Source organism: Ambystoma mexicanum, chromosome 10, assembly GCF_040938575.1.
Source record: "Ambystoma mexicanum isolate Mex_15411 chromosome 10, UKY_AmexF1_1, whole genome shotgun sequence".
Taxonomy (NCBI): domain Eukaryota; kingdom Metazoa; phylum Chordata; class Amphibia; order Caudata; family Ambystomatidae; genus Ambystoma; species Ambystoma mexicanum.
In genome coordinates, this window is record NC_090932.1 from 203,819,127 (window position 1) to 203,891,215 (window position 72,089).

Consider the following 72,089-nt stretch of genomic DNA (forward strand, 5'->3'; position numbering starts at 1 on the left):
CCATCTACTGTATTCCGGCTGGGCACATGCAGGCTTATCCTGAGTATGGGTTAGATGCTTGTGTTCGTGACACACACACCCCTCCTGCTTCCCGTTTCCATGGGCTTGCAAAGGGTGTGACCAAGTGACAGTGACTTACACAGTGACACCGGGCTCCCATGAACTGTGTGGGCAGTCTGTAGTCAATACTGTGTGGACATCCCTAGTGGGTATTGTTGTTGTATTGTACACTGCATGGTGTATTGATATGTGCTTGTGCATCCATGGGCCTCATCACGACCCAGGCGGTAAGTTACCGCCTGGGCCGTGACTTTACCACCATGGCGTAAACTATGTTTACGCCATGGTGGTTGGCGGACTTACCGCCCCATTCGGACCTTGGCGGGGCGGTAAGTCCCCAATCCCCATTTACCCTTCCCCATTCCCATTTTCGCCCCATAGGGCATAATGGGAGTGGGGAAGGCGTTAATTACGCCACCGTAAATTACGGTGGCGTAATTAACTCCATGGTCCCTTAGCGCCATGGATTTTAACACCTGCTAAAAGCAGGTGTTAAATTCGCCATGGCGCTAAGGGACCTCGTACTCAGGCGGTAAGGGTCGGCGCTGTTTGTGGTGCCGTAAACCCCTTACCGCCTGGGTCGTAATGAGGCCCCATGTCTTCATCCTAATTTGCAGGTTCCTTCCTCATGTATTCACAAGGCCGTCTCCTTTGCAGATGGAGTTCATGTTGTATGCAGTCCACTGACACATTTGTGTGGCAGCAACATTCTGGAGTTGGAAGGGGTCGATGTGCTGGCTTATTGAGGTTGTATGACTTACATTACTTTGAGTTTGTACTGTCAAATTTAGGCGTTTCATGCTGTGTTGCTGTATTGTGTTGCTGGTAAGTATTTGGTCATGTGTGCTGTTTGTAATTGATTACTGGGAGCATATTGTCTGTTGGCAGTTTCCATTTGGGACAGTGCACTTTGTGACACTTGTGTCATGTGTTGTGCATTGCTTTCACATTGCAGGACATGCCATGGTGGGTTGGGTGGCGGAGATGGGGAGGGGTTGGGTGACATGGTGCTATTTTCATGTTGTATTTTGCAAGGGGTAGTCTTTCATGCGGCATAAATGTGTGTTTTCTTGTGACGCAGCATTGGTTGTCTTTCGGCAGTTAGGGATGCACACATCGTAACACTTCCAGGTGACCAATCTCAGGCTGGTATGGTTGTGACAGTTGACTGTCCCTTATGTCATCATCATTGATTGTCAGCTGGTATGTGCCAGGGATGTATGCACTCCACAGGGGTGTGATTTTAGGTGAAGTAATTAGCCACCAGCTGCGTTTGGGCTGCCTCACCACGTGCCCTTTCCCCTCCCATGCGCTGCGGCCGTGCTTGTGGTTGGGGATATGGGGGCACCACCATGTCCACCGGCAGGCCCTGGCGTGTTGCAACGTTGTGCAGGACACATGCTGCCACTAACATCCTGCACACTAGTGGGGGTGCGTATAGCAGATGCCCACCAGAGCGGTCAAGGGAGCGAAAGCGTGACTTGAGCACTCCGAATGTGCGCTCCACTATGCCCCGGGTTGCAATATGGGCTGTGTTGTATCTTACCTCAGGTGGTGTGGTGGGGTTCCGAATTGGCGTCATCATGTGGGTGCTCAGTGGGTAGGTACTGTCCCCTGGGGAGGTGATGATGGGTATCATTAGTGGGGTTGTGACATTACTCAGTATCTGACATGCATGCATGTGCAGGGGCATTTATACTCACCAAGCGCCCATGTATCACCATGCCAGCCAGCTTCTAGGTCCCGGTTTAGGGTTGACATTCTGTAAATGAAACTATCATGGGTGGACCCTGGATAGTTGGCATATACTGAGGTGATGATTCCCTTGGCATCCTTTGGCATCCCTTGCCTTTCTGCAGGTGTTCTGGGCAGGTATATGTGCCTGCGGACTGATTGGTGTGCAGTCATGATGGCCATCACCTGGTGCAGGCAGCGTGACTGCGTGGCCTGTGACACCCCCCCACTATGGCACTTGTCCGCTGAAATGAACCAGTGGCCAAGAAGTGCAGTACATTGAGCACCTTTTCCAAGGGGCTCAGTTCTTGGGAGCACAGGGTGGGGATGTGAGGTCATCCTCCCACTCACTCACCAGGTCGAGTATTATGTGAGATGGAAACCTGTACCTCCCATATACCTGGTAATCAGGTATCCCAAAAAGGCTGGTTCTGGGTTTAAAAATTCTGGCCCTGACTATCCTCCTCCTCCTCCTGCGGTTTCCCACGACCACTGCTGCGAGGAACGGTATATTCATCTTGGCGTCTGAGCTTGTTTGTTGTTTGCGCGCACTTTTATGCTGCGCGGGCCAACGTACGTCTGCTTCCTGCTGGCATACGTGTTTCCGGATTAGCGCGTCTTTTTTGGCGCACGCGTTAGCCCTGTTCGATTCCATGAATACCTGTTGTAGGCGCGCGTGTGGGCGTTCCGCGCATTTGCCTCCTGTACTTCCCCTGTGACGCCCACATTTTCACACGTTGTTCCCCATTCCGCGTGTTACGCCCCGTGTTACGCCTACTTTTGTTGTGTGCGCTTCGCTAAGTGTGCTTTTGCTGTGCATGTAGCGCACACTGTTTGAAGACGTGTGCGCCAGCATGTGCCATGCAGGATTTTAGCGCACATCCATGGATTTATACACGCACGGACTTCCATGAATCACTGTGCGTGGGTTTTCCTGCGATTTTTCCACTTGCGCTGCGATTTGCACGCTTTCGCACGCTCGCGTGGGAATTTTCAGCGCACATTAATTTCATGAATCGGCCTGTAAGTGTTTGTAACCATGAACCATACATATCAATTCAGACAACTTCAACATTAAAGCTTCAACCGTTGTATTTTGGGGCAAAAAAGGGTTGTGCCAATTGGCATTGTTCCGAGTTTATGTTGCAAGCCCATCAAACAATATGCATTTAATTTCAATAGGGTCCTTGCTGAACCTTCTCCCACCACGCCAGCTTGGGGGAGGCCTTGAAAGACTCCCTCTAGCTGGCGTGGTGGGAAGCTAATGGCACCCTGGCAGTTGCATGTGTGGCCCTGTCCTAAATCCGATCCTGCTTTAAATAGATGCAAGGTCAACCAAGCATTCTGCAAAATTCTACTTGAGCTAAACTGCGGAAGTTCTAGGCAAACAAGCTTTATGTTGAACCTTCCCACGCGACCCTCTCTTATTGAAGGCCCTCATTGTTCCATTGAACGCATGGTTTAGATACATTGCCCCTTGCAAAACTATAACAATATCATGTACAAGCGGCTTTATTGGGGCACATTACAGTATTGATTAGATCCATAGTTAATTTAAAAATTAAAGCAATGAAAGACACATCGGGTGTATGTGCCCGCATCAGTCTGTCTGCCTTCCCACTTAGCATCTATCACCAAGGCGGCAGAACTGAGCACCTGGCAGGGGCATGGACGGGAGGGTAACTCGGCACTGCGGGGCCTGAGATACTATGACAAGACTGGAGGCGAGCATTATGCTTCAACTTCTTTAATTTAAACCTCTTCAGCTGTTTCAACAAACTCAATCAAACCAAAACAAAACACTGAAAACAGTCTGAACAGACTTTTCATCCTTTGGAACTACAATCCCCATAGTCTCTGTAGTCCATCTCACTCCATGCTCAGCTATGACAACTTCCTGTCCCTGAGCTCCTCTCTTCAAGCAGATAAGTACTATTCTGATTATCTCCATACTGAATGTGGAAATTGATTAGTTTCAGCATGTGTAGGGCTAGGATAGAATGATTAGCAGATCTTTTCAGAGTGCGACAGGCGCAGGAACTATAGCATAGGAATGCATATAAAATTCCGGATCCTCGGATCGTTAATTTTGATTTATAACGCGACACCCATTACCGCCTAGCGGCTTATCTTCAACCCGCAAGTATAGACGTTCATGCGAGCATTCACCCACGACGCATCCGCCCCGTGCTGTATTCTCAGCACCCTAGGGGTGGCTGCCCACTGTCGTGGGAGTTCGTAGCGGCCCCAAGGAGCCGCGCAGATGTAGAGCCCCAGCACCCTCCCTCGCAGAGGCGGAGGCAGAGGGGACTCTGTGTGCATGTTCACGGCCCCCTCCCTCAGAGAGGTGGAGCCAGCAGTGCGCTTGCGAGCCGAGGCCCTACGGCCCCTGCCTTTGCAGGGGCGGAGCCGGAAAAGTGCTAGCTTCCACGACAGCATTAACTCAAGCGACACGGAGCACTCTTGGGAAGCCGGGCCCGGCGGTGATATATTAAAAAGCTACGCTGTATCAACACGGACTCATTGCCCGAAATTCCGAGCGTAAGAGCTCGAAGGAACGCTCACGTTTCGAATCGCAGATTTAACCAGCAATCAGCTGAGGAAAGACATAAAGCCTCTCAAGGCGCATCTAGAGATTTGACTGTTATTTACAGCGCTCCTCACAAGCAGTGAGGACTATAAGAAACGCCCACACCAGGCACATTTGAGAACTGTCTTAAGTCCGGCAGCCACTACAAAAAAAAAGAAAAGAAAGAAAAGAAGGGTCTATTGTTTAAAGATCTAAAGCACCTATAGTGACAGGGGGTGCAGTGACCCTCATGGGTACATCAGGCACACAGCACCCTCCCAAGATGTCGGATTTTGAGTGGAGTGAAGAGGAGCAGCCATCAGACCTTGCTGCCAGCTTCAAAGAGGTGCTGGGGAGTTCACTTATAGATGCAGTGGCTCAAGGGGTTAAACCCCTTCAAGAGGCTGGAGTCCCTAGAGGCAATGCTACATCAGCCCATAGACAGCGCCGGACGGAAAGAGCGCACGCCCGCAGAACCCTTTGAATCAGGGTCAATGGGGAGTTATAAGGCCCGAAAGAGGAAAACCTCTCACAACCCCCAGGGCCCTTCAGATGGGGCAAAAGAGAAGGCCCCGGAGGTCATTGATGCCTTCACAAAGCTCTGTGAAGTGTATTTGCGGCATCAGACACTGCCGGACCTCACGACCCCCACTCCAGGGGAGGAAGGAGATGGAGAAGAGAACCCAGGCTCGGAAGAGGAGCTGGAGGAAGGTGAACCCCCCCCTCCCAAGATGAGGAGGAATCAAGGGAGGAGGAGGAAATCAGACCCGGCGGAGGCAAGAGAGTCCGAAAAGAGAAGCACCTCGAGGAGGTGGAGGAGGATATGTTTGATCCTGACAGCATCCGGAACCCGAGATCTTCAGATTGCAGCCCTTGCCGAGAATGGCTCAGTATATGACCAAGAGGCTAAGAAAAGCTCTAGACAAAGAGGTCCGCCAGCGACTCCGAGCGGAGTGCCCCAGGCCAGACCTTCCAGGGAAACTGGCCGAGACGCCAGAACTGGACCCCAAAATGTTAACATTTGTGTCGAAAACAAGCAAGGACCCCCGTAAAGGCATTGATAGATCCTGGAGGAGATGTCAAGAGAAAGTGCTTGACTTTGCCAGTCCATTTGCAAAAATTATGGACCTGGCAGAAAGAGCCAGAGATACGGGAGAAGAGGTGGATCCCGACGCCCTGGCTGGCTGGGCGCAGAGAGCAGTGTGCCTCTTAGGGAATGCTAACTGCGTCATAGCCTCGGAACGCCGGAGAGGGCTATTGCTGAAGATTGATGCAAAGCTCAGTGACTTAGCCTCATACTAAGCTGGAGAGGCAGCACAAGGACTCCTCTTCGGGGAGACCTTCAGCAAAGAAATGGGCCGCTTTGTCGGCACATACATGTCACTGGAAAAGGCGCAGGCCTCTATCCGGAAGATTTTCCCCAACCGAGTTTTTGGAGGGACCAGTCGTCACAGGGGTCATTCGACTGGTCGCAACCAGGGTGGAAGACGACCCCAGAACCCCAGAGCTCAATACTGGGAGAATAGGCAGCAGGACCCCTTCTTCCCGTCCAGAGGACGCTTCCCAAGAGGGTGCAGAGGAAGAGGATCCGGCCGTGGTCAAGGGTTCACACAAGGTGAGAGCAGCGCATTACTCCTCCCGTTGGGGGGAGAACTGGCATGTTCTTGAGAAACTGGCGCGTGCTTTCCAGCGATGCCTGGGTGTTACAAACAGTTTTGGGTATGCGCATAGAGTTCACACAACCACCCGTACAAGAGAGCAGGCCTCACCAGCAGCGTTTAGAGCGAGCAGAGCAGAAGCTGCTAGACCAAGAGCTAGATCTGCTAGCGGGGAAGAACACCATAGAGAGGTTCCCAGAAAGACCCTGAATTTGTAAGCAATATGTTCTTGGTGCACAGAAAAGAGAAAGTGTGTTCAGTGATAAACTTAAAGGACTGAACGGTTGGATAGTCTACCGACATTTCAAAATGGAAGGCATCCATCAACTCCGAGACTCGCTCAAAGAGAAGGATTGGCTGACGAGACCTTCCTAGATTTTCACTGGAAAGGACAGCTCTGGCAATTTAAGACTATGCCCTTCGGGCTTGCTTCGGCGCCATGGGCCTTTACCAAGGTGATGAAGCCTAAAGCAGCAGCGATAAGAGAGAAAGGAATAAGATTGATCATCTACCTAGACGATCTCCTATTATTAGCTGAGGACCGAGAGACACTCAGGTACCAGACGAGATGGGTCCAGGACCTGCTAGCATCCCTGAGATTCTTAGTAAATATAGAGAAGTCGGATACCGAACCAGCCCAAAGACTGGACTTTCTTCTGGGCTTCATCCTGGACACCAGGAAAGCGACGCTCGAGCTTCCAGCTCGGAAGATTCACGACATCAAGAGGGAATTGAGAGAATGCATGCAAAGGCAGGTGGTGTCTCTCCGAACACTAGCAAGGATTGTGGGGCTGTTAGCAGCTTCCATTCAAGCCATATTTCAAAGACTGTTACATTATCGAGCACTGCAGAGGTTGAAAATAAGGCACCTGCAGCAAGGCTTGAGGTACCATAAATCGGTGCCGTTGGATCAGGAATCCAGGACGGAGCTGGAATGGTGGTTAAAGAATATGGACGCCTGGAATGGGCGTGCCATTTTCGGAGACAGACCGGATTTGATTATAGAATTTGACGCCAGCCGACTGGGCTGGGGCACAAGGTGCGGAGACCTGCAGACAGGGGGGAAATGGAGCAAAGAGGAAATCCGATTGCACATAAATTGCCTGGAATTGCTAGCAGGATCCTTTGCGATCAGAGCCTTCACAAAGGGGAAGATGAGATTGTGCGTCCTATTAAAGATGGACAACATATCGGCAGTACAATATATAAACCATCTAGGCGGCACCAAATCCAGAATGCTGGCCGAGCTAGTGAAGGACTTTTGGCACTTCTGCCTGCAATCAGAGACGTTGGTCACAGTGGAGTACCTTCCGGAGACGCTGAACGTAATAGCGGACTGGAACTATCGCTACCTCACGGATTCCAGCGATTGGAGGCTGGATCCAGCAGCGTTTCGGAGGATGACTGAGAGATGGGGTCTGTTTCACATAGACCTCTTCGCATCCCGGTTGAACGCCCAAACAGCAGAATATTTCAGCTGGAGACTGGACCCGGGAGATCGAGGGACAGATGCGTTCCTGCAAGAATGGAGTGGAGGTCCCACACTACGCTTTTCCCCCGTTCATGATGCTGAGCAGAGTTCTAGCGAAGTGTCAGAGGAAGAAAGCAGAATTGCTATTAGTAGCACCGTTCTGGAAGTTGCAAGTGTGGTTCCCGACTTTTATGGAACTGACAGTGGATTACCCGAGGATTCTCCCAGAGGGAGTGCACCTGCTCACGGACCCAACTGGGTCATATCACCCTTTGAGAGTGAGGGGGACACTCCTGCTCATCGCGTGCAGGATATCAGGAGACGTTGGGCGTTGCCAGGCATTTCGTCACAGGCTGCTCAGCTCATCACAGAATCCTGGGCTCCGTCCACGAGAAGGAGCTACGACATGGCTTGGGCCAGGTGGACTAGCTGGTGAAAAGGTAGAGGTCTTCATCCCATTTCTGCACCTGTAGTGATGATTTGGAACTTTCTGGCTCAGTTATTGCAAGGTGGTATAGCATTCCGCACCATAGGAGTGTACAGGTCCGCCATATCCACGGGACACCTCCCTATCGAGGGCGTACCAGTGGGTGTGCATTCAACAGTGAATAGGCTTATTCGAGGAGCCAAATTTAAGGTACCCCCAGAACCTCGATATAAGACAGTCTGGGATGTTCTAATAGTTCTTAAGCTATTGGAGAGTTGGCCAGGGAACAGATTTTTATCTCTGAAACAATTTTCAGGAAAGTTAGCAATGCTCTTGTGCCTAGTTTCTTGTAAATGCGTGGCAGACGTGAGAGCCCTAGAAGTAGATAGAAAGTCATTTGGGCCAGAGGGCATAACATTTACAATAGTGAGGACGACTAAGATGGGGACGTCCTCAGTACACTACCCATATTTCCAGAGTAGACCTAAATGGTGCATAGCAAGCTGCGTCAGAGAGTACGAGAGCAGGAAGGCGGAACTCAGAGCAGCAAATACCACGCAATTGCTGATAGTGCGTAGGAAGCCTTTCAAGGGCGTATCCACAGCTACTATCGCCAGATGGGTTAAAGAAATCATGCAGGCAGCAGGGATAGATGTGAGGAAGTATGGAGCTCATTCTGTGCGCGGAGCTATGGCATCTAAAGCCTTTAAGACAGGGGTATCTCTTAGAGATATTATGTTGACAGCAGACTGGTCGAATGATCGAACTTTTAAAGAATTTTATTTCAAGCCGACTGAGAATTTAGCGGTCACAGTGCTGGGAAGCTTTGAACAAGCATAATGCTCGCCTCCAGTCTTGTCATAGAATGAAAATTACCCCTGCTAGCTGCACAGGGACTATTAATTCTATTAAAGACTAGGAGGCGAGCATTAAATTGCCACCCAAGATATGTATTGTACATGGTATTGAATGATGACATGTGATAATAATGTGATGATATTGGCAATACCTGGACACCACCCTGATTTCTCTGCTTTGTGTTATTCCTAGGGGAAGTGCAGAAGAACAATTGAAGTAAATAGACTAGCAGAGGTAGTCGCCTGGAGTAAAGGAAGTTCAACATTCGGTTTGGAGCGGTTCAAGTCATTGCCAGTTGCAGGACTTAGTGTGGAGTTCTCAGAGTGACTTTTTCGAGCGAGTAAAAGAGAGGAGGAGCTCATGGACAGGAAGTGGTCATAGCTGAGCATGGAGTGAGATGGACTACAGAGACTATGGGTATTGTAGTTCCAAAGGATAAAAAGTCTGTTCAGGCGGTTTTCAGTGTTTTGTTTTGGTTTTATTGAGTTTGTTGAAACTGCTGAAGAGTTGTAAATTAAAGAAGTTGAAGCATAATGCTCGCCTCCTAGTCTTTAATAGAACTAATACTCCCTGCGCAGCTAGCAAGGGTAATCTTCATTGCGTATGCGGCCCGCGAGCCTGCACTTGGGTGATTCACGAGCCGGAGCCTTGTAAGTTGCATACGATGCAGCCGACATGACAGGCGATTCTTCATGGCAAGAAAGCCAGAAAATCTATCGCTGGCCCGATGGTGAAGATTAAGGGGGCCGGGGGCCCGGGGTCACTCCTCAGCCGTACACCACAATAAAAGAAGCGTCTTTGAGCAGGAGGAGGGCAACTACAAAGTTGATGATGGCGACTAGTTCACTGTACAAGGGATAAAGGGAGTTTGGCACCCCTAGGGGTGGTTCGCTATTTAAATCCCATTATAAATTAATTCATCCACTGGTTCGTTTTCACTTGGCAATTCTGCTATACAGAGATGGGTGGAGGGTGCGTGGGGGTGGCAACCCCCTGACTTTATTAATTACCCCTTGCTGTCCAGATGGATGCCTGTATTGGCCACTAACCACAAACAGCTCCCACAATATCTAAAACGTTTGCAATACACAGAGCCCGAGCTTCTGAAATCTGTACACAATAACATCTCGCCTTTCTCCGTCCGCTCTTAGAAACAGCACGTCAACCCCACAGCCTTTTCTCTTGCAAAGTCTGAAGCACCAGCGAGCATAGCAATGGCATAATTTGCTCTGTACAAAGGAGCCACTGATATGAGATAACAGAATGCCTGCTTTGCTGCCATAGCCCGTGGACGTGGCGTGCTGCAATCTGTGATGTTATATTTGCAATAACAGAGAGACCGGCAGTGATCAGGACATGTGCCTTTTCCCACTTCTTTCTCTCGCTCAGTCAGAACGCCTTGTGGGTGTTTGTATTGTACTCTTCGCCTCTGCCATTGCAGTGACCTTGTACCGTTTGCCAGGAGTGCATACACGCTAGACCATAATATTGGAGAAAGATTGAAGAGTAATACATTTCGAAGGGGATATTTGAGTGTCCTGGGCGACAGAATGCATTGCACAATCCTGGGTTCTGCTATAACCTTAGACAAGGTAAAATCAGGATGGGCAGTCGGTCAGTACGTCATTGTCATACATTAGCGGCGGACTGGCAAGTGCTGTGGCCCATGCGAGATGGCATATAATCTAAAAATTAATGTGTAATACACATAGAAAGTCTTATCATGTGGCTCCAGAATCAGATGTTGCATAGTCTAGGTGAAGGTACAATATGTATTTTCACTCAGGAGTTAAGCAAGACCTATGCATTAAGTACACAGGCCTCATTACGAGTCCAACGGTAACCCGCCGGTGGGTTGCCGGCAAACTTGTAGCACCGTTCTGCCGCCTGATATCCCGGTGCCACTGGGACATTACAGGTTGCGGAGGCTCGGGATGTCAGGCGACGGAAAGTGTAAGTCCCCATTCCCCTGGAGTCCGACACTGCAGCACCGACACTGTTGCTAATGGTGCCTGTGCTTCCGTGACAACCATGCCTGCAGGGGCCGGTGCCCGTGGCAGGTCAGACCTGTCAGGAGCAATGGCCCCTGCAGGCATTCTTGGAGTCTGGCGGTCCGGAAAGGGTGACGCTATGCTGCTACCGGCACCCTTATTTCCAGACTGGCAGCCTTATAATGAGGCCCAATGTGTAACGTTGTGTAGTGCTACGGCATGTGGCTCTACATCCAAAGCTTGCTTATTAGGGGACATAGGCAATCAGTGACCACAATATGAAATACCAATATGGGTGTCATTTTAAGGGGACAAGGGTGTTTATCCCCCACAACTTTTGTGACACACCATTTTGTCCCACTCATTTGGCAGGGGCCCCTTTCCTTTAGATATCATGCCCCCCCTCCCCCCACAGCATTTTCAGTAAAGTTACTCCACTGAATATTAATTATCCACATTCAGATTTTCCAAAAGGTAAGAATGTACATATGGATATGGTTTTACATAGCAAAACCCTTGCTGGGGAACAACAATATGTAGCACAACATGGTAAAATAGATTGTGAGGACAGTGGGTAGTGATAGTAGAGCAGATGCAGTGTGTTACCAAGAGCAGCAGATGGACAGCTCATTGAAGATTTAGGAGATAATTTACAAGGAACCTATTGGAGTAACTCCGACTTACTCCTGAAAAGAAACTATGCAATTGATCAAAGAAGTTACTCCTAACGTACTCCAGAAAACCAAAGAGTAAGTCAATTGTTACCAGTAACTTTTTTGTCAATAGAACAATCTCCCTAGGAATAACTCTGTTACTTCTGGTCATTTATTTGCTTATCAGCCTCAAAATGTCCACCCTGAATTACCGGGGGCAGGGAGGAGGGTGTGGGGGTGGTTATGGGAGGGTGGGGTTCTCACGATAAATGTCATTACCTTGTTCTACATTGGGTGTGCAGCAGGAAAAAGAGTTGCCTAAATATAGTCACTAAATCTAGTTCCTAATAACCTAATGTTAAGCACTATGTGCAGAAGAGAGATGGGGAGCAAGAGGGGGGGAGTGGTAGATAGAGAGAGAGCGAGAGCGAGAGCAAGGGAGAGAGAGAGAGAGAGAGAGAGAGAGCGAGCGCAAGGGAGGGAGAGAGAGAGAGAGAGAGAGAGAGAGATGAAGCCATCTTGTCGCCTCCTGCGGCGCTCTGATCTGCCATTACTGAGAGAGAAAACACTCGTTAAAATGGAGACGCAGGGGGGATTTTAGCTTTTCAAGCCTGAAAATGTAGACACAAATGTCCTCTCTGTGTTATTGCCGGCTCGGCTGGGAACTCGTCACCTTGCGTTAATTAACTGTATTTACTGCTGTTGGCACAGTGACCATGGCAGTAAATCAAGCAATTAACAGGCGTGCGCGTTGTACTTTAGAGCGAAGTCGCTGGGTGCCAGACAGGATTTATTTCTGTTTTAATGTTTTATTCAGTGCCCGAACCTTTAGGCAATACGATCCCTTGCAGACGTCACCTAGAGGTTAGCGGGGTACCAGGCTCCTACGTTTTTCCCCTCTATCAGACTGTGTGAAAATCCGAAAAGTCATCTGTGGGTCAGCTCGTATTGTTTTCAGAATCATTCGCTTCGCAGAAAGTCATTAGGTGTGTACTTAAGGAAGTCATCCTCACGGTGCTTTTCACCATGCAAGAGGGCTGGAGGCAGAATTTAGAACACCTCTCCACCTTAGGAGCTGGTGCTCAGTGAATGCACTCGGCTCATATATTTGAGGGTAACTTGCAGTCACAGGCTGGAATATCAGCATGTCAAGACAACGCCCTTCATATTACGGAGTTGCATTAATTAAGCACTACAACGTTGGGTAAAAATACAGAGGGTAATTCATCGAATTTTGCATAAAAGTGTCGCAAGCGGCTGGCGCAGAGTGTCCGCGTGCGATTGTCTGCGCCAGGCACGTGCGCTAAAACCGATTTCCGCGCACAGCGTATTCATGGATTTTAGGCTCCCAAACCAGCCGTGGCGCAGAGAATAGCAGCGACCCTGCAGCAGCGCCAGAAACGCCCCCAAGAACGCCCTCGCGCAAGGAAAAGCCATCAAAATCGCTAAATCATCGCAAAGGGCTGCGCTAACCCTGGACCAGTTCACCGGGCTGGCAAACAGCAAACACCAAGCGGAGAACGTGTATTTCAGGGGTGCGCGGGAAGTTCCACACGCGATTGGCCCCGTGCAAGCAGGGTACGTGTATTTCAGGGGTGCGCGGGAAGTTCCACACGCGATTTCATCAGGGTAGGTGTATTTCAGGGGTGCGCGGGAAGTTCCACACGCGATTGTCCCAGTGCGAGCAGGGTACGTGTATTCCATGGGTGCGCGGGAAGTTCCACACGCGATTTCAGCAGGGTACGTGTATTTCAGGGGTGCGCGGGAAGTTCCACACGCGAATGGGCCAGTGCGAGCAGGGTACGTGTATTCCATGGGTGCGCGGGAAGTTCCACATGCGATTTCATCAGGGTACGTGTATTTCAGGGGTGCGCGGGAAGTTCCACACGCGATTTCAGCAGGGTACGTGTATTCCAGGGGTGCGCGGGAAGTTCCACACGCGATTTCAGCAGGGTACGTGTATTTCAGGGGTGCGCGGGAAGTTCCACACGCGATTTCAGCAGGGTATGTGTATTTCAGGGGTTCTGGGGAGTACTACACGTGAATTGGCCGTGTGGGTCCTCCAAGGTGTACGCTCCACAACCTCCACGGCCCCTGCAGGCAGCCCACAACACGGGGGACTACCCTGCACCCCTGCTCATGTCCCGCAGGCAGCCCATCCACCATGGGCATGCCCCCCCAGCCAACCCACATGTCACCTTGCACTACTGATCAACAATGCATGTCTCCCACCACCCCCACCCCCCAGCAGTGCAGGGACACCCTCCACCAGGCCCCCACCCATGTCTCCCACCCACACCCACCCCCTAGCCACCATGGCCAGCCCCCACCAGGCCCCTACTCATGTCTCCCACCACCCCCACCCCCCAGCCACCATGGGCAGCCTCCACCAGGCCTCCACTCATGTCTCCCACCCACCCCCACCCCCCAGCCACCATGGGCAGCCCCCACCAGGCCCCCACTCATGTCTCCCACCACCCCCACCCCCCAGCAGTGCAGGGGCATCCTTCACCAGGCCCCCACTCATGTCTCCCACCACCCCCACCCCCCAGCAGTGCAGGGGCACCCTTCACCAGGCCCCAACTCATGTCTCCCACCACCCCACCCCCCAGCAGTGCAGGGGCAGCCTCCACCAGGCCCCCACTCATGTCTCCCACCACCCCCACCCCCCAGCAGTGCAGGGGCACCCTCCACCAGGCCCCCACTCATGTCTCCCACCACCCCCACCCCCAGCCACCAGGGGCACCCTCCACCAGGATCCCACTCATGTCCCCTATCACCCCACCCCCCAGCCACCAGGGGCACCCTCCACCAGGCCCCCACTCATGTCCAACTCATGTCTCCCACCACCCCCACCCCCCAGCAGTGCAAGGGCAGCCTCCACCAGGCCCCCACTCATGTCCCCCTGCACCCCCACCCCCCAGCCACCATGGGCACCCTCCACCAGGCCCCCACTCATGTCTCCCACCACCCCCACCCGCCAGCAGTGCAGGGGCACCCTCCACCAGGCACCCACCCATGTCTCCCACCCACCCCCACCCCCCAGCCACCATGGGCAGCCCCCACCAGGCCCCCACTCATGTCCCCCACCACCCCCACGCCCCAGCCACCATGGGCAGCCTCCACCAGGCCTCCACTCATGTCTCCCACCCACCCACACCCCCCAGCCACCATGGGCAGCCCCCACCAGGCCCCCACTCATGTCTCCCACCCCCCCCACCCCCCAGCATCCACTGGCAGCCTCCACCAGGCCCCCACTCATGTCTCCCACCACCCCCACCCCCCAGCAGTACAGGGGCAGCCTCCACCAGGCCCCCACTCATGTCCCCCTGCACCCCCACCCCCCAGCCACCATGGGCACCCTCCACCAGGCCCCCACTCATGTCTCCCACCACCCCCACCCCCCAGCAGTGCAAGGGCACCCTCCACCAGGCACCCACCCATGTCTCCCACCCACCCCCACCCCCCAGCCACCATGGGCAGCCCCCACCAGGCCCCCACTCATGTCTCCCACCACCCCCACCCCTCAGCCACCATGGGCAGCCTCCACCAGGCCTCCAACCATGTCTCCCACCCACCCACACCCCCCAGCCACCATGGGCACCCTCCACCAGACCCCCACTCATGTCTCCCACCACCCCCACCCCCCAGCCACCATGGGCAGCCCCCACCAGGCCCCCACTCATGTCTCCCACCCACCCCACCCCCCAGCATCCAGGGGCAGCCTCCACCAGGCCCCCACTCATGTCTCCCACCCACCCCCACCCCCCAGCCACCATGGGCAGCCTCCACCAGGCCCCCACTCATGTCTCCCACCACCCCCACCCCCCAGCAGTGCAGGGGCAGCCTCCACCAGGCCCCCACTCATGTCTCCCACCACCCCCACCCCCCAGCCAGCAGGGGCAGCTCCACCAGGCCCCCACTCATGTCTCCCACCACCCCCACCCCCCAGCAGTGCAGGGGCAGCCTCCACCAGGCCCCCACTCATGTCTCCCACCCCCCACCCCCCAGCAGTGCAGGGGCAGCACCGCCAGGCCCCCACTCATGTCCCCCTGCACCCCCACCCCCCAGCCACCATGGGCACCCTCCACCAGGCCTCCACTCATGTCTCCCACCCACCCCCACCCCCCAGCCACCATGGGCAGTTCCCACCAGGCCCCCACTCATGTCTCCCACCCCCCCACCCCCCAGCATCCAGGGGCAGCCTCCACCAGGCCCCCACTCATGTCTCCCACCCACCCCCACCCCCCAGCCACCATGGGCACCCTCCACCAGGCCCCCACTCATGTCTCCCACCACCCCCACCCCCCAGCCAGCAGGGGCAGCCTCCACCAGGACCCCACTCATGTCTCCCATCACCCCCACCCCCCAGCAGTGCAGGGGCAGCCTCCACCAGGCCCCCACTCATGTCTCCCCCCCACCCCCCAGCAGTGCAGGGGCAGCACCACCAGGCCCCCACTCATGTCCCCCTGCACCCCCACCCCCCAGCCACCATGGGCACGCTCCACCAGGCCTCCACTCATGTCTCCCACCCCCCCCACCCCCCAGCCACCATGGGCACCCTCCACCAGGCCCCCACTCATGTCTCCCACCCACCCCCACCCCCCAGCCAGCAGGGGCACCCTCCACCAGGCCCCCACTCATGTCTCCTACCACCCCCACCCCCCAGCAGTGCAGGGGCACCCTCCACCAGGCCCCCACCCATGTCTCCCACCCACCCCCACCCCCCAGCCACCATGGGCAGCCCCCACCAGGCCCCCACTCATGTCTCCCACCACCCCCACCCCCCAGCATCCAGGGGCAGCCTCCACCAGGCCCCCACTCATGTCACCCACCCACCCCCACCCCCCAGCCACCATGGGCACCCTCCACCAGGCCCCCACTCATGTCTACCACCCCCCCACCCCCCAGTCCACCATGGGCACCCTCCACCAGGCCCCCACTCATGTCTCCCACCCACCCCCACCCCCCAGCCACCATGGGCACCCTCCACCAGGCCCCCACTCATGTCTCCAACCACCCCCACCCTCCAGCAGTGCAGGGGCACCCTCCACCAGGCCCCCACTCATGTCTCCCACCCCCCCACCCCCCAGCAGTGCAGGGCCAGCACCACCAGGCCCCCACTCATGTCCCCCTGCACCCCCACCCCCCAGCCACCATGGGCACCCTCCACCAGGCCCCCTCTCATTTCTCCCAACCAACCTCCACCCCCCAGCCACCATGGGCACCCTCCACCTGCCCCCACTCATGTCTCCCACCCACCCCCACCCCCCAGCCACCAGGGGCACCCTCCACCAGGCCCCCACTCATGTCTCCCACCACCCCCACCCCCCAGCCACCATGGGCACCCTCCACCAGGCCCCCACTCATGTCTCCCACCCCCCCACCACCCAGCCACCATGGGCACCCTCCACCAGGCCCCCACTCATGTCTCCCACCACCCCCACCCCCCAGCAGTGCAGGGGCAGCCTCCACCAGGCCCCCACTCATGTCCCCTATCACCACCCCCCCCAGCAGTGCAGGGGCAGCCTCCACCAGGCCCCAACCCATGTCCCCTATCACCCCCCCCCCAGCAGTGCAGGGGCAGCCTCCACCAGGCCCCCACCCATGTCCCCTATCACCACCCCCCCCCAGCAGTGCAGGGGCAGCCTCCACCAGGCCCCCACCCATGTCTCCCACCACCCCCACCCCCCAGCCACCATGGGCAGCCTCCACCAGGCCCCCACTCATGTCTCCCACCACCCCCACCCCCCAGCCACCATGGGCAGCCTCCACCAGGTCCTCACAATCCCCAATCATGTGCGTCATGGTCAGCCTCCACAGCCAAAAAGCCCAACCAAGTAACCCATTCACCCACATGGAAAAGGAAATTACATGTTACACCCCCAATGTTCATAAAGCTAATGAACCCATGTCCGTCATACACAATGGTTGCAATTGAATGGGAAAACACCCAACATGACATGCATGAAAGCAATGAGATGATACCACACAGCGAAGTATGAAAACAAAATTGTATTAAAAAAATAAGAATGCAAATGAAATGAAACAAACTACAATGGGAATGAAAAAAAGATAAGCTGCATGTCCGTGTAAAAAAATAAAAACACCAAATCCTAATCCAAAAAAATGTAGTCCAAAGTCAAATGAAAAATAATATCAATCCAATGAAGAACTATGTACAAAACATCCAAGGGTCCATGAGCCCAACTGAACAAAGGAAACCTACAAAAAACCCTAACTAAAATGCAACTATCTACAAAAAGTGGAGCAGTGTCCGTCGACTCCAAATCATAAGAACAAACAAAGGAAACCTAAAACTAAAGAACTATATACAAAGGCGGCGTTCAAGTCCAGCGGCTCACTCCGTGGTGTTCCGGGCCAGGGCATCATCGAACTCCTGTTCGATGTCCCGGAGGCGGTCCTGTTCCATGGCCCAGAGGGTCCGCAGGGATGACGCCGTGTCCTCCTCCAACCCCCTGCGGATTGCCTCGAGACACTCGGCCCGCCTCAGGGCCCTCCGCATGGAGTTCTCCGCCCTGACCATTGTGAGCCGCGCCTCTTCCGCCCGCCGCCGCTCCGCACCTATGGCGTGGCCCAACCGCTGCCACATGGAAGACACTCTCTGTCCTGGGTCCTCCTGCCCTCCGGCCGATGCCTGCCCCTCCGATGTCGAAGGCCCCGAGCCTTCATGGCTCCCACCATATTGCTGCTGCTGCTCTGCCTTTGCCCGTGCACTGCCTCCTGCTGCCTGCACATCCTCCGCCGGCTGGGGTGCAGTTCTTGATGTGGCCACCCCTGCTGGATGTCCGACTCCCGACTGTGGCAGGGATGCCTCCTCCACCAGCCTGGCCGCACCGTCAGAGGCAGCTCCACAGGGCACCCAGGTGACTGATGGGTGGGAAGATGGCACAGAGGACGACTGGCGCGTAGGGGGTCCAGTTGAGGAGGGGGTCGGAGCAAGCCCCATCAGACGGAGGAATCCGGCCTGGGTGACCTGTCCCAGCAGGCTGACGTGGTCAACGAGCCATTCGAGATGACGTGCAGTCTCTCCATGAAAAGACTGCAGGTCACCTCGCATGGCCCGTTGACGCAACGCCACACCAGCCAGGACAGGCTCAACCCGGACCTGGATACCCACGTCCGCAGGCAGAGGAAGGCCAGTTGACGTCAGCTCATCCCCTGCCTGAAAACGGGTCTGGACGTAGGCATCCCTGCTGGTGCAAGATGATGCAGGGACAGGATCGGGGACAGGATTGCACACAGGCACCTCCGCGGCGGCCTGTGCTGCCTCCTGTCCCTGGTCCTGCACTGCACCACTAGCACCAGTGGGATCCCCACCTCCAGACCCCGTCTCTGGTGCCTGCACGGCCTCCTACTCCACCAAACCCCCCACCAACCTGGATGACTCCGTGCCATCTTCCCCTGTTGGGCCCTGTGGGGTCCCAGCTGCCCCTTCTGCTGCCGAGGAGTCCAACTCCAACCTCCGCCTCTTGGACCTCCCCCCGGCAGCTGCGGCCTGGGACGCGGCACCGGACTCCTCACTCCCCGACGAGATGACAACACGGGAGGGGAGCCGGGCCTTGCGTCTCCGGCTGGCGGTGGGATCCCCGCCGCTGTGCTCCACAGCACCTTCTCCGCCCTCTTTATCAGTTGACGCTGCAGACAGGGAGAAACAAAACACAGGCATCAGTGCACTGTACAATGGACACATACACACATGACAGTTGCACATGAGTGGCATTGGCAAACCTCAGACATGTCATCACAATCCCCAACACACATGTCATTACAACTCGCACACATGAGCCATACCACAGCCATATCGCAACTGCCACCACCATCCCTACACATACAACTGCATGAGCAGCCAAAGGGGAACCAGACATCACATGCAACACAGGAAGTGCACCACACATGTACACACACCACCACACCTGCATGCATGTGTACACCTCTGACAAGTGTCGCAGTGTTCAGACGGGCATCCGTGTCACATCTGCCAATCAGGCTTCCACATACCGCTGTCACATGCATCCATGTTGCATCACTGTTGCACCCTTGTCAAATACACACACATGCACATGTACACAGTGCTCATACATGCAGCCGAAAACAACATACATGCGTGACATCACGGACATGTCTACTTACATACACATTCATCCAAACATGTGTGCACACACAACTGCATTTGGCATGCAAGCCTACACACACAAGCACCATCCATGTCTCACACATTACAGCCCTCGCATGTGTCAGCCCCACGGCCCTGTACACCCCCACCCATACTCGACCCCATACAAACAGATGTGCAACCTGCACACTACCGAATAATCACCACACGCACTGCTCACAATCAGGATGCATGTACACTCACCGCTCGACTCCAGACGGGTCTGCTTCTCTAGGACCTGGACGTGGAGCGCTGGGGATATGCGTTCCAGGACCCTCATCTGTTCTTCCGACAAGTGGCCCCGGCGCCCCTTGGCATCCGCTGCCTTCAAGAGGCGCCGGGCCTTGTTCAGGGTCCTGGACCTGAAGTCCTCCCAGCACTTCCTGACATGTTGTAAGTCCCGGACTGCCACCCCCTCCGCGTTGATGGCAGTCACGATGTCAGTCCAGATCCGAGTCCGTCCTGCCTTGTTGGCGCGGGAACTTCCAAAGAGGGCATCATACTGCCCCAGGACCTGCTCCACAAGGACACCAACTTCGGTGGCACTGAAGCTGGTGCCCCTCTGCCTCTCTGGCCGGGGGTTGTCAGTGGTCACAGATGGTGTTTGCCCCGACATGACAACCCCAGAGGCAGGAGTGGGTGGGCATCTGGGTCCTGGGGCTGGGCTGTGGAGCGATGGAATCCCAGTCGTGAGTCTTCGGTTCCAGCAGGGGTGGTCACAGCAACAGCACCCCTGGCTGATGTGCAGGCAGCAAATGGCAGTGCACGTGGGCAGCAGGCAGTCAGGCAGCAGCAGATGGCATGTGGGAGCGTGCTCGGGGCTCTGGGGGGCAGTAGTTCGGCCTTCTGGGCAGGAGCGTGGTCTTCCGTGTGCTTACGCGTGGCCAGCTTGATACGGAGTGATTTGGCACGTGAAAATCCTGCACGTCAGCGTGAAAATCGAGGAAAGGCCCTTAGCGCGTAAGCGCGTCAGCACGCATACGCGATTCTATTGGACCAAAGGCCCTCAGCGCGTAAGCGCGTCAGCACGCATACGCGATTCTATTGGACCAAAGGCCCTCAGCGCGTAAGCGCGTCTGTGACGTGACCCGCACGGGTGTTTCCCACACAGCACGTGATGACAGAGCACACATGGAAAGACTGCACGTCAGAGTGTCATCGCGTGTAATTGGACAGCACGTCAGAGTGTCATCGCGTGTAATTGGACAAAAGTGCGCGTACACGCGATTGGCCTATGTACGTGTATATCAGGGGTGCGCGGGCACTTACACACGCAAGTACGTCAGCGCACCTGTATCCCGGGGTGCGCGGGAATTTCCACACGCTATTGGACTGGGTACTGGATTTCAGGGGTGCGCGGGTCACACGCTCGCCTACAACACGCGCAATGCATAAATTTGCGCGCTAACAAAATAACAAGCTCAGACCCAGGATGAACATACCGTTCCTAGCAGCAGTGGGGGTGGGCTACCAAAGGAGGAGGAGGAGGATAGTCAGGGCCAGAATATTCACACCCAGAACCAGTCTTTTCGGGATGCCTGATGACCAGGTGTATGGGAGGTACAGGTTTCCACCACACATAATACTGGACCTGGTGAGTGAGTGGGAGGATGACCTCACATCACCCACCCTGTGCTCCCAAGCACTCAGCCCCCTGGAGAAGGTCCTCAATGTACTGCACTTCTTAGCCACTGGATCATTTCAGCGGACAAGTGCCATAGTGGGTGGGGTATCACAGGCCACCCAGTCACGCTGCCTACACCAGGACTTGAACATCATCACTGCACGCCCATCAGTCCGCAGGCACATATACCTGCCCAGAACACCTGCAGAAAGGCATGCTGCCGCCCTGGATTTTTACGGTGTGGCACGATTCCCCAAAGTGCTAGGTGCCATCGACTGCACCCATGTGGCTCTACGTCCCCCCAGGGCATCAGAGCACATCTATAGGAACCGCAAGCACTGGCATTCCATCAACGTGCAGATAGTATGTAATGCCAAGGGAATCATCACCTCAGTTTATGCCAACTATCCCGGCTCCACCCACGACAGCTTCATTTACCGAATGTCCACCCTAAGCCGGGACCTAGAAGCTGGGCGGCATGGCGATACATGGCTGCTTGGTGAGTATGAATGCCACTGCACATGCATGCATGTCAGATACTGAGCAAGGTCACAACCCCACCAATGATACCAATCACCACCTCCACAGGGGACAGTGCCTACCCTCTCAGCCCCCACATGATGACACCAATTCGGAACCCCACCACGCCACCCCAGGTAAGATATAACACAGCCCACATTACAACCCGGGGCATAGTGGAGCGCACATTCGGAGTGCTAAAGTCACGTTTTCGCTCCCTTGACCGTTCTGGCGGGCAGCTGTTGTACGCTCCCCCAGTAGTGTGCAGGATCATAGTGGCAGCATGTGTCCTGCACAACATTGCAACACGCCGGGGCCTGGCCGTGGACATGGTGGTGGCCCCACATCCCCAACCACATGCACAGCCGCTGCGCATGGGAGGGGAAAGGGCACGGGGGAGGCAGCCCGTACACAGCTAGTGGCTAATTACTTCACATAGTAGTCACACCCCTGTGGAGTGCACACTGCCCTGGCACATTCCATCTGACAATCAATGATGACTCAACCTGACACTGATCCTGAATGTCTGGAGAATCAACCATGAAAACCATATCAGCCTGAGATTGTTCACCTGGAAGTGTCACAATGTGTGCATCCCTACCCACACAGACACCACCAATGCAGTTTTGTGAAGAAACACATCCAAGCAGCTAAAATGAATACCCACTTGCAAAATGCAACAAGAGGACAGTGACATGTCAGCCAACCCATCCCCAGCACCGCCACACGACACACCGTGCCATGTCATGCCATTTGCAGGTAAACAAAGTAATCCCCACAACATGACACTAGTGTCACAATGTACAGTGTCCCTAATTTAAACTTGCAACACCTGAAATGCTCACAGTAATGCAGGACCAACAACAAACTTGAGCAGGTACTACCATTAACATGACATCACAAATGTAATAAATTAGTAGTCTCACCACCTGGAAATGCCTGCACTCCCACCACTACCAACTGTGCAGTGTTGGCGCCATGTAGAGTAGTAGGTGCACTGCTGCCAACATGGACCCCATCTCCAAACTAGAGGGCCTTGTGTAGACATGAGGAAGGGACCTGCAAATTGGGAGGTAGACACAGATGATGAGTTACACATCAATGCAACATGCAGTGTACAACACAACAGCAATATGCACTAGGAATGTATACACAGTATTGACTAGACTACCCACACATGTAGTGGGAGTCCAATGTCACCATGTACGTCAATGTCACTTGGGCACACCCTTTGCAAGCCCATGGAAACGGGAAGCAGGAGGGGTGTGTGTGACTCAAACCCAAGCATCTGAACCAAATACATGACAAGCCTGCATTTGCCCAGCCACAATGCAGCGTATGCCCACAGGAACCACGGAAGGCAACAAATTGTCCCAAAAAAATTGGGAAAAATTAATTTAAAAATAAAAATAAAAATAAAAATAAAAATAAAAATAAAAATAAAAATAAAAAATGGCCATTGATGGGCCCGGGGGGGTTTGGGAGGCCACCCAGGAGGTCCGAGGACAGGGTGCACACCAAAACCCACCTGTGTGGATCCTGGGAAAAAAAAACACCTCCATGGGCTCATGGCCCACACGGCTACCCTATTGTGGGAGTATCACTGCTGTCGCTATTATCACCCTGTGCAGCTGCATCCGGAGGTGGTTGCACTATGGGAGGCAGCCCACGCAAGGCCCTAGTCTGCTCCTCCATGGCTGCAAGCATGCGGGTGTGGTAGGTCTGGTTCTGGAGGATGAGTGTGCGGAGGTCCCCATGCAACAACTCACGGGATGCCCGGACCTCCGCCCTCGTTGCCTGCATCTCAGCTGAGAGCGTACGGGTGAGACGCTCCAGCTGCTGTTCTGTCCTTTGGTGTGTTGAAGCCTCAAGCTCAACAAGAGTTGTCCTGAGGTGAAGGAGCTCCTTCCTGAGGGCTTCTCTGTGGCCCTGGGACTCTATGGAGATGGCCTCCTGCAGAGTCGCCAGTGCCGCCCGCCTGTCCCTGTTGGACGCCAACATGTCCTCCCTGTGTGACTGGGATGGAGTCGGTTGCCTGCTGTAGTCGCTCCATCAGCCTTTCAGGGGGGACAATGGAAGTGGCCACCCTATCCATGGCCTGAGCCATCATCTCGGATGATGCTGCCTGTTGGGTTGCCATACCGTAAATGGATTGCTCCCATGCGGTATTGCCAGGTGGCGTACGGCCACCACGTCGGCGGGCACCACACCTGTCTGGGGCAAGGCGAAGTGCGCCTTGCTGTGCCGGCACTGCCTGAGGCTGCAGGACTGCATTCCCCCTCTGATCTGCTGGCCCAGGAACAGGATCAGATGTCGCAGAGTGTGACCCTGCATCCGTAACCACCAAAGGCGTAGCTGCCAACACTGACATCCCCATTGAGGGTTCTGACCCTGGTGCAGGTGGGTGGGACAGAACAGAATCCCTCCCTGGAACACTCACCTGCGACGGCACATAGGTCTCATCATCCGAATCAACACCTGAGTACAGCTCGGGGGAGGTGCAGCCAGAGACACCCCTTGAGAGCACGACCTGCAGCACTTGTGGATTCTCACCCACCACCACACCACGTCCCTCACTGGTGGTTGGTCGGCCCTAGGACCCCTCCTGGGTCTGCACCATCTCCACAACCCCAGCAGTATCAGGTGCGTCTTCCCCTGCAAAGACATAAAAACAAAGAAATGGAAACAGGCATTAGCACCATGGCACACAATGAGGGCTGAGAAGCAAGAGAACCAGTACTTGATTGACACATGTCCCACATGACTAAAACCCTCCCATGCATGCACCCTCACAGCATATGAAGGGCAGGCAAATGGCACACACTGATGACACCAAGATGGAAGATGAACACCGTTTCTGCATGCTGCCTGGCAGTGGCATCACACATTGGCCTGTGATTGCCAGGTGAAACACACATGCCATCACACAGATGGCATGTACCATTGCTATTGAGTGAAGATGGAGAGGAGGGCAGCACCTATTCATTCAGTCCAGTTCCCGCATGTAATAGCTTTTCTAATTCAAACAGGTCAGATTTTTCACCTGGAGCTGCCAGTCCAAAATGGTCCAATTGCACAGGGACATGTCTAAACAAATGATATCCAGGTAACAAAGTCACTCCACTTTACCATAGCCATGTCAGACATGTGACTAGAGGACTGCGAAATGCCTAGTAAAAGTGGTGGAATGCAAACAATCTGCCTGAATGAACAGTGAAAAATAAGCAACAATGTTGTGGCAAGGTGACACTTCAAGGGCAACTGGCGTGCAGTTGGGCTAGATGTCTACTGTTGGCAGAAGGGATACTGCTATGGCCTAATGCAGCTGTGCAGGATGTATTGCATGAAGCACATGGCTGACCCATACGACTCAGGCGCACGCACTCTCACCTGGCACACAAACAGAAGCCCTCACACACACACCATGCACATGGATGACACACACATGCATGTGCACTCACCGGACAATGCCTCGTAATCAGGCAGATCTCCCACGCCTTGGATCTGTTCCTCCGTGACGTAGGTCCCAGCGACTGACTCATGTGGAGTGAGTTCCATGTCTACTACTGGAGACCCACCTCCAGTCACTAGAGTTGCGGCATGACTTGAGGCCAGCTTACTCTTTGCCCTGCGCTTTAGGTCATTCCAGCGCTTATAGCAATCATTGGCTGTGCGCCTCACGATTCCAAGGGCACTTACGATGTCCGCAACGGTCTGCCAGTGTGCCTGGCGTTGTGCAGGTGTGGTCTTGGATCCTGCAACAATGACCATCTCGTTATCATGTGCGGACACATACTCGACAAGTGCATTCAGTTCGTCATCCGTGAAGCTGGGCTTCCTGGACGGGCCGGACTGTGTAGCCGTGTCTGGGGCATCAGCCTGTGCCGGACGAGCACTCTTCCTCTTCCGCTTGGAAGGTGGTGGTGATCCTGAGTGTCCTGCGCCGCTCTGGACACTAGGGGCAGGAGCCCTGGTGGACTCTGTATCAGGAGTGTGGGATTGCACACTCAGCATGGGAGTTGGTGCAGGCATTGGCTCAAGTCTAATGGTGTCAGGGGGAATGTCAGCAGGATGGACTAGGACCGACACTGTCCTGGCTGGGTGTGTGAGAGCTGGGGTGGATGGAGCCGCAGCTGCCCCTGCAGCCTCTCCGCCCTGCCTACTTGGGGCAGCAGATGACCTTGCTGCCCCAGATGCACGTGGCATGATGACATCAACGTGCACCAGCGCACGTTTCATAGGCCTGCTGACCTGGAAGTCAGCCATGGAGTCAGCCAGGTCTGGTGCCACAATGGGCTGGTCCAACAAGGGCTGAGCATGGATGGTGTCAGCCACATCAGCCTCAACGGGAGGGGGGGGATTATGGGTGCCCTTGACTGGTCCTCCACACATGGGGGGACAGGCTCACCCTGCAAGTAACGACCACGTCCCCTACCGGATCCACCACGGCCACCACTTGTGGCTCTTCCACCTTTGCCACCCTTACGGAATCCTCGCCTCCCAGCCATGGCACTGATGTTAATGTGCGTATGGGAGTGGCTGTAAACTATTGTCCTGGGCAATTGGGGGTCAAAGAGGTTGGGTACCAGATGGTAATTGTACCCTAGTGCTCTAGCAAGGCTGAATGTAACCCCTGGGGAAAGATGACGGGTCACGCTACGCACAGGAGCCCCAAAAAAGGGAGATGACGTGCACGCAACCCCTCCTAGACCACGTGTGCAGAAAGAAAAACCTGCACTACGCTGTGGCACCCAGTAACACAAGAATGAACGTATGCGTGTCACACGCAGCCTAGAATGACCTCTGAAGGGGTAGGCTACACACGGGGCAAGCACAGATGTTAGATACGTGCGTGACTCACCATCTGCCAGGTAAAAGAGCGTGAAAAAGGAGCGCGTTTGGTTGGCAACACCCCCGCCAAAAGAAGATTTGTACGCTGTCTGAGGAGACAGGACAACAGTAGAAGGGAACACTGTTTGAGGGAACAGGCCCAGGTAAACCAGTAAAAGAGAAAAAAGAGAAAAAGCTGTCAGAGGTAACAGGGAATACGAACTTGAAACACCGTGAAGTAAATCGCGTGTGAAACGACAAGAAGTACAGAATTCACCCACTCGCTCTCCACGAAAAGCACGTACAAGGAAATGGTGTTCTACACGTACCTTTTATACAGGCCCACACGTCCAGCGTCACTTACGCGGCGTGCACGCGCTAGGGCCATTTCCACCAATTACACGCTTTGTCACTTCTGCGTGTAGGGCCATTTCCACCAATTACACGCTTTGTCACTTCTGCGTGTAGGGCCATTTCCACCAATTACACGCTTTGTCACTGCCGCGTGTACGCACTAGTCCCATTCCCACCAATTACACGCTTTGACACTCGGACGTGTCTTTCATTTTTTTTACACGCAACATTTTCAAACGTGTGCCCAATTCAACATGCACGTGACTTCATAGACGCGCATACGCTGGCGACGCGTTTACGCGCTGAGTGCCTTTGGTCCAATAGAATCGCGTATGCGTGCTGACGCGCTTATGCGCTAAGAGCCTTTCCTCGATTTTCACGCTGACGTGCAGGATTTTCACGTGCCAAATCACTCTGCATCAAGCTGGCCACGCGTAAGCACACGGAAGACCACGCTCCTGCCCAGAAGGCCGAACTACTGCCCCCCAGAGTCCCCGAGCACGCTCCCACCTGCCATCTGCTGCTGCCTGACTGCCTGCTGCCCACGTGCACTGCCATTTGCTGCCTGCACATCAGCCAGGGGTGCTGTTGCTGTGACCACCCCTGCTGGAACTGAAGACTCCCGACTGGGATTCCATCGCTCCACAGCCCAGCCCCAGGACCCAGTTGCCCACCCACTCCTGCCTCTGGGGTTGTCATGTCGGGGCAAACACCATCTGTGACCACTGACAACCCCCGGCCAGAGAGGCAGAGGGGCACCAGCTTCAGTGCCACCGAAGTTGGTGTCCTGGTGGAGCAAGTCCTGGGGCAGTATGATGCCCTCTTTGGAAGTTCCCGCGCCGACAAGGCAGGACGGACTCGGATCTGGACTGACATCGTGACTGCCATCAACGCGGAGGGGGTGGCAGTCCGGGACTTACAACATGTCAGGAAGCGCTGGGAGGACTTCAGGTCCAGGACCCTGAACAAGGCCCGGCGCCTCTTGAAGGCAGCGGATGCCAAGGGGCGCCGGGGCCACTTGTCGGAAGAACAGATGAGGGTCCTGGAACGCATATCCCCAGCGCTCCACGTCCAGGTCCTAGAGAAGCAGACCCGTCTGGAGTCGAGCGGTGAGTGTACATGCATCCTGATTGTGAGCAGTGCGTGTGGTGATTATTCGGTAGTGTGCAGGTTGCACATCTGTTTGTATGGGGTCGAGTATGGGTGGGGGTGTACAGGGCCGTGGGGCTGACACATGCGAGGGCTGTAATGTGTGAGACATGGATGGTGCTTGTGTGTGTAGGCTTGCATGCCAAATGCAGTTGTGTGTGCACACATGTTTGGATGAATGTGTATGTAAGTAGACATGTCCGTGATGTCACGCATGTATGTTGTTTTCGGCTGCATGTATGAGCACTGTGTACATGTGCATGTGTGTGTATTTGACAAGGGTGCAACAGTGATGCAACATGGATGCATGTGACAGCGGTATGTGGAAGCCTGATTGGCAGATGTGACACGGATGCCCGTCTGAACACTGCGACACTTGTCAGAGGTGTACACATGCATGCAGGTGTGGTGGTGTGTGTACATGTGTGGTGCACTTCCTTTGTTGCATGTGATGTCTGGCTCCCCTTTGGCTGCTCATGCAGTTGTATGTGTAGGGATGGTGGTGGCAGTTGCGATATGGCTGTGGTATGGCTCATGTGTGCGAGTTGTAATGACATGTGTGTTGGGGATTATGATGACATGTCTGAGGTTTGCCAATGCCACTCATGTGCAACTGTCATGTGTGTATGTGTCCATTGTACAGTGCACTGATGCCTTTGTTTTGTTTCTCCCTGTCTGCAGCGTCAACTGATGAAGAGGGCGGAGAAGGTGCTGTGGAGCACAGCGGCGGGGATCCCACCGCCAGCCGGAGACGCAAGGCCCGGCTCCCCTCCCGTGTTGTCATCTCGTCGGGGAGTGAGGAGTCCGGTGCCGCGTCCCAGGCCGCAGCTGCCGGGGGGAGGTCCAAGAGGCGGAGGTTGGAGTTGGACTCCTCGGCAGCAGAAGGGGCAGCTGGGACCCCACAGGGCCCAACAGGGGAAGATGGCGCGGAGTCATCCAGGTTGGTGGGGGGTTTGGTGGAGGAGGAGGCCGTGCAAGCACCAGAGACGGGGTCTGGAGGTGGGGATCCCACTGGTGCTAGTGGTGCAGTGCAGGACCAAGGACAGGAGGCAGCACAGGCCGCCGCGGAGGTGCCTGTGTGCAATCCTGTCCCCGATCCTGTCCCTGCATCATCTTGCACCAGCAGGGATGCCTACGTCCAGACCCGTTTTCAGGCAGGGGATGAGCTGACGTCAACTGGCCTTCCTCTGCCTGCGGACGTGGGTATCCAGGTCCGGGTTGAGCCTGTCCTGGCTGGTGTGGCGTTGCATCAACGGGCCATGCGAGGTGACCTGCAGTCTTTTCATGGAGAGACTGCACGTCATCTCGAATGGCTCGTTGACCACATCAGCCTGCTGGGACAGGTCACCCAGGCCGGATTCCTCCGTCTGATGGGGCTTGCTCCGACCCCCTCCTCAACTGGACCCCCTACGCGCCAGTCGTCCTCTGTGCCATCTTCCCACCCATCAGTCACCTGGGTGCCCTGTGGAGCTGCCTCTGACGGTGCGGCCAGGCTGGTGGAGGAGGCATCCCTGCCACAGTCAGGAGTCGGACGTCCAGCAGGGGTGGCCACATCAAGAACTGCACCCCAGCCGGCGGAGGATGTGCAGGCAGCAGGAGGCAGTGCACGGGCAGAGGAAGAGCAGCAGCAGCAACATGGTGGGAGCCATGAAGGCTCGGGGCCTTCGACATCGGAGGGGCAGGCATCGGCCGGAGGGCAGGAGGACCCAGGACAGAGAGTGTCTTCCATGTGGCAGCGGTTGGTCCACGCCATAGGTGCGGAGCGGCGGCGGGCGGAAGAGGCGCGGCTCACAATGGTCAGGGCGGAGAACTCCATGCGGAGGGCCCTGAGGCAGGCCGAGTGCCTCGAGGCAATCCACAGGGGGTTGGAGGAGGACACGGCGTCGTCCCTGCGGACCCTCGGGGCCATGGAACAGGACCGCCTCCGGGACATCGAACAGGAGTTCGATGATGCCCTGGCCCGGAACACCACGGAGTGAGCCGCTGGACTTGCCCGCCGCCTTTGTATATAGTTCTTTAGTTTTAGGTTTCCTTTGTTTGTTCTTATGATTTGGAGTCGACGGACACTGCTCCACTTTTTGTAGATAGTTGCATTTTAGTTAGGGTTTTTTGTAGGTTTCCTTTGTTCAGTTGGGCTCATGGACCCTTGGATGTTTTGTACATAGTTCTTCATTGGATTGATATTATTTTTCATTTGACTTTGGACTACATTTTTTTGGATTAGGATTTGGTGTTTTTATTTTTTTACACGGACATGCAGCTTATCTTTTTTTCATTCCCATTGTAGTTTGTTTCATTTCATTTGCATTCTTATTTTTTTAATACAATTTTGTTTTCATACTTCACTGTGTGGTATCATCTCATTGCTTTCATGCATGTCATGTTGGGTGCTTTCCCATTCAATTGCAACCATTGTGAGTGACGGACATGGGTTCATTAGCTTTATGAACATTGGGGGTGTAACATGTAATTTCCTTTTCCATGTGGGTGAATGGGTTACTTGGTTGGGCTTTTTGGCTGTGGAGGCTGACCATGACGCACATGATTGGGGATTGTGAGGACCTGGTGGAGGCTGCCCATGGTGGCTGGGGGGTGGGGGTGGGCGGGAGACATGGGTGGGGGCCTGTTGGAGGGTGCCCCTGCGCTGCTGGGGGGTGGGGGTGGGTGGGAGACATGAGTGGGGGCCTGGTGGAGGCTGCCCCTGGATGCTGGGGGGCGGGGGGGTGGGAGACATGAGTGGGGGCCTGGTGGGGGCTGCCCATGGTGGCTGGGGGGTGGGGGTGGGTGGGAGACATGAGTGGAGGCCTGGTGGTGCTGCCCCTGCACTGCTGGGGGGTGGGGGGGTGGGAGACATGAGTGGGGGCCTGGTGGAGGGTGCCCCTGCACTGCTGGGGGGTGGGGGTGGTGGGAGACATAAGTGGGGGCCTGGTGGAGGGTGCCCCTGCACTGATGGGGGGTTGTGGTGATAGGGGACATGGGTGGGGGCCTGGTGGAGGCTGCCCCTGGTGGCTGGGGGTGGTGGGAGACATGAGTGGAGGCCTGGTGGAGGCTGCCCATGGTGGCTGGGGGGTGGGGGTGGTGGGAGACATGAGTTGGGGCCTGGTGGGGGCTGCCCATGGTGGCTGGGGGGTGGGGGTGGGTGGGAGACATGGGTGGGGGCCTGGTGGAGGGTGCCCCTGCACTGCTGGGGGGTGGGTGGGAGACATGAGTGGGGGCCTGGTGGAGGCTGCCCCTGGATGCATGGGGGTGGGGGTGCAGGGGGACATGAGTGGGGGCCTGGTGGTGCTGCCCCTGCACTGCTGGGGGGTGGGGGGGTGGAAGACATGAGTGGGGGCCTGGTGGAGGGGCCCCTGCACTGCTGGGGGGTGGGGGTGGTGGGAGACATGAGTGGGGGCCTGGTGGAGGCTGCCCCTGGTGGCTGGGGGGTGGGGGTGGTGGGAGACATGAGTGGGGGCCTAGTGGAGGCTGCCCCTGGTGGCTGGGGGGTGGGGGTGGTGGGAGACATGGGTGGGGGCCTGGTGGAGGCTGCCGCTGCACTGCTGGGGGGTGGGGGTGGTGATAGGGGACATGGGTGGGGGCCTGGTGGAGGGTGCCCATGGTGGCTGGGGGGTGGGGGTGCAGGGGGACAAGAGTGGGGGCCTGGTGGTGCTGCCCCTGCACTGCTGGGGGGTGGGGGTGGGTGGGAGACATGAGTGGGGGCCTGGTGGAGGCTGCCCCTGGATGCTGGGGGGTGGGGGGGTGGGAGACATGAGTGGGGGCCTGGTGGGGGCTGCCCATGGTGGCTGGGGGGTGGGGGTGGGTGGGAGACATGAGTGGAGGCCTGGTGGAGGCTGCCCATGGTGGCTTGGGAGACATGAGTGGGGGCCTGGTGGGGGCTGCCCATGGTGGCTGGGGGGTGGGGGTGGGTGGGAGACATGAGTGGAGGCCTGGTGGAGGGTGCCCATGATGGCTGGGGGGTGGGGGTGGGTGGGAGACATGAGTGGGGGCCTGGTGGAGGCTGCCCCTGGATGCTGGAGGGTGGGGGGGTGGGAGACATGAGTGGGGGCCTGGTGGGGGCTGCCCATGGTGGCTGGGGGGTGGGGGTGGGTGGGAGACATGAGTGGGGGCCTGGTGGAGGCTGCCCCTGCACTGCTGGGGGGGGGGTGGTGATAGGGGACATGGGTGGGGGCCTGGTGGAGGGTGCCCCTGCCCTATTGGGGGTGGGGGTGGTGGGAGACATGAGTGGGGGCCTGGTGGAGGGTGCCCATGGTGGCTGGGGGGTGGGGGTGATAGGGGACATGGGTGGGGGCCTGGTGGAGGCTGCCCGTGCACTGCTGGGGGGTGGGGGTGGTGGGAGACATGAGTGGGGGCCTGGTGGAGGGTGCCCCTGCTGGCTGGGGGGTGGGGGTGGTGGGAGACATGAGTGGGGGCCTGGTGGAGGCTGCCCCTGCACTGCTGGGGGGGTGGTGATAGGGGACATGAGTGGGGGCCTGGTGGAGGCTGCCCCTGGTGGCTGGGGGGTGGGGGTGCTGGGTGACATGAGCAGGTGTGCAGGGTAGTCCCCTGTGGTGTGTGCTGCCTGCAGGGGCCGTGGAGGGTGTACAGGGAATACCTGGGAGCACACAGCCAAATCGCGTGTAGATTTTCCCGCGTACCCCTGTCATACACGTGCCCAGCCAAATCGCGTGTGGAACTTCCCGCACACCCCTGAAATCCACGTACCCAGCCAAATCACATGTGGAACTTCCCGCGCACCCCTGTAGTCCACGTACCCGGCCAAATCGCGTGTGGAATTTCCCGCGCACCCCTGAAATCCACGTACCCGGCCAAATCGCGTGTGGAACTTCCCGCGCACCCCTGAAATCCATGTACCCTGACAAATCGCGTGTGGAACTTCCCGCGCACCCCTGTAATCCACGTACCCGGCCAAATCGCGTGTGGAACTTCCCGCGCACCCCTGAAATCCACGTACCCGGCCAAATCGCGTGTGGAAATTCCCACACACCCGTGAAATCCACGTACGCGGACAAATCGCGTGTGAGACTTCCCGCGCACCCCGGTATACACGCACACATATTTTTTGTCAGCGGGTGGCCGTGTTTGTGGGCACCCCTTTGCACGTCATTTGTCCTGGAGGGCCACAGTATAGGACATTCATCATGGCAGTATATAGGTGCTATTTGTTGGCGCACCTTTTGGCGCACATTTCTTCCAGGCGCAGAGACGCTACCGCCTGCTTTCTTGTGGCGGTCGTGTTTGTGCCTGTGCGCTGGTTTTAGCGTGCGCTTTTTTGCCCTATTCTATTCCATGAATACGTGTTGTAGGCGAGCGTGTGGGCGTTCCACGCACTTGTGCCCTGTACTTCCACCGTGACGCCCACATTTTGGCAAGTTGTTCCCCATTCCGAGTGTTATGCCCCGTGTTCCGCCTACTTTTGTTGCGTGCGCCGCGCTATGTGCGATTTTCGCTGTGGCCTGTGCGATTTTCGCTGTGACCTGGCGCACGCAGTTAGATGGCCTGTGCGCCAACGTGCGCCGCGCACTTTTTTATCGCACATCCGAAGGTTTTCTCGCGCACGGCCTTCCATGAATCGATGTGCGCTGCTTTTCGTGCGATTTTCGCACTTGCACTGCGATTTTCGCTATTCCACTGCGATTCGCACGTTTTTGGCCACTTGCGCCACGCTAATTATTCCATGAATCGGCCTGTCAATCTATTATTACGGTGCTTAGAAACAGGAGAACTCTGGCATGGAGCGTTATGTGAAAACATTATATTACGTTATTGAGATGTTTACTGTGCACTGCTGTCACATGTTTTCCTGAAGCTGTGGTGGATCTGAAAAATAGCAGGAGGTCTTAGTTGGGGGGCAGGAGAGGGACGGCGCTAGGTAGCTTTGCTGTTGTGTTGATGCATGCAGACTGGAATTACCGCAAGCTGTACATTCGGGTCGGTTTCTGGGTGTTGTTTGAAGTCTGGGTGGGGGGGGGCAGGGTGTTTAGCATGATGTGTGTTGGTGGTGTAGTGGGTCTACATATAGTGCACTTGCGGGCAGGGTTGGAAGATGTTAGTGAGGGAGATTAGCTATTTAGAGCGTTCATCAGATGCATCTGTGGCCGATTGGCGGGATGATATCCGGCTAGGTATGGGTTAAAAAATCCAGGTCTTCAAAATGTTTCTGAATATTAAGTGATTCTCAATTGTGCAGATTCGCTCTGGCAGGGATTTCCAGAGTGTTGATGTGATGTGAGAGAAAGCCTACGCCCGCACCCATCGTATCTATTTCTAGCATAACACATGACTTATAGGATGAGTATGTGATTGCTGGATCGCAGTTTCTCCTCGATTGGTAGAGAATGAGCCTTCATTGCATGGATATGGCCCCATGATCTTTAAGGGATCTTTGGGGGATGTACGGTTCTTTAAAGTGCACCTTTTCTTGACAAGTAGCCAGTGGAGTGATCTTGAAGCTGGTGTTTTATGTTCCCTCCTGTCTAGTTCATTAAGATATCTTGCCGCTGTGTTCTAGATGGATTGATGTTTCCAGGTGTCATTATATATTAGGCCACTCAGTAAGTTCCTTCCCCCCACCAAGCAAGGTGGTGTGCACCAAAAGCGCTTATACAGATTCAACTTTTGTTTGCCCTTCAACCTGTCTTGCAATGTCTTTCGCCAGCCCGGCAAATACTCTCTGTATCACGAATGAGCTAGGAAAAAGGCTGGTGTATAGTAAGAATGTATATTTATTTGAGGTCTGACAAAGAAGAATAGCACACACAAAAAATATCAACCACCAACGCTGTGGCTCTACACAGTATCACCAATTCAAATGTCTTGCACAAATTGACTAGCATAGGTCTAAAGGAGTTTCAGTTGCTATAAGACACAGTTAAAACTTTGAATGTGGCTTGCACAGTTTACATCAGATTTCTTGCAAATTAACCAATAGTAAAAATACAAAACACACAGTGATTGCTTAGTATGGCCCAATACTCCTTTCTCCCCGTAACCTACACACTCCAGGCATCAATTAGATATGACCCCTCTAATCTGAAGGCAAGGTACAGGTAGTGGGAACACAATGGAAAATCGTTTTGGGTTTTTATTTGAAAGGCAGAGGCAAGAAAATAACTCAATGGGAAAATCGTTTAGGGCTTTTTATTTGCATGAAATGCAGGGCTTTGGGAATATCGTTTTGAGATGTGGGTAAATAAATGGGACATTTAGTTTTGCACACTTCACATTCACTTGAATGTAAGTGTTTTAGGGTTACTTATTTTGGGATTAGGGACACCCCCTTTTGGTACAGAAGACAGGGGTTTCAGAAAGGTATAGTCACCCACGTACTGTATTGTGTATACCGGTTCTAACACAATGGGCATGAACTTTGATAGTTTCAAACTCTAATAACACTCATCCCATGATTGATTTTCTACATGGGAATTAATAGATTTAACTTCAATGCACTCTGCTAAGGATCTACACAGCTTCCCCAGTCCCCACAATTTAATGGCAGTTCCCAACACAATTCAATTTAAATGGATATGGTGATTTTCTATAGTGGAATTAATTTGAGTTGAATTTAGTAAAATGTGCCAAGAGTCTCCATAGTTCAACCCCCCTACTCACTATGCAAGATGGAGATTAAGGCTGGCAGATTCCCCCCCACTCTTTTGTTGGCATTCAGATTAATCTACTTACATGGGAGGCCTTAATTCTGGGACATCCAGGGAAACAGCAGGGCTACTCTGGGGACAGCACAGATCTGTTCAAAGGCTTCGGTCAAGGGCAATCCCCAGCACACAGACTTCCCCTGGCTCCTGCAATGGCAACCCAACTGTCTTCTAGATTTCCCAGTCTCTGCCTCCCACGCAATGTTTAAAGCTCAGCAATTGAGTGGGAAAGTCAAGGGAAAAATCAAAAGTCCAAAGAAAGGACCTAAGAGTCGAACATTCAAAGAAAGATCAGACAGTCAATCGTTCTGAGATTTAAAAACAAAACGGATTTCTTATAGGTCTGATGACAATTTACAGATTTCCCTCTCCCTCCCCCCAATACGTCCACTGCCTGCCAATAGGACAAGGAGTTAGGGGTGTGAATGATGGAGGCTGAGGAAGGAGAAAGATACATAATTTCAAAGTGACAGGTAGTTTTACAATTTTGGGTTCTGAAAATCTATCAACATGGCAGATACCCAGGCTTTTGAGATAATTGCCAGCATATGTATATTTTTGAGTTATATATTTTATGGCGAGTTGTAAAATACTAATCATATCTCAGCACACCCTTCCTGGGAGGAGCTACCATTTTTATCGATTTAACCATGAGCTGAAATAGTCACAAATCTGCCTCTTCCAGATTCAAACCTTACTTCCATAATCTATCATCCCGCCGACTTTCTATTCCAGAAGAAGCATAATTTTTCTCATAACTCCAGTTGTACCCATCACACAAAATTCATTTGTACATGGCCCAGACAGGCTTCGGTTCTCCGTTAACATGAACATAGGATGATCTTACTGGGACGTATGATGCACTTTTTATTCAAGAACATGTATTCAATGTTAGTCGATGGCCAGGCATCCCACGTGTCCCACAATTTCATTTCAGCCCCCACCAATTCTTAGGTTGCACATCTCCATCGTCACCTGACCCAACATCTGCTTACCAGCAATCTGATTCATCACAATGGTTGATCATCCATTAGTGGCTCTGAAGACATTTCTTGAGGTCGGGTTAGCCCTGACAATGTCATTTCTGTTGGCCACTAATGCACAGTTAATTTAGGGACCTGACCTTAAAGGTAATTTCTGTTGGATGTGTTATCTGCAAATCCCACAATTCCAATCTAATTCTCTGTATAGTCTTTGTACTTATAAATTAAAACTATACCTGCTTCTCCTGGGAGAGCCCACCAAAGCTCTTGAGTTCACATTGTCAAAGACACAAACCGTTCAGTTCAGTGGGCAAAAGAGCAGCTGCATCCATAGTTCAGAAAATACAGCTTTGAATTGACAAGATGTACTTACATGTAAAATATTAGCATTATATTTGGACATGTGGTTTAAAATACAATATTTATGTTGTACTATATTAGAACAGAGGTAGATTCGTTATTAATCTTATGCACAGAGATAGGCCACAGTTAACATAGGAAACCAGGGTTCACTGCTACACAAATGAAATATGCTTTTCTCTTTACAGGCTGCTATTTTATATGATGAAAATTAACTCTTTTATTCCTGATAAACGCAATCTGTAACTCAACGTTATTTCTTACATGTCAGACATCATTTGTCCTTGGTATTTTTCACATGCTTATCCTTTCAAAGTATATTTTCACATGTGTACTACTGCAGTTTTGAACCTGTCAAAAGGTTTTTTTTCTGAGTTTACACAAAGTCAGCATCTGCAGCACCACCGGTTGTTACCAATTCATTGGGCATATCATCAGTTTTAAACTCTCAGGTAGATTCCCCTTCATTTGCGTACCTGTCCTTTTTAGTGGAGTTGGCTAGGCCCATTTCTTTCCATTTCACTAGGCTTTATGTCATAAATCACTGCTCTGTACTGGCTTTTATATTTCAATGGAGCTCCACAATATCCAGCTTCACACTCGAAATAGGGGACTAGCATGGCCTCTCCAACTCTTTCAATCTAGGACTGTTTTTTTGATAGATCAGCAAGGATTATTGAGGCTTAGTACCACCAAAGATGAAATCTGTCAGTCACGAAGTCAAAGTTATAAGTGTAACTTTTATTCTGTACAGATACAAATAAGAAAGCAGATAGCTATCTGACTTTCAGGCGCCTCACGGTGCGTACCAGCAGACACCAAGAGGGGAGAGAGTAATGGACATTACAAAACTCACATTATTTATACTTTCTTCTCATGCCCGGTTACATTGTCCAACCCCTCTTGAAGTTACACAGTTGCTAGAGTTCATGGCCAGTTCACATAGCAAATACAGCATTGTTGTTTCCAGGTTTAAGACACAATCCTTTACACACAAAATACAATGATGACAAACTTTGCTTTTGTTGGCCATGTAGACTCTTCCTTGTTCTTGAGCTTATGGTAAGTCTAGTTCCAAGAGACAAGCGCAAAGTGTTTTTCCCAAAGCACACGGCTTTAGTTGCTTTAGCATTATATTCCATTGTTTGAATGAAGGTGAGGCTTGTAGACACAGCTAACACTTTGAAAGGCAGTTCATCTTGATTACAAGGTTTCTTTGCACTGAACAAACATTCTTCTCTCAGCAGTCGTAATGTTGACATAGGCTCAAAGTTCACTCTGCTCAGTGGCAGCTGAAGACACATTAACCATTTCAGGCCAGAAAGCAGGGGTTAGAATCAAAATGGCAGACGTTTCTAAAATGGTGGCTTTAGTCAATTCTATTCAGGGCATTTTTAGAAGCGGTTTTCTGTACAATGCGAATGTGCTTAGGCCAATGTTCATAACCAGACGGTAGTATGCGAATATGTTTTAACATTTTTACCCCCACACTAGTAATATAGTATGGCATGCTGAGATATATGTGGTTGGCATAGTTGATTCTTATTATTTCCAATGATATGATGCAAAGTGCCTTGTGCGGGAAGGTGAGGAAAGGCATTATCCTCCTGATATCAATGCATTGATTTGTGGTTCTAAGGTCAGTCTATTATCCATAAGAATCCCAAGGCGCTTGAACACCTTCTGAGGTATCCAGACAGAGACCCATTTCTGTAGGCCTGGGTAATGCTGCTTGTGGTACAAAGAGCTGTGGAGCAATCATGACTCCTGTTTTGTCCAGTTTTAGCTTGAGCTGCTTGTTAGTCATCCATCTGTTCACTTGGGAGGTTATGCTGTGGGTGTTTGACTGTAAAGAGGGTAGCAAGGTGTTTTCTCTTCTGCCCTTGAGGAAGCTTCTCATCCACGGTAGTATGGTGTTGCATTGGCCAATTTCTTCCAGCTTCATTATATAGTGATACGTGGTTAATGGTAGAGAAAGTGTCTGAGATATTTAAGAGTATGAGTGCCAAAGTGATGTTGGCATCTGTGCCTATATGAAGATCCAGATGGATAGGAATTCATATTCTGCTCCTCTCATCTCAATATTATTGTAATGCAAATCACGATGCAACATCATTATTAAAACCTGTAAATAACATCCTTATTAGAGTACTTTAGTGAAGCCAATCAGCATACCAACAGCACCCCATCCTCCCATCAAACAGATAAAAGATAGAGAACGATAAGAAAAGAAACACACAAGACAATGAACACACAGAACTAAAGTGTATGAAAAAGAGTAGCTTACACATAGCACACCAACAAAGGGTGAATAGAAAGAACTCTCGTGCAGGTGTGAACATTGGGAAAAAAACGTATCATATCATGCACCTTTTCCTACAATTAACCATATTTCACTTTAAATGCACATGACTAACATGACATGCCTTATGCTTACAAAGTCAACTCTCCACACTTTGGCACCATAGTGCCATAAATTGTACTCACTTGCTTAAACACCAACTATGCCGAGCATTACAAAGCTGCATGGTGCAATCTGTCACACATATGGTCTCACCTCTGCACAATTAATGTCAGAAGTCAACCTTTAGCATCACCTATTACCTATGTCATAATGCTGAGTTTTAAGTTCCTCCAAGGGGCATGACTATATTTAACATCTCATGACTGGTCATTAATCAACCATTTTAACACCTCGCACAAATTAGTTATCACAAAAACAAAGACATGACCGGTTTCCCAATCAACCAGACCCTTCTTTTTAAAACTGCTCTATGCACCAATGTAAAACCTTCCATCAAACCATCACACATATGTGCTAAAAAGTTGGAATTTCGAATATTGAAATGTTTTTAATTTGAATTAAAATGTTTACAACATGTATGTAACACCCAAACCAAACAATATAACAGGGTTTGTTCAGAATAAACATCTTAAGAACACAATGCACAACCAGGTGGGGCTGGCATGGTGGGTGCAGGTGGTTACTGAAAGAGCGTGATAATTACATTATTCATATTTTTTGAAAAGCCAGGATTTCAACAACTTCTTAAATGTAGTTTAGGAGCGTTCATCTTTAATGCTGTGTGGTACAGAGAATATTCCATCAATCTGTAGAGGCAATGGTGATCAGTCACTATTTTCTGTCAATTCAGTTGTTAAAAAGGAACATATCACACCTGAACATTACATTGATAAAATGTGCATATGTCACATAACCATGCAAGACTATAGCCTACAAAGTATGTAAAACTAACTTTTTATCTGTCAGCTCACATAGGATGCCAATTTTTCAACATCCACGCGTATTATTATCAAAATTTCACCGAAAAAGACCATGTTTATTACTTTGCATAATTTGTTTTCTAATTAATTCATCAGATTACCTCACAAATTCTACATCTTGAAAAAAAGACACTTTCAATTGTAATTCCTTCTTTTTATTATCGTACATTCAGGTTTAATCTTTTCACATGACCACAGACTCTGAGGCAAAAGGACAAACCACATTACCTTGAACCAATCATCTCTTGCTTAGTTACCTGCTTTAACTAACAGAAGTGTAACACTTTAAGCACCCGTCATTCCACTTACTTATGTGGCTGCATAACGTAAACCCTAAATAAGCAATGTGGATGTACATCAAAAACATCATGCTTTAACTTAACATCGTCAGTTCATCATCTGCTCATAAATTTGTTGTTTTAAAAGGAGATGTGCATTGTGCATCACACAAATATAATTTAATTTTTAGTCAAACCAGTAACACAGGTTTCATAACACGTTTAGCATTTCCACAATACACAAATGAAGTTCCACCCTTTCACTCGTTGGAACCAATGCTCCCATTTCAAAATGAAGTTATTAACAGCCACCTAATGCATTACCATGTAAATAAAACAACAGCAGGATTCCAAGATGGCCGCCGCACCTTGAAGACGTGCGTGCGGTGCGCTCTGCCCATTTTCCTCCAGGTCTATTGAGCAGTGGATAAACCAAGGTTGAGGAGATGCTGAATATTCCTGAGCAGCGGGTCGCCGGAGGGATGAACTGAGTTTACACTGCAGCTCCAAATACAAGTATAACAAGGGTAGAAGGCAGCCCTCTCGGAGCGTGCCCCTCCAGATCTTGCGGCCGACCCGGCAAACCCAGGCTAATCGGGATACGCCACACCTTCGAGGCACTGCGCAATCTCAAGAGGCACTGATCAATGTACTAGGCCGTAGAATTTAAGCAAATGTAATGCACACGAGTACAAACGCCCAAAGCTCATATCTGGTATTACTTTGCAAGCTTGCTTCTGTCTTCAACCTTCACCAATCTGAATGTCTGACACTTTTAAGGCATCGCGCAACTGTAGAGAATACTTATTAAAGTACCCGGGTATAGAATACAAGCAAATCTAAAGTGTGCGTGCGTGCACACCCACACATTTTATCTGCTCTTATCTTGAGGAGCTTGCTCCAGGCTTTAACCCGTGCCAGACTTTGACCCTCGTTGGCAAACATAGACTTCTGTTTGGGTCTCTTCAAAGTAAATGGAGAAGGTGGAGGGGGAATCGCAATAAAAGTGCTTCTATACAATGTTGCAACCATTACAAGGAATGACAAGAGCAAAAGCGGCTGGCAACTCTGAGACAAAGACACCATAAAGACAATGGCATCATGGAGTTGGCACTGGATACTGGAGGCATCCTACTATCTCCTGTAGGCTTCAGCAATACTCTTCTAACTCACAGATTGTTGTATTTCAACCTCTGGAGGCACAGTTTCTGCAGCTTGCTTGTCTTATGCTGGGTGGGAGAGGGGGGGTGGAGAAGCTTGCCCAACCAGGGGCCAACAAGGATCTCCAAAACAAACCGAACCTGCCACAAAAGGTCTGGGGGTGCCGGGTCAGGCGACATTTACAACTGGCGAAACAGCGATATCCACCCCATGTGTAAAAACTAGTGCCCCTGTAGCAAAGATGGCAGCATCTAAAGAGGACTTTGCGGCAAGCTTCCAGCAATTCCAGGACAAGATCTCGACATCATTTCAACTACAGTTTACCTCCTTTACTACGGAAATCAGGCAAGCATTTTCTGACTTCAGTAGAGATATTGCTAGTCTTGGTGAGCAAACTGATGTTAACAAACGGGCTATCCTGGAATTGAAAAGGGAGAGTAAACAATCAGATATCGCACTTGAAGAGCTGTCCAGGGCAACATGCAACCTCAAACTATAATGTGAGGATCTAGAGAACAGAGCTTGGCGCTCTAATATCCGTATTAGAAATCTACTGGAATCAATTCTAGATTTGAATTTGAAAGACATAGTGACCCATATCTTTGCTGACTTGATCCCGGGGGAAGAGACCCCCCACAATTGCTCTGGATCACTTACACAACACAGGACTGTGATGTTTTAACTGCTTGTACATCATATCCGTAGAAGGAGCACATCTGAAAGGCTTGTGAGCAATCTTCTATTACCTACCGTGGGCTTGAGATCAAACTCTATCAGGATCTCTCCCAGATCACCCTTCAAAAAAGACATGAAATGCAGCAGGTGGTTAAAACATTGCAGTCACAAGGGGTCAAGTACAAGTGGACATTTACTTTCTGATTGGTTTTCTCTCTTGAACGTAGACAACACAGGATTACCAAGCGAGAGTCGGTTATGATCTTACTACAAATTGAAGAGGAGGAAGTGGAAGCCCCATCTGAGGTTTGGAATGGCTTTGCAACTCAACATTTTAAATGCTGGGAATGGTCGATTTCATCGCGCTGAGGAAGGAAGCAGAAAATTAAACAACAAGAACACTGGAAAGCACGACTCAGAGGACCCATCGCTAAACCACCGTAATAAGGAACTGTCAATTATAACTATCTCCAGCGCATCACTGAGGCATCACAATATTGTCAACATTTTGAGGTGGTGATGGAGAACAACATTTTGGAACACATCTGTTCAGGTAACAGATGGGTGTACTAGGCTACCCTTCACATTGCCCTGGGGAAAACGTTGGCTCACGGCTGGGGTTTGGTGCCCCAGATTATGTTAGGTATTGTGGCTCACACCAGGGCACATTGTTTGGGGCCTATAGTGGGACTGTTGGGGTTCGGGGGGGGTTAATGGGGAGGGCATTACTGGATGTCGGGGGGGGGGGGCCTGGGGTAAGATTGCATGGTACTCGATGTATAGCTTAAAAATTATGGTATTCGTAAAATGTTCTGGTTCATTAAGTAGATTGAAAAACTAGGACATTTTAAATGTTTAACGCTAAATATTAGGGGCTTAAATGTGCCGGCAAAACAAGCTCCTATACTGCTCTAGTTTCTGAAGTCTGTCATCACATCCTCATTTACTTGTGTCCTGGACAATAGTGGCAAATGATATTTTCTCTGGCAATGTTGCAGTGCTTCTCCATTAGAGGCTATCCTCCTCAGGGGCCTTCGCCAGCGGACTTCATTTCATCATGGGAGCTCTGCATTTCATCCCATGTACTTGTCTGGCACTCCGCACTCCTCACCTTCAGTAAGCACTGTCATTTCTGAGTCACTGGGAGACTTTGGACCTATGAGACTGCGTCACAGCGTCACCTCTACCCTTGGTGGGATAATTTCCACTCATCATCATACCACTGGATCGTCTTCAGACCTCATTGGCAAAATGAAGTATCCAGGCATAGGAAAGAACAAGCAGGAACCACGCTGAGACAGTAAGTATGAAAGGAAATGGTGTACTTTATTGATTCTTGCCACTGTACAAGGCCAGGTAAGAGAAAAGGAGAATACATCCTTCTAGTTCAGACAAAGTCCTGTCTAACTGTCACATCTGGAACGTGGAGGTTCTCTGAGTTCCAAACCAACACAAAATTAATTTAGGTATTATACATGCTTCATACAGAACCTGTAATAAACAATCACAATATGTCTGACAATGGCACCTCAAAGCTAGCAGAAGAGTGCAATGTGTGGAGAAAGGTATCCCTTATATTTTCTTTTCTTTTCTTTTCTTCTCTCTTCTTTTCTTTTCTTTTCTTTTCTTTTCTTTTCTTTTCTTTCGTAGAGGAGCAGGTGGACGCATTATCCCTAACTCCCACCCCCTCACCACTGTCATACTGGAACAGCAGGAGAAGGGCCCTATATGTTATGCCTATACCAGTGTACAAGAGACGACATGCACTAAGACAACCATTTCAAATGTATCCGTGCCCTGAAGGAGTGGAAGGATGCTGTGTGGAGGGATGTCCGCACGCACCACTGGATATCATGTAGTGCTGAGTGAAATCTGACGTGGGCAGAGTGATGTCATAAAGAAGCTATATGAGGAAATACTGAAACAATATGAAAATACTTAAGAGTGACGATGTTACTGAAGTGACAAGAGAAACATTTACGAAATGATAAAGTAATCACATATACAAAGAAGACTGAAGAAACTTGCTGACCGTAAGTGTAAATGCGCAGCAACACAATGCAACATTCAGCCACTTGTTCACCTCATCCATTGTTTCCATAGCTACTCGTACACCGATGACATCCAGATTCTGGTCCGATTAAATATGGACCGGGTTGGGGCATCGTCTGGGCTGCGTGCATGCTTGTCGGCAGTGGGGGATTGGATGAGTGCAAACTGGCTCAACTGAAAGGGTACTTGTGCCAACACTTCTCAATTCAAACATATGGTCAAAAAATTCTGGCCAATTGTACAACTCAACTTACCAGAGGAACCACTACCTAGGATGGCCCTGAAGAGAAACAAGATTTTGAAAGACCTTCTAACACATGCGGGTGCAAGACAGAAGTCCACCAGATCCACATTGTGGAACATGCGCGAGATCTGAGGACACCACCCATGTGGTAGCTGCATGGCATGTAATCAAACACAAAAAATAAATTAATTTCCCATAGATGGCACGGAATGGGAACTTCGCCAATTCACTAATTGCAAAACATCCAACGTTATCTATATAATTGAGTGCACATGTAAATTAAAATACGTCGAACAAACTTCTAGACCAGTGCACAAAAGAATCGGACAACACAAATCTAGGATCAGTTGCAGAGTACACACAGCACCTCTAGTGTCACACCTCATGGAGTACCAACATAGACATGATTCCTTCAAATGGTGGGTCATTGATCAAGTCTTGGATACCACCAATACCTCCCATGCTTTAAATTTTACAGAGTCATGGTGGATCTTTAAATTACAGACATTGACCAGAGGTCTCAACGAAGCAGCCCCGAATGATTATCAGGCTACCACCATGGGCTAATCGGTAGCACCATACCTAACCAGCAGATTCCTCCAGGGTAACAGTACAGCCTCCCTGCCCATTAATGCAATTTTCACGCTGATTGGCCACCCGTATTTCCACCTACACCCGGACACACCAATATGTGCCCTTCCCCCGTTTTAATGCACATGTGGCCCCCACACATTGACAACTCCTTGGGGACTTTGACCACCAAACACCACAGTGTGCCTCTCCTCTGCCCTGTCCTGATGTCTGTCCAGCTAGCATCAGCCACTTTCAGAGTCCCACACTGGTGCCAAGACCCTACTTTGCTGGCACATCCTCCGGTACTGACATTCCAGTAACACCACGTAGACCTCCCCACTTGCACATTGGCTACATCTGACTAGGTCCCCTACTGTACCCTCCAGCAGGGGTCCCGTACTCCTGGTACCCCTATCCCAGGTACCGCAGACAGATTTAGTAGTGTTCCAGCTCTGTTCCACGTCCCTTCCTGCACACGCGAACTACAAGGAGAGACCGAGGAAAGACAGAGTATAGCTAGATGCTTGTCTGCCCAGAAATACTATGCCCAGCCTGCTGATGCATTGTTCTCCCTTACACATTTGCTCATTGACTATCAGACCCGCACTGCATTCATCGTTTCCATGGTAATGTCCAAACACAGAAAGTTTGCCATGTGTGCATGCGCACTCCAGAGACAAGCGATGCGCAGGCATGCGCACTGGGAACGCCTTTAGTACAGCTCCATTACAGCAAGGCTCCCGGAGCCTTCACACACTGCGGTGAACACCGGAGAGCTCATCTACTTACTCTTACCAAGGTGAGTGCAGGTTTGTTGATTCTTTTAACCTCTAGGCAAATACCACCAGCCACCCCCTAGGCCTCCACTGCACGGAGTGCCCCAGTACTTCTCGTACTTATCACAATCTTGAATTTTTTAAAAATGGTCAGTTATCTTTCTAATCGGCCCTTCTCTCTGTGTCTTTTTACTACAGGGCTTTGATCATAGACAGACACTCCAGCACTCTGGCACTGTCGCATATGCAGACCATTCCAATATCTGTGTGTGTGCGGGTTTGAGAACTTGAGGAATTACCTGGAGCAGAGAAACCCCTCTACTGCTTCTAGGAAAGGTCAGTATTTAGGGTCTCAAGGGCCTCCAGCCCATCACGTGATTTTTATCCTTTCATTGTAAAGGTGTTTTTAAAGCTTCCATTTGTTTACTTAACCAAGAAACACCTATGTAACTATCACTGAGCACACATCTGTCCTTTGTCTATCTTTAGGGAGACCTGCACACACAAGGCCCCGGAAGAAGGTTGTGACTCATAATAACCGAAACGTCAGTGATCCTCGTGGCAAAATTCTTAGGACCACATTCAAGGATCACACCAAATTTTCTTCATTTAACCATAGGCGTCGACCAGTCTCTCTTGGTCTTGGACCAGTCCTTTCTGGTCATTCCACTAAGCGCCAGACACAGACAGACTTAACTGTTTAGACTCTGTCTGAGCCCCTCCTGGGTACACTACTAGCGCTAGGCGCCAAAAGACTGTACCTTTTCTAGACCTTTTGGCCCATACTGCTTGGATTAAAGAAAGCAGAATTCTGGATGCAGCACCTTGCAGAATAAGAACTTTGAGATTGAGACGCATATGAAGTAATATTGTGTTCATCTCTTGTCCCCCTCTAACGATTGTATGGATATGGCATTTGCCTATCTTCTATATCTGTAATTGACTGCATTCTGAAGTGTTCACTATTTTGCACATTGTCACTACTTTTACTTGTTGTTATGTTCAGAAAAATCACGTTGTTTTTTAACATTGTTTGAGAAAAAAACGCATCTAAAGCTACACGAATAGCCAAAATAATAAAAAGGCTTATGTAGACTAAACTCAGAAGGTGGTTGTTTCTTCCCCCCACAATGAGTATTAGTTACCACTGTCTGGGTTTTCAGGAAGCTATAAATCATGACTGCAAGAAGTTATTGCAGACTTTAATTTGTGAGCACAGGATTACCCCTTATGTATACATTTAAGCTGAAAGGGGACAAGACGCAAGTCCTCGTGGTGGGTTCCCCATCTGGTTCTGCAATCTGGGCATCTTTGTTCTGGCCAACCATGTTTGGTGATCTTCCTATCCTTGTGATGGTTGTTAAAAATTTTGGAGTCCTCCTTTCTTCTTCATTATCATGACCCTTCAATTGAGAGTTGTGTGAAAAATGGGGCACTTCCTTCTGAGAGTGCTCTGAAAAGTGCTTCCCTTTCTCCCATGTCATCTGCATTCTCTTGTAGTAGTATTACTCATCACCAGTCGTATTGATAACTGCAACACCCTTTATATGGCACAACCAGTTGGCTCTACCCATTGCCTACAGCTGCTGAAGAATCTGGCAGCCTAGGTGGCCAGTAATTCCTCTTACGCAGCACATATGTGTCCTGTGATTCAGGCTTTGCATTGGCTCCGTGTGGGCCAAAGAATCAAGTTTAAGTCTTAGGGCCTCATTACAAGGTTGCTGGTCCGGTAAAATCGATGTTGGTGCGGTAATGCCGGCATCGTTTACCAGACCGCAGTATTACGAGCTTGATGCCGGTGTCACCAGCATCGGCAGGGACCCGCCGTGACCGGCATCCCCCTTGCCGGTATGAGCATTGACACACGGCAGCCATGCCAGTAACACCGGCATACCGCAGTTAAGCACACATTAAGAGGTACACGGACATGCAATTACCGGCATGGGCATGTCGGCAATAAGGGATTCAATGATGACGTTAACACCGGCATCGCGCTGCAGGCGTTAACAGGAATCAGGTGTACACAAACCTCCCACAGATGCACACAATGAGCACAGGTGGAAGAAATTGAGTCTGGCACAGCACAAAAGGAGCACTCCCACACACCACACCCCTTCCAAATCCACAATGCTACCATTAGCACTTGCAGTACTGGAGCTGGTGGACATGTCTGTATTGTTACACATTGTGGAGGCAGAGGATGCAGTGGAGGCGCAGGAGGAGAAGGAGGGTGAAAATGGGCCAGCACATACCCATTGTGCAGGCAGTTGTACCCTGCAGGTAGCCACCTATCCCTCACCTATGGGCCAGCCCATTCAATGTAACCCCTGCTCAGATCCACACCCTGTACCGGCTGTACACGGACACCATCACCACAATAGTGGACCTCATTCATGATGACCTGGTAAGCCTGGTCAATATCCGGACAGCCATCCCCCCCTTGCTGAAGGTTGTCTCAGTGCTACAGTTCTTAGCCACAGGCACATATCAACACACAGTGGGGCAGCTGCACAGAATCTCACAACCCTGTTTCTCCTGTTTACTGACACAGGTGACAGATTCACTCCTGAAATGCGCAAGCAATCACATCAATTTACCACGGACTGCGGAGGAGGTGAATGCAACCAAAGTAGCATTCTATGCACTGGCAGGCATGCCAAATGTAATCAGTGCCCTCGACTGCACACATGTGGAGCTGGTTGTCCGGCATGCTGTGGAGGTAGTATACCGAAACATGAAGCTTTACAATTCCCTCAATGTACAGATGGTGTGCAAGCATGCAAAATCATCACTAATTGCTGTGCTAGATTCCCAGGCTCCACACATGACGCCATGGTGCTGGGCAACTCCACTCTTCCCTGCCACATGGTATGATACGCTGCAGAACATACCTGGCTGCTGGGTGAGTCTAACCATAGGTCCATGCAGGGTGTTGTTTAGGTGGGGTGGGGGGGTTCCCAAGCATAGTGAACGTGTCTGCTGGCTGGGACATGAGGGGTGTTGATTGGGGGTATTCCCAAGCATAGTGAACTAGTCTGCTGGCTGGGACATGACGGGTGTTGGAACATAGCATAGGATGGCATGCATGAGGAACATGAGTGCACACAGCATGCATTAATCCATCATCACTCCTTCAAATAGGCGTCAACTTGCAAGGCACTGGGTCAGGCAATAGAAGGCAAAGTCGGATGAGGAATCAGACCTAGCAACCTCCACATTCCCAAAATCCACATTCCCAACCAGCACAACAACAACCGCGCACAATAGAATAGAAGAAGACCACACACGGCGTCCTGGGTGACTCCAACTGTGGCATTAGTAAATGAAACAGAATGTGCATCACAGTCAATGCTTGCAAATGTGCAAGGCCTACACAGCTGCTTGCACATGCAATGAACAGACACATTGCACACACCAGCACGTGTACCAGGATCATCAGAAAACTTGACCCACATGTACAACAATGCACCACCCTGTAGAGACAATGCATGAATTACATGATCTCAGCAGAGGAATCACGAGTTATGCTGTCCTGCCTTAGATAAACCCATCTGCCACACTGAACAATATCAGTCACCGCACTCAGTCCACAGGTACACCGCAGATCCATATGTCCTTCATGTCACCTTAAGGGACACCTCCAAGTACAATGGGTCAAGTATGAAGAAGATTACAACCAGCTATCATTGACTACATCAAGATATGTTTGAGTGGAGCAGGACTCAAACAGCACCAAACAACATCCAGCCGTATCACAAAAATGTAACCCTTCACCCGTGGGTCATACCATCAATGTGAATGCAACCTATTCATATGTGGGAGGGTGTCGAAAGACATGTAAATGTAGACATGCGTAAGTAGAATGCATACTGGGTATACGACTGTGTGACATGAATCCAATTAGGCCAATGCGTGATTATCCACTGTACATGCACAGTCCAATCCCATTGGTAACACATCAATGAAATTTTAGCCCATCATGGAAATTTAGAATTGATATGTGAGAGTGCAGGCTCACATTGAATGGTCCTTGGAACCGCAATGGCACCCATCACCCCCACCCATGGGTCACCCCTAAGTACGCTTACCTGGCTCATTCAAAAATGGACATGTCATGTACAGTAATATATCCTTAGTAGCTCTTGATCATGAACACCGTACAGGCAGTGCCAACATGGGATTAGCAAAATAACCACAAGTATCCATACTCTTCCTCCCTTGCAGGTGATGCTGGGTATTCCCTGAAGGGCTGGCTCATGACCCCCATCAGGCAACCAGGATGAGGCACTGCAGATAGTGCCTCATCCTGCTCACAGGCCACAGGAGATTCTGTCTCTTCCACTGGAAGTGACTCCTGTGGCCCTGGTGTAGGTGTTTGCCGTGAACAATACCGGCAGCAGTGGATGTGTCCCGGGGGGCCTTGATGGAGGTTGATGGTGGCTGATGGCCAGCTTGTTTATCCTGCTGCCGGGTGGGCTGTGCCGTGAATGTAGTGCCATGCTTCTGTCTTGCCATGGAGGTAGACGGCTCCTGGCTGGAAGCAGTGTCTAGTCCGTGGCGGAGACATGCAGCGGCTCTCTAGGTAGTTGTGGCATGTTCACCCTCACTGTCTGTTCCTGTGCCTGTGGGGGAGTGTGAGGCAGGGCATTATTTATGGGTGTGCATCCATCTGACATATATCAATGATAGTAGATTCCTGCGCATTCTCATGGTCATGTTTGAGGGACTGGCATGGTGCACACAAGAATGTGGGGGGTGCAGTGTGGGTGCATCCTTCTGGTGCGGCCATGTTGTTCAGGGTGTCTGTTGGGTGGGGTACAGGTGTGTACTGGCTAGCATGTTGTGGCCATGCCACAGGGGCTGTATGGCATGTGCTGTTTCATTATGGGACTGATGTGCTCCCATTCAGTATGGTGATGCATTCATGTTTTCTCAGTGTGTATGCACATGGTGGTTGTGACAGGTGAGCAACAGGTGGTGGTGATGTGTGCATCTTGTCATGAGGTGACAGGGTGGTGATGCCTGCAGTTGTACATTGGTGTGTGTGTGTGTGTGTGTGTGTGTGCACATGCAGATGGCACTTGTGTTGGCAATAGAGGGGTCATGTGTGGTGTGTCAGTGGGGTTTGTTTAGTGTGTTCGTGGTAGGGACATTGCAGTTGTGTGGGAGGTGGCTTTCGGTGGGTGCAAATGCTGCAGGAATCTGGTGACGCCTACTTGGCCATTGCACTTCGCCATTGCCATTGGGGATGAAGGTGTGTGGTGTGCATTTAGGATTACAGTAAGGGACACTCACCATCATCATCTGTTGTTAGAGCTCCCATCTCCGCATTTCCGACAACCTCGATTCTGGACCTGCAGACGAAGATCGTCCCATCACTTGCGGCAATCGCTGACAGTCCGAGTGTTGTCCCATTGCTGATACCTTGCAGGCCACCTCCTCCCATATGGCTTTCTTTCGTAGTTGTGCTGGCCGCCGCAGGTCAGCACAGAAGACCACGTCTGCATGTTCGACCAGTTTGTCCGCCAACATGTTGAGCTCAATGTCGCTGAATCTTGGTTTCCGGTGATGGACGGTGCCTTGTCTGGATGACATGTTCCTAAGGATTCTTGCTGCCTACTCACTTCTCCCGTTGTACTGTTGTAGATTGAGGACTGCAATAGATTGCAATGGATTGCAATGGATTGTGTTTTTAAAGATGGTCGCCGGTGCATTTCCCGTTCCGGCATAATGATGTTGCTTCCGGTGCCGGTATTATGTGCATCGGCATACCGGTAATAATGGCAGCGTAGGTGCCGGTGCCTGAGGCACCGTGGATGCTAGTATCAAGGGTTTGGGGGACGTTAGCGGCATGCTGGTGGTACCGTTGCCAGCCTGCTGGAATGCACGTGCACTCTGACTCGGAATCTACTCTAGATTCCGGCAGCAGTGCTACATGGACACAGTAGTATCGGCATGCCGATAATTGCCTTTTTTTACCATCAAACTCGTAATGAGGCCCTATGTGTTTGGTTCATCGGGCCTTTTATGGCCAGGGGGCCGAATACCTTAGAGATAAATTCTGCCAGTATAATCCAGGTCTACTGATCGATTTAGGCAAAAAGCCCATCTGCTGGTGATTCCTAAAATTTGGCATTCGCGAGTTGGAGGACAGGCCTTTTCCTTTGCAGCTGCAAAGCAGTGGAATGCTTTTCCCTTTGAGTTGAGAGGGATGTAGTACTACCTCCAGTTCAGGCAGACTTTGAAAACACCACTTTTTTAGTATTCTCTGAAAGGTTTACTACCTTGAATATCCTCACGCCAAGATCCCTTCGGGTGAATGTGCGCATTATAAGTGATACTAACATAACATACAATAATGTAGATGAGTCATATAGAAGCTTTCTATAGAGGAAAATAAAACATGGCCAGGACGGCCATGATAGGAAAATGGACACCGGCTCATGCAAAGATTCAATTCAGCAACCTCAGGAACAGAACAGGGATGCAGAATTAGGAGATGTTGGAGAGTTGGCTTTGTGTGCAAAATGAAGAGGAGTCTGTTTTGGCCTGGGATCAAGGATGATATTTCAAGGAATAGCTGCAAAGCACAAAGGGAAGCAGATGGATAAGCCATGGACGTGAGATATTTGTCTTAGATTAAAGAAGAAGAAAACATTTACAAGAGCCAAAGTATTGGACAATTAACAATGAATAAGGCTCCTAAAAGATGGAGTTAGCACATCTCTAGAGGCCAAGAGGAGCAATGACAGCCAGCATAATTCAATCAAATAGCAGTCAACAGGAGGCTGAAATGGACAAATGTGCGGTCTCCTCAAACGTGATCCAGAAATCCAAAATATGGGCTATTCATTCAGCTGTGTATGAAGATAGTGATGTGCAAACACTCCCTTGAATTTCCCAGTACAGAGAGCAGGCTAAAGGCCAAATAGAAAACTGGAAATGTTGGCTCATGGCCGGACTGATGAGAGATGATGGACTAATTGGGAAAGTGGGGAGTAATCTGGCGTGACTCAAGCTCCTGGGTTTCATTTTGCTTACGTGCTGCTAGCCGAGCCGAAACTCCAAAGTTGGGTGGGAATGCCAACCAGTCGGTCTACGGGGCAAGCTTCTATACAACATTGCATAGACTAATCTGCCGCTGCTTTGTCCTCTATAATCCGTATCATGGATATTAAGAGATAGTTTGAGGTGTTCCTGAAAGATAAGAGACAGCCAATGAAATACTAACCCATATGTATTTTATAAGTAGATATGTTCCCCTAACCAATCCCTCCCATTGACCGTTGATAGGTTTTACAGTTTGCCACATAGGATGGCATTATATATGATTCACATTGGGGTATAAAAACTCTGTGTAGTAAAGTTTGTGTGTGAGTGTGAATGAATCAGTTCAATGTCTGCCAGTTGTCCCTGCTCTATTAAATTGAGAATAAAGTATTACTTTGCCATATTCTTTGAGTCTGTCCAGTTATTTAATTTGAGATCTTTATTGGTAATCCCATCTAGTACAAGAGAGACTTTAAGGTGCTAATGCACATTTTGGTAGCAGTGCGGATGGTTTAGGTCTAATCGACCTAGGCCCGGAACCAGACCTCCAGACGCTCAATTGCTCCCGCCATTATCCAGAAGACCGCAGAGCTTCCTGTGCAGAATGGTGCACAACACAACACATGTAAAAAGATTTGGTTGGCAGGTCCCCCTTTGATGAAATTCCTGTCTGGTCTCAGCATGTGCCCTGTGGACGGAAGGTGAAATGGTTGGTTGAGGGAGAGGCGATCCTGAGGGACACAAGCTGAGCCATGAGTCTAAGTAGAACACCAAAGGTAGCAAAAATTGTTGTCCACGAAATAACCGAAAATAAAATAACTAATGAGAAATTACCACATTTTTTGTGATCGAAAAACTAAAATTAATTTTGCAGTTTGGTACTTGTCTTTCTTTTAATAATGTAGGGGGAGACCCCCGCAACTTCCCTACTTCCCCTGACCTTAACCTATACCATACCCACCACCTATTTTTTTATTAAAAATTACCATTTCAAAATTATTCGGCCAAAAAAACTCGGTCCTTTCTCCTTTGTTATTTTTGCATTTGGTTATTTACATGGATACCGGCAAAATAGGAGGAGGGACTGTGTTGTAAATAATATATATCAAAGTAACAGGATTTTGGGGTATTATAAAGGAGAGAAGTAGATGCCTCGATTCCCGGTTGCAAGGGGACAGAAGGATACAAACTAAAAAGTCTCCAAATAGGGGTGTCAAGGATTCCAGAGGCAAGACCAACAGGAAGAGTGCATATCATGCTCCAAGATGGAGTAAAAATGAGATAAGATACATTTACTAGACATAGTAAAGGAAGGTTTATGCAGAAAAATTACAGACATGCACATGTGTGGGGTTATGAATATGTAAGTATAAATCTTTTGTTGTGTTTAAATGAATAGATGTAAAACAATAGTAAGAAATTAAGGTGATTATTAGATTTCTTAATCAAGAGATTGATGTCAATCAGAAGGATACAAATCAAAGGAAACTAATAAATAGATACATAAGAGACTGTAAACATGTTAATGATAAAACAACAAGATGCTATCAATTGATAGAAAGTGCAAAGGAACAAAAAGAACATTGTTGCATAGATTTCAAAAGTGGTTAAAAGAAAACATATATATTTCGGATGAATAAGCAGTGATTGATGGTGCCCGCCCAAGTTGATCAGTGTGGTATATTTGATAGAATAAAGAAATGAAGAAAAGGTCAGGTAAGTATAGAAAGTCCAGATAGACTTTTCATCATGGGAGACACTCCTCTTTTACACTTATGCAGAACATTTCCAAAATAGACAGCTACGATAAGGAAGTATCATTCGGAGTGGGTTCGAGGCACGATTAATAAGACACTTATGCCGTGGCCTCAGGAGGGTTTATTGTCAAAAACAGTATTACCACATATGATGACATATTTGTATGCCACATATAAGGGAAAGAGGTTACAGAAATGGTTGGCTATTTTAGAGTTATGGAAAATGTATAAAAGCGAGAAAGAAGATCCAACTGAGAAGGAGTGGATGCTTAATCAGCATAAAAGGGGGGATGTAACGCCTTCTGCTCCACTTTCCCCTCCTGGAAATAAGAGCGTAGACACAGAGGAGAAGGGATTTTATCCCTTAAATAAATTGATAGCAGCGGCGGGGCACGTTAATCCGACATATGAGCCCCCTGCTCATAACAGTGAGGACAATGCAGAAGAAAGTAAAAGCAGAGAACACAAATATATCTCGACACGCAATGAAAGTAAACACTGATGAAAAGAAAGACAGGCAAGATAGACAGATGTAGATAGAGGAGTTAGCAAGGAAAAACAAATAAATACGGGACAAAGCTAAGGGAATGACAATAGTACAGAATGAATGGATGGGAGGACAAATATTACTCAAGCTGGATGATGGACATTGATCGGGTTTGAGAAAGAGAAGAGAGTGAAGAGCAGGAAAAGAAAGAAAAGGAAGAAGAGAGGGCATGGAAAGTAGAGAACGAAGAGTTAGAAAGAGAATTGAAGCAAAGGGAATAGCGAAGAAGGTACGAGGCAAGGAAACAAAAGGTGAGGTTAGAAGAAAAGATACAAACGGAGGTCAACATGCAACAAATGAATGAACATAGGTTGCAAAGACGGCGAGAGGAAGATTAATTAAGAGAAATAAGGAGAAGGGAAGAAGACATGAACAGAAGTAGGGGACTAAAAGATAATGAAATAGAGTATCTTTGTCATAGAAGCATAGTGCAGATTGAAGCACAAGAAGGGCTTGAGGAAGAAATAGGGTCACAACAACCCTGTATGGAGATGCAAGGGGTACCAAGAATACCAACGTGGGCTAATGTTCAAGATACAGAATGCATAGAAAAAAGACTTGGGGATTTATGAAGGCAACTGAAGGATAAAGAAGGGCATACATTCCAAGAGAATATTGAAGTATATTTATCAAGGAAAACTGGAGGAAGTCTAGATGACTTCATGACAGATGAGCACAGAACGCTGTCTTTAAGTAGACTACATCTTAATGACATAGAACAAGATAATAGTCATACAAGCTGGGGCATAATGATGTTAGACAAAGAAAGGGAAGAAAATGAGAGAGCGCAAAGGGAAGACACATGCAGACATTCAAAATAATTGAGTGTAGAACAAGGGGTAAATGGTCAGATGTAGAGAACCCTAAAGAGAAAACACTGGAACCGACAACATACACTGAGTGACCACAAGAACAATTGCGCAGTACAGGGGTTGTATCCCTACCTTATGTAAGCAGATAAAGGGCACTGCCAGGACAGAGATACATGGGTGAAACTGGCTCTGCCTGGAAAACAAGAAGTTTAGGCAGGTATGATTACAGACCAGGATTTTCCCAATTCCCATTATTAGAGAAAGAGGGAGGACAACCACATTATATTCAGTGGCCACAAATGGATAAAGACAATTTAAGATGTCAATTACTGAGTTTAACTTCTGATCAGGAAAATTGATTCATGAGATAGAGAGAATGACATCAGGAATGACGTAAGCGATAGGTGACATAAAACGCTTGCTGGCAGCCATTATAGGGGAGAGAGCTGACAACATTTGGAAACAAGCAGGATATGCAGTTGTGCCTACACCAAATACAACACACGATGGAGTGCCTTTTAATAACTGCATAGCAAATGTTTGTCGGGCGCTCAGCATACAATGCCCCGATACATAAGATATGGGTGCAATTATGACTGGCCCCTTGAGAGGTGTGAACCATACGTTAAAACAGTGGCATTATTTTACCACATTTTGTGTCAGGATCCCCTTGATCAAGTGCAATGGGAGATGAAGAAACAGATGGGGGGCAAAGACATGGGCAGACATACAATTGATGATCATGCACCATTGCCGATTGATGCAGTAAAAGAATAAGAAGAAAGCCGAGAGTAAGAAGCAGAAGAAAGCAGAGATAGTTCAGAAAAAGTTGTCAAAAGTAGCCATAGAGGGAGCGGTATTGACAAGTAATGAAGGTGTGGTGGCACAGGTGATGCAATCAGTGAAGCAAAACAATGTAGTGTATCCCACAGATCAGAGTGGCTAACCTTTCTGGCCAATGGGAAGAGGAAATGGGCCTAGAGGAAAGGGTTGAGGGGGATGAGGGGGATGAAGGGGATTTCAAAACCCTCATGGAAGAGGAGGATTTAATGGCGGACAGCCGCAACAATGCTGGAATTACAGAAGAATAGGACACATACCAAGAACATTTAGAAGCAGAGGGGGCATGCAGGAAATTTGGCAAGCTCCAAGAGGGGGGATGGGCTATGTTCTGCAATGCACAGGCTCAGACATATGCGCTGCAACCACAGCAAATGCGGCAAGCACCATTACAAATGCAATCAGCAAAAGGACAATCACAAAAAGTACCCAGGCAAACACTACAGGTACAATCTCAGCAAGCACAGACACAGCAGGCTATGGTGCCACAATGGAATATGACTACAGGAGCCCAGCAAGCACCCACACCCAAATTGGGGAGTTAGACTGTGGTAGAAGGAAATCCTTTCACAGGTACAGTGATGAATATATACCCACAATAGGACAGCCCACAGAGCGACCTGATGATTTCATTACTATCTGTGACACCAGACACCCAAGAGGCAATAGGAGGCAAGACATTTTCATTTCTTGTGGACACTTGAGCAACTCGTTCCTATGTCTGTGAGGGGAATTATCTAATTAAAGGTATTGCAATGAATGTGCAGGGATTCTCTGGGGTGATGAGTTTATTTTCTTTTACCTACAAATTACGATTAGGAGAACATGAAATGTAAATGTCATTATTATATTCAAGGCAAACACTGGTTAACATATTTGGGCGTGACTTAATGATGAAACTTAATATGAAAATATCTTTTACTGGTGAAGCAATAGTTTGTTCCACTCCAGGGATATATTATATGAATGTGAGAGAGTTTACAGGCCAGGTGGCATTACAAGGAGTTCCCTTAGATACAGAAGTATTTTTGTATGGAGTGACTGTTTTATTATAGTGTTTACCCAGATTGATAAGTAATTTATTAAGAATACCTGATGAGTTTTTGTTCAGACCAGAAATCCCTATAGATGATGACGAAGATGATGACGAAGAATAATTTATCCCCTTGGAGTTAGAAGCAGCAGCCATTAGAGGGGAAATGATGGTTCTTCATGGGACAGATGATGAGGGAAGAGGATGGAGAACAGTGATAGCCTGAAGTAAAGGATACAGGCCGACTGACTTGACAGGTGAGTAGTTGTTTAAGGATGAGTACTCAGATGATGAATTAGTATTTTTCATAGGTCTCACTTCATGGATTAAATTAGAGAATAGAGAAATAGTATAGAGAATGACATTGGTAAAAGAAACAATTTTTTTTCAGGAAAATTTAGAGAACGTGTCAGACATTTTATGGGCCACAAGTCTTTATGATGTGGGCCTATGAAAACGGTATAAGCAGTTAAAATTAAATTTAAACCAGGAGCCCTTTTGCAACGTGCAAAGCAATACCCCATGTCCAGAGAGGTATTTGAGACCATCTCCACTCTAACTTTGCTCCCACTAAATACTCTCCCTCCAGATCTTTACGTTTCTCCAGCACTAACTCTCTGTGTGTCAAGCGCTTTGCTAAACAGTGACCTGTTGGCCGATCTCTTTCCTCAGCTGTCTGCCCCCTATGGAACAGCCTCAAATTCCAGAAGCTCTGGAAGACCTTCCTTTTCACCTCCTCCTTTCATCCCTCCCTCTCTCCCTCCTCTGGTAAACCCTATGTTAGCTGAGATTGGTGACCAGGGCCCTTATGTTTCTACCTGGGTCCTGGCCTCCCGCACCCAGTCGCCTTCGGTCAGTGTCTGCTTTCAGCACTTGCCTAGCGACCCACTGGCCTGTGCTAACACAGGCCTGCACTTATTTATTGACAGTTGACCACTCTCACCAAGTCACTTAACAGCTGCTTACTCCCTAGGAATCCCTTCTGTGGTACTCTTAGCACTTACTCCCCCCATCCCTTCTCTCTCTCTGCAATTGCATGCTCTGAATGCTCACAAGGCCTAGTAGGACTGCCTCCATCGTTCATTATCATATTTGCATTTCATTCCCATTTTCCCTCCCTGTTGCTTTGTGGGCACTTTAAAACACATTTTACTTGATATATAAGTGCCTTACAAATGCACAATTAATAAATAAAAAATAAATGAAGAAAGGATTATTAATGGCATCCAATAATCCATGTAACACGGCTGTGTACCCAGTGAGAAAATCAACAGGTGGGTCGTGGATATTTATACAGGACCTTCGCCCCCTAAACAATATAGTCAAAGCTGAGTTTCCTTTAGTTCCAAATCCTGCAAAAATATTGTGCAATATCCCATCTAAGGCCAAGTATTTCACAGTCATAGATTTAAAGAACACATTCTTTTCAATTCCCCTTCATGAAGACTCACAGTATCTGACTTCCTTTTTGTATGTACATATTCACCTGAAACATAATTGTTTGCCCCAAGGGTACTGGGAGTTCCCTTCAATCTTTAATAGAGTCCTTTGAATGGACGTAGGCAATGTTCAGTTTGAAAGTGCAATCGTCCAATATGTGGATGACATTTTGGTGTGTAGTGAGACTGAAGAAAAATGCAGAGAATATTCAGTTAACCTCATGACTATGCTCTCAGAGAAGGGATACACAGTGGAGAAAGAGAAGCTACAATACTGTCAGGAAGAGGTCTTGTATATAGGACAGTTTATTTCTCATGAGAGGAGGAAAGTGACACCTGAGAGAGCAGAAGCAATTATGAGGACCTTCGAACCTTTAAACAGTAAGGGAAATGTAGGTCAATGTAACTAGTGCAGGGCCTGGATTTTTGATTATAGCACATATATTCAACCAATTTTAAAAGGGCTTATAGAAGCATGGTGAGCATGAGCTAAATAATATGGACAGATGAAATGACTGAAGGGTTTGAAGAATTAACACAAGCGATCAGTGCAGTCCCTTTGTTGGGAATTCCAGATTATCATGAAGAATTGTACATATTTTCCCATTCAAATGGAGAAATCATGGTGCAGTCCTTACACAGAAAACGACATTGGGACATTGACACAAACCATTGGCCTATTATAGTGACATTTTAGATGTGGTTATCAAAGGACATTATGCCTGTAACAGTCTTTAGCTGCTACTGCATTCACAATTGAAAAAGCTTCAAGTACAACAATGGGGTGTTCAGAAACATTATTTGTAGAGCTTTCATTATTTGCACTTTTAGAGAAACCTAAAAGTACATTGACCACACAAAGAGCATCAGGATATGAGGTAATTACATGGAATCCTGCGATTAAAATTGTCAGATGTAAGACAGTGAATCCAGCAACATTCATAGCTGAACCAGTAGGGGAGGATGATTATGTACGTGATTGCACAACATATGATGAAAATTATAATTAAATTTTCCAAGGTAGAGAAAATGCTCTCGAGGGGAGTAAGTTGTTTTTATTGATGGTTCTTCAAAAAGACATACATGATCAGCGATAGTAAATCTGAACCAAGAGGGAGAATGTGAAGTAGTACCAAGCACAAGATTGCCTTTGCATTGGTCAACACATCAGCGATTTGAAGATGAGGAAGTGACAGGGTACTCTGACTCCACCCATGTGATGTCAACCGTACAAGCAGGTTTGTCACGCTGGAAAAGGAGGGTCTTCCTCCACGCAGACGGCACTCCAGTGCAACATGCAGCCCTAATGGATAAACCTGTTGAAGTACTAGCACTCCCATTGGCTCTAGTACTCATAAAGGGGGTGATTAATGGAATTTGTGTGCCAAAAATAGGGATTTGTGCACCATTCTGCCTGGAAATCCCCATTAGTTAAACAGGGATATGCGGGCATAATGGCACAAAAAATCCCTGTTTTTCGGTGCACAAATTCCATGAATCAGCCCCAAAATGTGCAACGCATACTAAAAGAGAAGACACCATTTCCAGCAGAAACAAAGCCGCAGAGTTAGAAACCAAAAAGGCAGCCTATTTCCCAACCATTTCTAAATTTGAAATAGAAAGTGTTAAACAGATGAAAGGACGATGCATGTTGGTAAAAGAAGGCTTTATCATGCTCTCTATTGCCCAGTTAATTTAGATACACGGTCGAGCACCATAAGAAGAGAAGGATTATTGAAAAAGGCAGATGTGTTCTTTATCCCACCACTGATGCAATTTGGAGACAGGTTAGCGCTGGAAAGCCATTTATGCCTCTAGCATTATTGATGGTAGCGCTGGAGCAGCTCCACTAGCCCGCACATGTGACTCGGGAGAGTCTAGCTGATACAATACCTTGCAAAGAAACAGAATTCCTACAAAAGAAAATAACCATTTATCTACTGGCAAGAACACTCAGAACAAGCAACAACATCCGATCAGAACCAAAACCAAACCCACCTGGCAGCAAAAAATTGGAATACCCTGCCGAAAGAAATTCACAAACTGAAGTTATGGTCATGGTGAACAGAGGATAGCACAGAGGCAATGCGCTGGTCTTGGAAGCAAGACCACGCAGAACAACAGAGGTTCAAATCCTGGATCTACACTTAGAAACCAAACTCAGGAATGGTATTAGGCATGTTAGAAAAAATATAATAATAAATAAATACCCCAAAATTCCGAAAACTACTTAAAACGTGGTTCTTCACCTCAGAGCCAAGTGGAAACAACTACAAAAACTACCACCCATCCAGAAATAGAAAGCCCAACAAGCGCACATGGAAGGAAAAAAATGGGGAGGCAGTCCAGAACATTCACATCCAAGCCAAGCCCCTATGTTAGAGATCCCCTAAGAGACAGGCACCCCAACTACAGATGAGGGAGCTCAACCATCAACTGGCACCCCAAGGGGCCAGAGGCAGGGGACCCTGCACTAGGAGCTCAGGGAGACAATGGCAGGCACCCCTCTTTTGACGATCCAAGAGCAAACCCCACAGATACTCCCTTCTCGACCCATGAGAAGGGGGAGGCATCGCTACCCACAGACCACTAAATAGTTACAGGGTCATGCATCACCATGCGCACAATCAGGTGTGGAAACCCAACACGGACCACCCCAGCACACAGCACAGGCAGAGACACCTAAAACAGATGTCCAAAGCAACAAGCTAAGAAAAACCCTCAATAACCTAACTGCTAAAACCTCAACCCTACGCTTACATCTCTCATACGATAAACAAACACAACTACATCTCTTCAAAGCAATCTGCATGCACTTCACTACACTGCAACAACAAAACATACCGCACATAGTCCCACACAACAGTACATGGGAGTCTACCAATTCTTAAATCACACCCATGCTCAGTGAACGGTGTTAACCGAACTGAAGCTGTCAACAGGACATCAGAACTCGCACTATAGCTTCTCCCACTATACCCTACCAACCCATCCAACCCTCTTACCTTTCAGATCTGCCAGAGTTCCAGGGGACCATTCCAGTGGTGATAGTGTGCGGAATAAATGTCCTTTAACATTAACAATAGCAGAAGAGTGGTTCTCGCCAAATCTGTTAGAACATGTGACACAGTTTATTGTAAATTGCATTGTGTGCCAGAAATGTATTGCAAGGCAACCTTTGCGAAAAGAGAGTGGATCAATTCCGAGACCCAACGGCCCTTTTCAGTATCTAAATGTAGTTTAAGTGCATATGCTGAAGACATGCAACAGATATATTCTCGTCATGGTGTGTCTTTTTTCTAGATGGATCGAGGCAGGTCCATGCACACACCCTGATGCAACGTGCACTGCCAAGTTCCTTGTGCATGTAGTGTTCCCAAGATGGGACGTGTGCGAGGTTTTGCGGTCTGATAAAGGACCACATTTTGTAAATTAGCTGTTTAAACAAATAGTTCCACTATTAGGCATTAAGCATACATTTTTCTTCATGTATCAACCACAGGGAAATGGCATCTGTGAATGATTAAAAGGATAACTGAAGGAGAAGATTATGAAAAGTAAAGATGACTTTAAAGAAGGGATGGCTATATTGCCTACGTCTTGCCTTATATGTCCTAAGAAACCAGCCTGTCTTAGATCGCCATCTAACTCCTCATGAGTTGGTGACCGGATGCCGCATAAGAACCCCTCTTGATCCCCCAACTAGATTAAAAATGAATGCAGATAGTGTAGCAAATACCTTAGGTGAATAGATGCATGATTACCTAACAATAATGACTTTAAGTGTTTCTCTCTTGTCTCAACAGGTCAAAAACCAAAGGGAGGGGTCAAAGAGAAGCGACAAAGACAATCAACTTATTAAAGCAGAAGATTTGTCAAAACAACCCAGCCTATACCCAGGGGACTAGGTGCTGGTACAAAAATGTGTACACACTTGAAGAATGCCTTGCTTTGAAGGTACATATGAGGTGGAAGAAGTTACCCCTACAGCTGCCAAGTTAAAAGGAAATAGAGCTTGACTACATTTGCACAACATCAAACCATATAAAGGAGAAACCCAGACCCCTCCTGCAACTACTGACTGTGAAGCAAGAGAAGTTCTGCACATGCAGACTCGTTCTATGGCCAAGAGTAAAGCCAGGAAAAATGAAGAACACAACAGTACTTTAAATTAAAAGCCAATAGCTTTTAATATTTGACAAGGAATGAACTGTCTTGCAGTTATCCTGGAACTGTTTTAGATAGGCTAAAGCAACAATGATTTGAATTATCAGGGCTGAAAGAACAGAAGCACATATCATCTTTATGTTACGCATTATAATAACAATACACACATTCTTGTATGATGTTTTTAAATACATATTACTGTCTTATCCTACTTTAGTAAGATATTATGTAACTATAGGGACGTGTTTTGGCAATCATAAAAACAATAATATTATTTTCAGAATAATCATAGCAATCATCTTGCAGTTCTTGATGTAACGGTGTGATTCATAGAGACTTACAAAAAATAAATAAAAACTGGCAGGTTTCAGAATATAAGAGGTTTATTGCCATCAAGTTGATGAACTTTCATGGAGTAATTGTGATATAATTCTGTGTTATGATTTGATTTTCCTCCTGATCTTTATGGCATTTAGACATGTTGTAAAATATGATATGGACATGGAGGGGAGCAATGAAACAGTTACTATTGCCCCTGATGAAAACACAAACAGAATCCTTTATAATCTTACAAGGCTTACATTTCGATTTAAAATGAATATTGGGGAAGATCATGGAGATATCAACACATATCTGGATAATGCGGCTCATGTAAAGAATAACCAATGGTATCAGCACATGAAGAAGGTGGGAGAAAGAACGTCAGATAAAAGCTGCTATGTCTGTTCCTTAGTACTGTATAACATGAATGTGGCAAGGACATGTATTGCCAAAATGATGCCTGCACATGATGAAATATGTCTCAGCCATCTAGCAGCATGTACCACCAGAGAACAATTTCAAGGAAAATTGGCAACTTTACGATGGCGATCAAGAGGAACATTTCCATTTGAAGATACTTATGTAAACAAAAAAAGGATGAAAGTTGGGATGGGGGAAACAACAAATATCTATCCTTCCCAGATTGGAGAACACATAAAAATTGTTGTCATTAAGTGTATGGATTGCTCAGACATGACTGAAAGATCAGGAGAGCCAGGATGCTGGGAAAGACCTCAGCTATTGGTTTATGGGCGTGTTGCCACCAGTACTGAATGGGAAGATGGAATATTATCTTGCCCTGCACACTTATTGAAGAAAGAATCAGTAGCCATCGTACAAGTAGTGAATGGTAGATGCCTAGTATCATGGGCCGAATATTCCAAGTTACTAACATGGGTCGACAATGAAGAAGGACCAGTATGTATAATAATATTGAAGAATGCAACAACATGCTTCAAGAATGGAGGCTCGGTCCTAGTCGGAGCGAACAAAGGATGTGGACAGATGCCCAAGGTCCCAGGGATGAATGGAGGAACTGCTCTACTGATGGACCGATATTGGGCATGTGGATCCAGATCTTACATGCAGTTGCCTAAACATTGGGCAGGAATATGCTCCATTGAATTAATAAATGTTCCTGCATTAGTGATCCCTCAAAGAGATCTCAATATCGTTGAATTTCTAAAGATGAATGAACACTAGAGATCTCGTATTCTTCACCGACTGAAAAAGGAGCACTGCTTTTCATCAAAATCAATAAAGACTTTTGAAAACATTCCAGATTAAAACAAACTGTTCAGCAAGACAGCAATGATAATGACATCTATATTTATGCCAGGACTCCATACTGCAGTGAATGCAAAGTGGCTGCAAATCACCAGATGAGAGCTGCTGCAGATGATTAATGCAACAATAAAATGATTCAATGCAATCAGAGAAGAATTGAGAGGCATCAGGCTGATGACTCTCCAGAACAGGTATGTCCTAGACTTAATGACAGCAAAGCAATGGCCTTCTTTCGGTACATTCATACCATCCCATGATGGAGAGAATTGAACCCTGACAGAAGCAATAACTATGCTGAGAGCCCTGCATACAACAATAGAAGATTAAGCTGATAAGACAGCAGGAGATGACTGGTTCTCAATTATGGATTCCAAACTGGCTGGCAGATGCTTTCAAAATACTCCGAGCAATGCTTGTGTTGGTATTGCTGGGATCCTGTCCTATAAGGATCATCTTGGGACAGTGCCAGAAGACAGCCAAGAAAGCTATTGGGATGAAGGACCATGATTGATATAGATGCTGGAACTGGTGAGCAGATACAACATAAGGAAAGTACCCATGAAAATGTAAAGCAAAGTACCCTTGCATCTCCAGGAACAAAGTTCTACTATCTGACGAATAGTAAAAAATATGTAGGATGTTGGATGTTTTGTCCACCATAAGGAGACTGCTGCCACATGACTTGGAGTGTGGATAAACATATAAAGAATGCAGGTCACTTGAGGGGGGTAACACAGATATGGGTCCCAAAGAAACGGCAGTATGAAGAGATGGTAAAAGAGAATGACGAGAAGAATGTGGCTGAGGTCTTGACCAGAGGGGGGAATGTAGAGGAGCAGGTGGATGCATTATCCCTAACTCCGGCCCACTCACTGCCGTCATAGTGGAACAGCAGTAGAAGGGCCCTATATCAGACTCCATGTGTTATGTCTATAGCGCATCGAGTGTATGAGAGACGATAGGCACTCAGACAACTGTATTGAATGTATCCTCACACTGAAGGAGTGGAAGGGTATCGTGTGGCGGGATGTCAGCACACACCACTGGATATCATGTAGTGCTGAGTGAAATCTGCCATGGGCAGAGTGATGTCATAAAGAAGCTATAAGAGGACATACTGAAACGATATAAAAATTCTTAAGAGTGATGGTGTAACTGGAGTAACAAGAGAAACATGTACGAAATGAAAAAGTAATCATATATATAAAGAAGATTGAATTAACTTGCTGACCAATAGGTTTAAGTACACATCAACGTAAGGTAGAGACATATAGAGGGTTGCTATAGAGGAAAATATAATGTGGTCAGGACAGCCATGATAGGAAAATGGATGCCGGCTTGTGCAAAGATTCAATTCAGCTACCTCAGGAACAGATCGGGCTGCAGAATTAGGAGAAGTTTGAGAATTAGCTTTGTGTGCAAAATGAACAGGAGTCTATATTGGCCTGAGATCAAGGATGCTATTTCAAGGAATAGCTGCAAAGCACAAACAGAGATAGACAGAAAAGCCATGGACGTGAGACATATTTATCATAGATTAAAGAACAAGAAAACATTTGCAAGAGCCAAAGTGTTGGACAACTAACAATGAATAAGACTCACTGCATAATTAAATCGTCTCCCAGCATAATTAAATCAAAAAGCAGTAAATAGGAGGTCGAAATTGACAGTTTTGCGGTCTCCTCACACGTGATCCAGAAATCGAAAACACGGGCTATTCATTAAACTGAGGATGACGATAGTGATGTGCTTATACTCCCATGAATGTCCCAGAACAGAGAATCGGCTACAAGGTCAATAACAAATCTGAAACTTTGGCTCATTGCCGGACGGATGAGAGATGATGGGAAAGTGGGGAGTAATCTGGCATGACTAAAGCACCTGGGTTTCATTTTGCTTAAGTGCTGCTAGCCGAGGCGAAAGTTCAAGGTTGGGTGCGAATGCTAACCATCAGTGGGTCTATGGGGCAACCTGCTATACAATGTTGCATAGACAATTGCGTTGCCATTTTGTCCACCATAATCCATATCATGCGTATTTAGAGATAGTTCAAGGCATGCCTCACAGATAAGAGACAGCAATGAAGTACTATCCCATATGTATTCTATAAGTAGAAATGTTCCCGAAACAAATCCCTCCCGACAATAGGTTTTACAGCTTGCCAAATAGGATGTCATAGATGATGCATATTGGGGTGTAAAACCTCTCTGCAATACAGTTTGTGTGTGAGTGTGCATGCATCAGTCTGATGTCTGCCAGTTGACCCTGCTTTATGGAATTGAGAATAAAGTAGTACTTTGCCATATCCCTTGCGTCTGTCTGGTTATTTGGTCTGAGATCTTTATTGGTAATTCCATCTAGCACAAGAGACGCTTCAAGGTGCTAGAGCAGAGTCTCCTTAATATGGGACTGATAGCTTAGCTTTCTCTGACAAGGACAATGGTGACAGCATCTATTTATAACACAAGAAACGTAACACTCAGAATTGTTCATGATATCAGAAGCTAGCACGTGCGTGTCTTATTGGATCTATGTTGAAACACGTTTAATGTGTATATAATTGTAATACTGTTAACACTATGCTGTGCTTTATTTTTTAGCAAGGGTGAGGTAGAAAGCAGCGGGAAGACAAGGAAGTAAAATGAAAAACACATATCTGAATATACAGGGAGTGCAGTAGATGTGTTAATAAGGTAATACATGAAGAACAGGTGATAGATATCAGAGACACTTTAAAGTCTGTTGTTACCCCAAGTTAAGTACCATGTTGTTGTTTATTGCTGCATGCATGGTGCTGGCTCTTTCACTGTGGCAGAGTGTTTGCATTACTCCCTGCAATATACTTTGTTTTCTGTAGCTGTGATGCCTGTACATTTCGTCCAGCATGGGCCTTGTAGCAAGCTTCCTCCCTATTGCCTGTACCTAGCTTCGTGCACTGTCTATTAATTGTTGCCCAGAACGTGCCAATGGATTTATTCCTCTGTGGTGCCTGTACATTACCTGCTGCAAAGTGCACTGTGCACTAATTGCTGCCTGCATGGTTACTTGGGCAATGTTGTGGGTTGAGGTTTGCTACGTTGCTTTCCTGAGGTTCCCACAAAGCCCTATTTTTGGGTGCATGATCTGTGAATTTAGTTATAGAGTGACAATCATTCTTCATCCCCCACCCCCAAAAGAAAGATGTCTAAAGACTGCTCAGACCAGTCTTTGTAAATAGAAGTGTCACGCCCATGTCACACATGATTGCGCACAGGGGCTGATAGATGTGGCAAGGAGGGGCAGGGGAAGAGGAAAGTTGGCTGGTAGGTAAGTGTGTCTGTTTGCATGTATGTTGTGGTGTAGTGTGGGTGGAAATATACTGGGGAGGTGTGTGTCTTCGCATGCGATTGTGTATATTTATATTTGTGGGGAATTTGTTATAGATTGTTAGTGTGGGGAGAGTATGCAGATTAAGGGGGGTTCTGTGAGTGAAACACCCCATTTTCATAGTTGAGAGCAGGAGGGCCTTTAAAAAAGAGATACTTTGCTAATATTAAAGGCCTCCCCAAATCAGCTGGAGAATATCATAAGGAACCGTACATTTCATGTCTTGATTCAAGTGCCTCCTAAATAGCGGTGTGTAGTGGCAGAGTCGGCCACCTTCCCAGATCTCTACAGCAGCGGCTGCAGCAGACTGCTGACCCGAGGTTCTTAAACACATCTGATTCATGACTGTCTCTGAAAGAAGAAGATCCATAGTCTTAAACTGAGCTGCCAGAGAGCAGGAACTGTATGGGGTTGCAAAGGGAATTACATTATAAAAAGTTACTCGTAACATATTATAGACCCTTTTGTTGCAGAGAATTGAACAGATGTCTCTGTGGTGGGAGGGTCATTTCTGAATGATCTCTAGCCCAAATAGAGATCCCACTCTGTTACACTCACCTGGTCTCTGCGGGGGTGTTGGGGCATGGTTGGCGCCCTCCCCGGACTGGACTCCTCTGGTTCAGGTCCGGCTCTACTCTCAGCTGCGGTCGTATGGACTGCTGTGGTTGCTGGTAATGCCCTTGGGAGAATGTAAGAGGCAATGAGAATGCTGTGATGGAATAGCGATCCCCCTCGAACCCTTTGTTCCAGAATGAGATGAGCATGCTTTTTCCCATATGACCTTACCTGGTGTTTTGTAACGATGAGCTCTCTGTCCTGCTTTCTCTCAGCAGGGGCGCCGTTGAAGAACCAAGTTGTGTCACTTGTCCGTGTGCGTGGTGGCCCAGACTGGCTGTGACCAATCCACCTTGAAGGTAAGTTTTTTATTTGATTTGATAAGATTTTATTTATAAAGCGCAAAAAACCAGGCCCACGGGCAGTAGTTACAGAAGTTACAAAAAAATACAGCATATATACATGTACATACTCTTAAACATGTTACAAAAAGCAGTAGTTACAGAAGTTACAGAAATATACAGCATATATACATGTACATACTCTTAAACATGTTACAAAAAGCAGTTGTTACAGTGAGTTACAAAAATATACAGCATATGTACATGTACTGAAAGGTACGATTAACAGCGTATAATACAGGGACAGAGCAGAGAGAAATTGTATATTCAGTCCTGTACCCCACATGGAGTCTGGACTGTGTCAAGGTCTCATGAGTCTTGTGAAAGCAGCTATGTTTTAGCATTGTTCTTGAAGGAGTGGAATGATGGTTCAATTCTGATAGGTGTGGGCAAGGTGTTCCAGAGTTTGGAAGCCAGGACGGGGAAGCTCATCCACCAGCTTTTTGGAGTTTGCATCTAGGCACGATGAGGCTGTGAGTTTGGGCTGCTCTGGTAGGTCGAGTGGAGGTTTGGCATGAGAAGCGAGCAGACAGGTAAGGTGGGGCGTTGTTGCTCAGACATTTGTGAGTCAAAGCTAGGGTTTTCAGGGCAATTCACTGTTTTACCGGGACCCAGCGTACGTCCGATCTGACGGAGGAGATATGAGAGCGTCTCGGGATGTTTAAGGCTGCCCTTAAGTCATTATATTGTACAGTTTGCAATTTATTAAGGTTAGACTGACTGGTCCCTAGCTAGAGAGCACTACAGTAGTCGATTTTGGCCATAACAAGAGTTCTGGAGAGTGTGATACAGTTGGCGGAATTTAGGAAGGGTCTACCGGCAGTGATAAGTTTGCAGGTATAGGCCGAAGCTGACGTAACTGCATTTATTTGTCTGTTCAGAGAAAGCGAGGAGTCAAGATAGACTCCTAGCGTCTTAGTATCTTTGGAGACTTTAATGTCATTGCCGTCAATATTGAAGGACTTGTAGGTTTGGCCTAATTTGTTGAGCCGATGATTTGATCCTAAAAGTAATAGCTCAGTCTTATCATTGTTAAGGCAAAGTTTTTGCTGTGCCATCCAGGCCTGGATGACCGAGTAAACATCGTTAAGGGCTTTGGTGTCAGCTGTGTAGTCTCCTGTGATAGGGATGAGTATCTGGGTGTCGTCCACGTAGTTAGTGTAGGAGACACCCAGATAGGCAAGCACATCGAAGAGGGGCTTGGTGAATACGTTATACAACGTAGGGGATACACACGAGCCTTGAGGAACGCCACAGTGAATAGGGGAGGGATCCGCTGATGCCAGTGGTGAGAAGACCCTCATGGATCCATTGCTCAGGAATGAGTGGATCCAGGCATTGGCAGAGTCAGAGAAGTGGGCTGCGGATTTGAGATGCTGGCAGAGTATTTGGTGGTTGACCAGATCAAAAGTCGCGGAGAGATCAAGGAGAAGGAGAAGAGCTAGCTTCCCATTGTCCTTCAGTGACTCCATCTGAGTTTTCAAGTCGATCAGAGCTGACTCCGTGCCATGTTTAGGGCGGAACCCTGATTGTCTTAAGCCCAGGAGATTGTTTAGTTTGAGGTAATCCTGAATCTGCAGGTAGGCTGCGCGGTCCAGGATCTTGAGCAGGAATGGAACTGTAGTGATAGGTCTGAAGTTAGTTGGGATATTAGGGTCAAGGGAGGGTTTTTTGAGGAGTGGGATAACCCATGCATCCTTTAGGTTGTCGGGGACAATACCCGTCTTGAAAGAAGCATTTATGAATGCTGCAATGAACGGGGCTAGCTCATGAGATGCTTCCTTGATAATAGGTGCTGGGCAGGGGTTGCCTTGGCAATTGGAAGGTTTTAAATTGTTTATGATGTTTTCTACTTCGAGAGTAGTGAGTGGGGAGAAGGAGAAAGGTTTATGCGGATAGGTTAAATGGGTATTAAGTGTAGGTGTGGTCGGTGGTTGGTCAAGCTGTAGGGATTTCTGTTTGTCCCTGATTTTAGATTGGAGGGTAGCAATTTTACCCAGGAGTGCTGACTGAATATTGGTGCACCAAGTGTTATCTTTGGAGCAAGAGTCAGCGGGGGCTGCAGGTGTCTCGAGTTCCTTAAGGATATTAAAGTGTTCCTTAGTATTGGACTGGGCTGACATAATGCGGTTATTATAATAATCTTTTTTGCCTGGAGTACAGCACAGCTTCTTTATAGTTAAGGGTGGCTATCAGAAGACTGTCCTTGTGGGCGTCGGAGTAGTGACTTCTCCAGCGTGACTCTGCTGTGCGTTTCTCTTTGCGTAACACTCTAAGCTGGGGATTAAACCACGAGTTAAGGTGTGCTCGTTGTTTGGGTTTCCTCAGTTTGAGCGGGGCGATAGAGTTGATGGCTGCAAGCAGTGACTGGTTATACATGTCAGCTAAGTTGGTGGGGTCTG